We start from the raw sequence: 72,089 nt of genomic DNA, 5'->3' as shown, positions 1-72,089 counted from the left end.
AATTCGTCCTTCATTCACAATAACTTTTATTGGAGGGATACCGACCTTCCTCGCAATCTTCTCCGCAATTGCTTTGTTTTTCATAGACCATCTAGGATTCCAACAATACGTACCCACGCGGGGATAAGATCCAGTTTGTAGTCATTCACATTCACAATTCCATCATACTCCACAATGACTACTGCCGCCTTGCGAAAGAGCCAGGGGCCTCCATTGATCACTCTGTTCCAATCACCAAGGCACATCAGTTGCGCCAGGAATATGTTTTCGCCCATTGGCTTGAAGGTCACACCCTGCGCCGCCGTCCATGCGTTCCTCAAAGACTTACACAGGGATACATGACTAAAGGGTTTCTGGGTATGAACCCTAAAGACTGCAACCCATCTTGTCTCTTCGATCAGCCCCTCAATCTCTCCAGACAGATCCAATTCCTCCTCTTCTTCTCCATGGAGATTCAGCCCCTAGAATCTGTCCTCTAGGTTAGCCCTGATCCCTTCATGTTCAACCCTTCCGTCCTCGGCTCCCGCGGCGGCAGCCGGCGGCGGAGTTTGCTCCGGTTCCGTCATGCAAAATCGCCGTCTCTCTCGCAACGTTGGTGGATCATGCAAGGAACGCTCCACGGGGGAGGTCTCACGTGAGATTTTGTGGATTTTTGGTGGGATAGATGGGAACCCTAGCGATCGCCGCCGGGGGTTAGGTGGGAACCCTAGAATGTCTCTAGGGGTATGGTGCCAGGGAAGTGAAGTTGGCAAGACACAAATACTCTGTGTCCATGGATTGCACAACTCTCTTCCAATGGATTGGATTGGCATAAGTTTTGGGAGCCAGTGGACTCCGTGTGTTGTCACTTGTCAGGGCTTATCTTTCCCATAGACTAGAAGTTTCCTTCTGTATGATTAACAACAATCAAGGTGTCGAACCTACGGTTGACAGCGCCTTGGATCATGTGTCACCCATCACACAACAGTCCCTCCTGGGAATCTATCTACCGTGGCGCCATCACAGTACATACCACATCGCTTTCAAACCAACAATAATATTGCCGCTTAGCACAAACGAGACGGTGTAATAATTAATTAATCGCCCTCCTGACACGCATCACACAGAACCGGCAGCTTCTCCCACCAAACAAAACGATACGCCGACTCGTGAAAAGATCGTACCACTGTCCAGGTGGCCGGTACAACTTGTCGACCAAAACATGGAATAACAAAACCGAAAAAAAAAAAGCACTAGGAGGAACGATACCGGCAAAGCGGAACAGAAAGGCATATGCTCAGGCATATTGCGTCGATCGTCGATACGTGTGCCAACGGCATGCACGCAGCGTTGCACGAACGCCGTCGCGGTCGCCACTCGCCGGGCCATATCACATATCATACCTAGCCAGCCACTAGGCAGAGGCATATATCTCCTCTTTTTCTTTTCGCTTTATTCCTCTCCTCCCATCCGCCCCAACGAGATAGATCGACGCATAACCGCCGTAGAATCTCACACCCATCATCACACAAAAACAAAACAAAGCAAAATACTCCTACAAAATAGTACCCAAAAAAATACCCCAATACAGTTCAAGAAAAGCACCGAAAGGAAATATGCTGGTGCGTTGGAGGATATAGTAGCACCCGGCTTCATCTCTTTCCATCTTTCCCCCTGCACCACACCTCGAGGCCATGAAAGCGCGCCACACGAGCGCCCATCCGCACACGTATATAAGCCGATCGTTGTCAGGCTCGGATTTTCAGTGAAGGGGCGGCAGAGTAGCTAGCCTAGCTCGAGGGAGGCCGATCGAGATGGCGGTGGGGAACGAGTGGATCAACGGGTACCTGGAGGCGATCCTCGACGCCGGGTCCAAGCTGCGGGTGCAAGGGGTGTCGCTGCCGCCGCTGGAGCCGGCGCCGGCGCTCGCGTCGGAGGAGTCCAGCGCCGCCTACAACCCCACCAGGTACTTCGTGGAGGAGGTCGTCCGGAGCTTCGACGACCAGGCCCTCCACAAGACATGGACAAAGGTAAGTAAAGATCAACCGACCATGGCCGCTCGCCCTCTCAGCCTAGCTTAATCAACCGATCGTGCTTGCTTGATCGCCGGCGCCGTGGAGGACGATGGCTGACGAACAAGATGGGCTGATGATTGCAGGTGGTGGCGATGCGGAACAGCCAGGAGCGGAACAACCGGCTGGAGAACCTGTGCTGGAGGATCTGGAACGTCGCCAGGCAGAAGAAGCAGGTACACGCTGCTCTGTTTCCGGCCGCCGTGCGCCATGGATGGCCATGGATGCCGTCCGTGGGCGGAGCACGCGTGCATATGGGCCTTCACGTGCCCTGCTTTTCCTTGCGTTCGCCATCGGGTTTCCCTTTTGCTTCAAACGGAAAAAAACAAACCTCGTGTTCAATGTCGGCGGCCCGCTTGGCCTGGCCCATAGGGCACTCGGGAGGTCTGCCTTAATTGTCCGCGAGTTTATGGTAATTTGTTGGGCTGGGTCACTTTTGGTCTCGTCTCGAGTTTTTTACTGTGGGGTTGCCTTTGGCCCATGGCTCCATCCATTGGAGGGAGTGAGTACTGCTTTCTGGCTTTACCCCTAGTTTGAGAAATGAGAGCAAACTTCACGTAGCTCACACTTTGTTGCAAAAACGGCACTGGTCTCCGCGACCACACGTATTGTCTGCAATCTGTTTCAGAAAATTATTACACTTCCTATCTTCCCAACAAACTGGGCCCACTGCGCATAGGCACACCCTGTTGCCAGTTGCAGCATGCACATTTACTTTTCTTTTCTTTTGAGAAAACAGGTACACTTACTCTCTCTTTTTTAAGCAAAGGCCTAACTCCATATATTAAACATCCACAAGTCTTTACAAGCACATTTTTACAGAAAAAGAAAATCACACCCAATTCACACTTACTTTGATGTCTCGATTTATACCAGCGATTTGTACCAGCTACAAGGATAGGAAACTAGTTGCACATGTTGGGACGTAGAGTATCTGCTCACGAGCTCAAATAGTCCTGAATGAACAGTAAAAAAATCCAGAATTTGCGTAGAAAGCTTTGATAAATGTTTTGCGTGCTTGCAAAAATTTATCATGAAAGAATATTCATGGAAGTCGTGACAAAAAGAACAAAACCAGTGCTTCAAAAATGCTATTTTTTATATCATTTTGAAGTACTGATTTTTTTTCTTTGCCATGATTTCAGAGAGTATGCAGAGACAGTGCGTCTTTCTCACTTTCGGACCAACAGATTTGTTCCAAACAGGCATTAGTCGTAGAAAAGACGTCAAACTCTGAATTTTAAGTTCAGATATTAGTGTCTCCGTCCGGAAATAAGTGACGCTGTTGTAGTTCAAAATACTACGGAAGCGAATCTTTTTTTACCGAAGCGAATCTAACTTGTCCCATTGATGAACTTCACTTTTGTGGATGGATGTGTAGGTGGAGAGAGATTACTCGCAGGAGGTGGCTCGGCGGAAGCTGGAGCAAGAGCTGGGCAGCTTGGAGGCCGCCGAGGACCTCGCCGAGCTCTCGGAGGGCGAGAAGGAGACCGTCCCCAAGCCCGACGGCACCGCCGCGCACCTGTCCGCCGACGAGCAGCAGCCGCAGCAGCGCACCCGGTTGGCGAGGATCAACTCCGAGGTGCGGCTCGTCTCTGACGACGAGGACGAGCAGAGCAAGAACAGAAACCTCTACATCGTCCTCATCAGGTGACACGCGCACACACACACCGAGTGGCCCTTGAGATGAACTTGACACTGATCATACGATGTTTTTTGTTGGAATTCTTCAGCATCCATGGGCTCGTGCGTGGGGAGAACATGGAGCTCGGGCGAGACTCCGACACCGGCGGCCAGGTCGGTCAAGTCTAGTCCAAGCGTTGGCACGTCTCGTGGACTTGCGCTGACTTGTCTTTTTTCTTTCTTGATTGATGACATGGGCAGGTGAAGTACGTGGTGGAGCTGGCCCGGGCGCTGGCGGCGACGGCGGGGGTGCACCGCGTGGATCTCCTGACGCGGCAGATCTCCTGCCCCGACGTCGACTGGACCTACGGCGAGCCGGTGGAGATGCTCGAGCGCCTGTCCTCGGGCGGCGCCGACGACGACGACGGCGACGAGTCCGGCGGAGCGGGGGCGTACATCGTGCGGCTGCCCTGCGGGCCACGCGACCAGTACATTCCCAAGGAGGAGCTGTGGCCGCACATCCCCGAGTTCGTGGACCGCGCGCTCTCGCACGTCACCAACGTGGCGCGTGCGCTGGGCGAGCAGCTCCAGCCGCCGCCCAGCGACGCCCCGGCGACGGCGCTGGCGGCGCCGGTGTGGCCGTACGTGATCCACGGGCACTACGCGGACGCGGCGGAGGTGGCGGCGAACCTCGCGAGCGCGCTCAACGTGCCCATGGTGATGACGGGCCACTCGCTGGGGCGGAACAAGCTGGAGCAGCTGCTCAAGCTGGGCCGCATGCACGGGCCCGAGATCCAGGGCACGTACAAGATCGCGCGGCGGATCGAGGCGGAGGAGACCGGGCTGGACACGGCGGAGATGGTGGTCACCAGCACCAAGCAGGAGATCGAGGAGCAGTGGGGCCTCTACGACGGCTTCGACCTCATGGTGGAGCGCAAGCTCCGCGTCCGCCAGCGTCGCGGCGTCAGCAGCCTCGGCCGCTACATGCCGCGCATGGCCGTCATCCCGCCCGGCATGGACTTCAGCTTCATCGACACCCAGGACACCGCCGACGGGGACGGCGCCGACCTCCAGATGCTCATCGACCCCGTCAAGGCCAACAAGGCTCTGCCCCCCATTTGGTCAGAGGTGCTGAGGTTCTTCACCAACCCGCACAAGCCGATGATCTTGGCGCTGTCGCGGCCGGACCCCAAGAAGAATGTCACCACGCTGCTCAAGGCGTACGGCGAGAGCCGGAAGCTCCGGGAGCTCGCCAACCTGGTAACCTACATTCTATTATACTCCAGTTGTGATGATCGGAACGGCAGAGCGAATTCACTTGTTTGATCCTCTGCAATGGAAATGGATGCAGACGCTGATACTGGGGAACAGAGACGACATCGACGACATGGCCGGCGGTGGCGGCACGGTGCTGACGGCGGTGCTGAAGCTCATCGACCGCTACGACCTCTACGGCCAGGTGGCTTATCCCAAGCACCACAAGCAGACGGACGTGCCTCACATCTACCGCCTCGCCGCCAAGACCAAGGTAGTACAAAATTTTGAAAAAGTCCCCGCCATATTTCCCCCTCCACTATGCCCACATATCTGACATGTTTTAACTCGCAGGGAGTGTTCATCAACCCGGCTCTTGTAGAGCCGTTCGGCCTCACAATCATCGAGGTAAGAACAAGATCCATCGGGTTATATTTCTGTGAGATGGATGCGACATGACCATTCACAAATTCGTTGCCGATGAGAATTCTCTGGTCTTGCTGCTTTGATAGGCCGCCGCTTATGGTCTGCCCGTGGTGGCAACCAAGAACGGCGGGCCGGTGGACATCCTCAAGGCGCTTCACAACGGCCTGCTGGTGGACCCGCACTCCGCCGAGGCCATCACCGGCGCGCTGCTCAGCCTGCTCGCCGACAAGGGGCAGTGGCTGGAGAGCCGCCGCAACGGCCTGCGCAACATCCACCGCTTCTCCTGGCCGCACCACTGCCGCCTCTACCTCTCCCACGTCGCCGCCTACTGCGACCACCCGTCGCCGCACCAGCGCCTCCGCGTCCCTGGCGTCCCGGCCGCCTCGCCGAGCATGGGCGGCGGCGACTCCCTCTCGGACTCGCTCCGCGGCCTCTCGCTCCAGATCTCCGTGGACGCCTCCAGCGACCTCAATGCCGGGGACTCCGCCGCGCTGATCATGGACGCCCTACGCCGCCGCCCGGCGGCCGACCGGCGCGAGGGCTCCGGCAGGGCGTTGGGCTTCGCGCCCGGCAGGAGGCAGAGCCTCCTCGTCGTCGCCGTCGACTGCTACGGCGACGACGGCAAGCCCGACGTCGAGCAGCTCAAGAAAGCCATCGACGCGGCGATGTCGGCCGGTGACGGCGCGGGCGGGCGGCAGGGGTACGTGCTCTCGACCGGCATGACCATCCCCGAGGCCGCGGAGACGCTCAAGGCCTGCGGCGCCGACCCGGCCGGCTTCGACGCGCTGATTTGCAGCAGCGGCGCGGAGATATGCTACCCGTGGAAGGAGCTCACGGCCGACGAGGAGTACTCGGGCCACGTGGCGTTCCGGTGGCCCGGCGACCACGTGAAAACCGTCGTGCCGAGGCTCGGGAAGGCCGAGGACGCGCAGGCGTCCGACCTCGCCGTCGATGTGTCCGCCGGCTCCCTGCACTGCCACGCCTACGCCGCCACCGACGCGTCCAAGGTCAGCAGAGCACTGCCAGAGTAGACCGGCCGGTCCTCCGCCGTGGGCACGCCTCTGATGAGCTTTTCGTGCAGGTGAAGAAGGTGGATTCGATCAGGCAGGCGCTGCGGATGCGCGGGTTCCGGTGCAACCTCGTCTACACGCGCGCCTGCACGCGCCTCAACGTCATCCCTCTCTCCGCTTCCCGCCCACGCGCCTTGAGGTGAAGAAGATGGGGATTCATTTCAGATCAATCAAACTCTCGTTCATGTCAGATGGTTCAGTGTCTGAACAGTTTCGTCTCTGATCAATCAAACCAATTTCTGGATGGATGGATGTGCAGGTACCTGTCGATACAGTGGGGCATCGACCTCGCCAAGGTGGCGGTGCTCGTCGGCGAGACCGGGGACACCGACCGCGAGAAGCTCCTCCCGGGGCTGCACAGGACGCTGATCCTGCCGGGGATGGTCTCGCGCGGCAGCGAGCAGCTCGTCCGCGGCGAGGACGGGTACGCCACGCAGGACGTCGTGGCCATGGACTCCCCCAACATCGTCACGCTCGCTGAAGGCCAGGCCGTCTCCGACCTTCTCAAGTCCATGTGAGAGAGCACAGCTCGTACGGTCGTACGCACTGTAATTCTGGCAGGAAGATGACTGCAGAAAAGGTAGTATAAAAATTTTATGAATGTGCAAGCATGAGCAAACATGTGGCTAATAATTTTTTATGTCTTAGCATGCCTCCCTGTCCCTGAGGTCTGTTGTACATATATATACACTTTATAAATGAACGCAAGAAAGAAATTGCATGTGAAAATGATGTTTATTTTTATGAAATTTTACTTGGATATGAACCGAGACAAGTATGTTAAATTTGTTGGATATTGCATTCGAGGATAAAAAGATATCTCAAACTCTAATCTATCACTAAACATACATGATGCATGTCTGGGCGATAGGATGAAGCCCACAACCGAACCTCCCGAGCCGAATTTTCCCCGAGCATCCAAGGCCTCCTTTGGTTTGAAGGAATTTCACATATGATCTTTCTACCCTATATAAATCATAGGATTTTTTTTGTGACAGATAAACCATAGGAATTCTATAAGATTTTTGTAGGAAAAGTCCTTTAAAGTCATCTGGTTTGTAGGCATGGATTTCTATTCCTACGTAGAAGAGGAACCAATGCTTCACATTTCAAAAAAAAATAGTAGCATAGACTCAATGAAAATTTTATTTCCTATGCATCAAATGGCATCTCTTTCCCTATACGAATTCAGATGCATGTCATCTCTTTTTCTATATTTTTTCTATTTCTATGATATTTCTATATCCTATGGGACCAAAGGAGGCCAAAGGTTGGTATATATGGCTGTATATAAGACTTGGAGGATAAAAAGTTGTGGCGACCCGACCCGAATGGATCAAGTCTACTGTGCTCCGGTGTCATCCCTGGATCAGTAATGCTGACACCACACAGTACAGCGAAGGATTTATAGCAGAGTGGCAATCACACATTTATTACATCGTTGTCTCAAAGAGAACTTATTACAATAAATATGGCTTAAGGCCATCTAATAACGATAACAGCGGAAGACTCGGAAGATAAATGGGTCCATCAACTCCAACAGCATCACTGAGTATAGAACCACGACCTAAAACACCTCAATCGTCGTCTGAAAAGTCTGCAACATGAGAAGTTGCAGCCCGAAAACGGGTCAGCACATGGAATATGCTGGCAAAGTAACACATAGAGAGTAATGAAATGCAGCAACTATAGTATATGCATATATGGCTGGTGGAAAGCTCTATGGTTACAGTTTTGCGTAAAGCCAGTTTTTCCCTACTCCAAAGGAATAAGTTTATTTAACTATCATGGTGGTTGTGAAACATCGAGAATGGTTGACAGCATTCTCAATCCCAATTAAAGTAACATCATTAAAACCCAACAATATTCATTTAAAGTAACGTGATGAGATCAACAGGATAATCCAAGAACTAGATACTCAAGATGTCCATAACCGGGGACACGGCTAATCATGATTAGTTTGTACACTCTGCAGAGGTTTGCGCACTTTTCCCCACAAGACTCGATCGCCTCCGTTGGATTTCTCGCACTACATGGTGTTTGAGAAACGGATGACCGAGACATAGCCTTTCAGAAGCGCTAGCACCTTACGATCGGGTAGACCGGTACACCTACATCCCCTACATCTGCTAGTCTACCACTGTAAGAGTTCGCACAACTTAGTCAACTATGCCAGAGCCCATAATGGCTTGTGGCTGCACACGGAAGTTTCTAGCATGAAAGATCTTATGATCCCTTTGAGCCTGGGTGGCGGTCCAAAAGAAAACAGGCAAGTCCTGATAGACATCAGGTGCCTCAATCCACCCAGATGTGTGTTTAAGTTGCCACCTTAGATAAACCATTAAAATTATCAACTCACATCTGTCATGGATTTCACTCACCCAATCCACGTCTACTAGCATAGCTTGGCATAATAAGCAAACGTAGAAGTAACTCCCAAAGGTTTCATAGTAATACAGGTAATAGGTACTACCTCATCTACTTCCCATCCCACAATTTAATTAGATCCTAATCATGCAGGGTGAAAGGATTGATCTAATGCAATAAAACATGGGTTGTAGAAAGGTATGATCAAAGTGTTACTTGCCTTGCTAATGATCCGCGAGACCTAGGGAATCGAAGTAACAGGCGGCGCAATCCGGGTGATCTATCGCAGAAAAACAACAAGCACACAATAAGTACTCATCTAATGCACAGGTAAAACTCGAACAAGAGAACGAACCAGGAAGTTCAACTTAAGAACTCCGGTTGCAAAGAAAGAACGAACCGAACAGACGACGGAAAAACAAACGGCGAAAGAAAACAACTCGGTTCTAGCAAGTTGAAACTAGGTCAAATTTTACCGGGGCAAAAACTTGTTTAAGTTGATTAGACGGAACGGCGGTTTCGAAACGAAACTCCAGGCGCTTGAATCACCTGATTCCGATAAACGAGCGAGAAGATAAACTAGAACGAAGATCGGATCTGAGATCGCGATCGCGGAATAAATCCGACGAAAAGAAAAAGAAGAACGGTTAAACGAACGGACGTTCGTTAACCTAGAAGAATCCGGTGATCACGTTCGTTAGGACGAACGGTCCGGCGAACGGTCCAAAGGCAACTAAATCGGAAAAGAAAACGAATCCGATCTAGGGTTTCGGAGAAGAAAACCGAAACGAAAAACCGATCTAGAAAACGAATCAGAAGAGAAGAAAAGAATCGGAACGATTAGAAGAAAATGATCCGAGGAAAAGAGACGCGGGGCAACCTCCGGTGAGGTCTCCGGCGAGGGGCTCTGGCGGCGGCGTAGGGTGGCGGCGGCGTGGGCAAGGTGCGGCGGCGGCGGCGTGGGCAAGGTGCGGCGGCGCGGGTGTGGGGTGGTGCGACGGTGGTGTAGGGCGCGGGGTGGGGTGCGTTGGAGGGCTTGGGGTTTGATTTGATGGGTTTAGAGGGGGGTGTTGGGGTATTTATATTGGTGAGGGGAGAGATTACTTGGGGGAGGGAACAAGAAATAGAGTAGGAAAAAGAGTCCTAGAAGAAAAAGGAAAACGGAACAAAGGAAAGAGGGGGGGCTACCCTAGAATCCTAATAGGATTCGGCCTGGGGCGGCGGCTGCCTGCGCCTGGCGCTGGCGCGCGCGCGGCTGGGAGGAGGCCGGCTGGCTGGGCCTTTGGCCCGGCTGGCCTGGCGGGAGTTTTTTTTAAACGGTTTCGCGCGCAGAAAAACACAGAAAAGAAAATCTAAACGGGCTCTAAAAATTCTAAAGTAAATTTTCCCCGACTCCCAAAAATGAGTCGAACAAAAAGAACTTTACTCTGGACCTAAAATGCAATTTTTGAAAACACGCATTTTTCCCTATCCAAATAAAATGCAAATAAACACCGGAAAAACCAAAACTTGATCTATTTATTAAATCTTCATTTTTCCTCAATTTTGGGAAACTCATATTATTCCCTCTCTCATTTTTTTTGATATCGGAAAAATTATTGAAGGTGAAATAAATCAAATAATCCTCTTTTCAAATTCGAGAAAATTCTCAAATATGAAAATAACGAAATCTCCAACTCTCTCCGAAGGTCCTTGAGTTGTGTGAAATTTCTAGGATCAACCAAAATGCATGAAAATATGACATGCATAATGATCTAATGTATAACATTCCAAATTGCAAATTTGGGATGTTACAAACCTACCCCCCTTAAGATGAATCTCGCCCTCGAGATTCGGGTTGGCTAGAAAATAGGTGAGGGTGGTCTTTGAGCAAATCTTCTTCTCTTTCCCAGGTGGCTTCATCCTCTGAGTGGTGGTTCCACTGAACTTTGCAAAACTTGATAACCTTGCTGCGAGTAACTCTGCTGGCATAATCGAGAATCTTGACTGGCTTCTCCTCATATGTTAAGTCATCCTCCAACTGAATCGCTTCAAGTGGCACTGTATCTTTTAGCGGTATCTCTGCCATCTCGGCGTGACATCTCTTCAGCTGAGAAACATGGAATACATCATGAACTCCTGACAGTCCCTCTGGTAATTCCAACTTATAAGCGACTTCTCCCATACGTTGCAAGATCTTATATGGTCCAACGAAACGCGGTGCTAACTTTCCCTTAACTCCAAAGCGCTTAACTCCTCGAAGTGGGGATACTCGGAGATAAACTCTGTCTCTGGTTTCGTAGACTGTCTCCTTGCGTTTAGAATCTGCGTAGCTCTTCTGCCTGGACTGGGCTACCTTGAGCCTATCGCGAATCAACTTAACTTTCCGTTCAGACTCCTTAATCAAATCTGGTCCAAAGAATTGACGGTCTCCAATTTCGTCCCATGACAACGGTGTCCTGCACCTCCTTCCGTATAAAGCTTCGAAAGGTGCCATCTTCAAACTGGTTTGGTAACTATTGTTGTAGGAAAACTCCGCATACGGCAAGTTATTGTCCCAGCTAGATCCATAATCTAGTGCACAAGCTCTCAGCATATCTTCCAAAATCTGATTGACTCTCTCGGTCTGTCCATCTGTCTGCGGATGAAAAGCTGTGCTGAACTCTAGTCTGGTTCCTAAAGTTTCATGCAACTGATTCCAAAACTTTGAGGTAAATTGGGTTCCTCTATCTGATACGATACTCCTCGGAACTCCATGCAAACAAATGATCCTAGTCATGTATATCTTTGCCAACTTAGCACTGGTGTAAGTGGTCTTAACTGGAATAAAATGTGCTACCTACGTCAAACGATCAACTACTACCAATATCGAGTCATAGCCTGATTTTGTCCTGGGTTGTCCTGTGATAAAATCCATGCCTATCTTATCCCACTTCCATTCGGGTATCGGCAATGGTTGTAACAATCCTGCTGGCTTCTGATGCTCTGCCTTTACTCTCTGACATACGTCACAAACTGCTACATATGCTGCAATATCCTTCTTCATTCCGGTCCACCAGAATGTTTCCTTCAAATCCAAATACATCTTGGTATTCCCTGGGTGAATCGAATACGGTGAATCATGTGCCTCCTGCAAAATCAACTTCCTGATCTCCGGGTCATTGGGCACATAAACACGGTCCTCAAACCATAAGGTATCGTGCTCATCCCCACGAAATCCCTTTGCTTTTCCTTCGCTCAATTTCTCTTTTATAGCAGCAATCTCCTTGTCAGATTTCTGAGCTTCTCTGATTTTATCCATCAATGTTGACTGAATCTCCAATGCTGCTACATAGCCTCTCAGAACTATTTCCAAACATAGCTCACGAAGGTTTTCTGCTAACTCCTTTGGTATTTCTCCCGTCACTAGGGTGTTGACATGGCTCTTACGGCTCAATGCGTCAGCTACTACATTAGCTTTTCCGGGATGGTAATGCAATCTCATATCATAATCCTTGATGAGCTCCAACCATCTCCTTTGTCGGAGGTTCAACTCCTTCTGAGTGAAAATGTACTTCAAACTCTTGTGATCCGTGTACACCTCACAATGATTTCCAATGAGGAAATGTCTCCACGTCTTCAATGCATACACTACGGCTGCTAACTCCAAATCATGCGTGGCATAATTCAACTCATGAGGCTTCAGTTGTCGTGAAGCATACGAAACAACTCTCCCTTCCTGCATAAGCACTGCTCCAAGTCCTCAACGTGAAGCGTCGCAATACACCTCATAATCCTTGGTCTGATCTGGCAAAATCAATACTGGTGAGGTAACCAAGCGTTTCTTCAACTCCTGGAAACTAGCCTCACACTCCTCAGTCCATTTAAACTTAGTATCCTTCTTCAACAACTCTGTCATAGGCTTCGCAATCTTTTAGAAATTCTCAATAAATCTCCGGTAGTATCCTGCGAGTCCAAGAAAACTCCGGATCTCTCCAACTGTTGTTGGTGCTTCCCATTCGGTTACGGTCTCAACCTTTGTGGGGTCAACTGCTATACCTTCTCCGGATATAACGTGTCTGAGGAATCCAACTTCCTTCAACCAAAATTCGCATTTGCTGAATTTGGCATATAACTGATGTTCCCTTAGTTTCTCCAACACCAAACGCAAATGTTCCTTATGCTCCTCTTCATCCTTTGAATAAACCAGGATGTCATCAATGAACACTAGACGAACTTATCCAAAAACTCCATAAACACTTTGTTCATCAAGTTCATAAAATAGGGAGGTGCGTTAGTCAATCCAAATGACATAACGGTATACTCATACAGTCCATATCTTGTGGTGAATGCTGTCTTAGGTATGTCCTGCTCTCGAATCTTCAACTGATGGTACCCTGATCGCAAATCGATCTTGGAAAACACTTTAGCTCCTTGCAACCGATCAAACAGATCGTTGATCATTGGCAGTGGGTACTTGTTCTTGATGGTTACTTCATTCAATCCCCGATAATCTACAACCATCCTTAATGATCCATCCTTCTTTTCCACTAGAAGTACGGGTGATCCCCAAGGTGAAGAACTTGGGCGAATGTAACCTTTATCCAATAACTCCTTAATCTGGTTCTTAATTTCCACCAAATCCTTTGCTGGCATCCGGTACGGTCGCTTCGATATTGGGCCTGTACCTGGCAATAACTCAATCAAAAACTCAATGTCCCTATCCGGTGGCATGCCTGGTAATTCCTCAGGAAATACATCAGGAAAATCCTTCAGCACTGGTACTTCTTCTTGCACAACTCCTGTTAGGCAGTTTACTTGTGTCCTGTTTGGAACATGCCGAGATACATACTTGATCCTTCTTCCTTCTGGTGTGGTAAGCAGAATTGTCTTACTGGCGCAATCGATGTTTCCTCCATACATCGACAACCAATCCATACCAAGAATCACATCTAGACCTTGGGATTCCAGAATAATTAGATCCGTTGGGAAAACATGCCTTCCTATCTTGCGGAGCCAATCTTCTGCTACTATCGGCTCGGTGCTACTGGAAAACACCGGCGGATTCAGCCTAAGGAAACGGGCTAAGTGGTCAACAGGTGGTGGTGGTGGTGGTGGGTTGTTGTTTTTGTTGTTGTTCTGCTGGTTCTGGACTAACATCTGCATCAATTGATTCTGCTGCTGGATCAACTGAGTGAGTTCCGGCAGAAATCCATTGTCACGTCTCGGAGGCATCTGAGGGTTTAGAATAGACGAGAATTGAGAATAGAGTGAGGTCTAAAGAGAAAACACTACCCATATGCACATGAGCAAATGCACACAAAATCACTTCAATCAATCAAACAAGGGCTTACAAACGATCTAACTATCGCAAAAGTGCTTGACTATAATGTTTACATGGGGGAAATACTACTACTATCTGGTGGTCATCTAGAAATTTGAACCGGTGAAAGACTCCATGATATCTGCTCCAGCTTCATCTTCAAAGTCGGGTTCACTTGGATCCGAATCGGTGTCGTCGATGATGATGTAGTTGTCCGGACATGCGACATACTCGTCTTCCTCCGTGGATGCTAACTTCCTCTTGAGTTCTTCAATCTCCTGCTTAAGATCGCCATTGTGTCTAGCTAGAGCTACGATCTCGTCCATGTAGTCCTTGCGTGTAGACTTTGTTGGGGAACGTAGCATAAATTCAAAATTTTCCTACGTATCACCAAGATCAATCTATGGAGTCATCTAGCAACGAGGGAGGATTGGATCTACATACCCTTGTAGATCGCGCGCGGAAGCGTTCAAGAGAACGGGATTGATGGAGTCGTACTCGTCGTGATTCAAATCGCCGATGATCCTAGCGCCGAACGGACGGCACCTCCGCGTTCAACACACGTACGGAACGGAGACGTCTCCCATGCCTTGATCCAGCAAGGAGGAGGGAGAGGTTGATGGAGATCTAGCAGCACGACGGCGTGGTGGAAGTAGCGGGATTCCAACAGGGCTTCGCTAAGCGCTGCGGGAGGAGGTAGATGTGTCACGGGAGGGAGAGGGAGGCGCCAGGCCTTAGATTGGTTTGCTCCTCCTTTTTCCCCACTATATATAGGGCCAAGGGAGAGGGGGAGGCGCAGCCCTTGCCCCTTCCTCCAAGGAAGGGTGCGGCCAAGGGTGGGGAGGAGTCCATCCTCCCCAAGGCACCTCGGAGGTGCCTTCCCCTTTTAGGACTCTCCTCTTTTTCCCATCTCTTGGCGCATGGGCCTCTTGGGGCTGGTTCCCTTGGCCCATATAGGCCAAGGCACACCCCCTACAGCCCATGTGGCCCCCCGGGGCAGGTGGCCCCACCCGGTGGACCCCCGGGACCCTTCCGGTGGTCCCGGTACAATACCGATTACCCCGAAACTTGTCCCGATGGCCAAAATAGCACTTCCTATAATTCTTTACCTCCGGACCATTCCGGAACTCCTCGTGACGTCCGGGATCTCATCCGGGACTCCGAACAACATTCGGGTTACCGCATACTAATATCTCTACAACCCTAGCGTCACCGAACCTTAAGTGTGTAGACCCTACGGGTTCGGGAGACATGCAGACATGACCGAGACGTTCTCCGGTCAATAACCAACAGCGGGATCTGGATACCCATGATGGCTCCCACATGTTCCACGATGATCTCATCGGATGAACCACGATGTCACGGACTTAATCAATCCCGTATACAATTCCCTTTGTCTAGCGGTATGTTACTTGCCCGAGATTCGATCGTCAGTATCCATATACCTTGTTCAATCTCATTACCGGCAAGTCTCTTTACTCGTTCCGTAACACATCATCCCGTGATCAACTCTTTGGTCACATTGCGCATATGATGATGTCCTACCGAGTGGGCCCAGAGATACCTCTCCGCTTACACGGAGTGACAAATCCCAGTCTCGATTCGTGCCAACCCAACAGACACTTTCAGAGATACCCGTAATGCACCTTTATAGTCACCCAGTTACGTTGTGACGTTTGATACACCCAAAGCATTCCTACGGTATCCGGGAGTTGCACAATCTCATGGTCTAAGGAAATGATACTTGACATTAGAAAAGCTTTAGCATACGAACTATACGATCTTTGTGCTAGGCTTAGGATTAGGTCTTGTCCATCACATCATTCTCCTAATGATGTGATCCCATTATCAACGACATCCAATGTCCATGGTCAGGAAACCGTAACCATCTATTGATCAACGAGCTAGTCAACTAGAGGCTCACTAGGGACATGGTGTTGTCTATGTATCCACACATGTATCTGAGTTTCCTATCAATACAATTATAGCATGGATAATAAACGATTATCATGAACAAGGAAATATAATAACAACTAATTTATTATTGCCTCTAGGGCATATTTCCAACAGTCTCCCACTTGCACTAGAGTCAATAATCTAGTTCACATCGCCATGTGATTAACACTCACAGGTCACATCGCCATGTGACTAACACCCAAGAGTTTAGTAGAGTCAGTAGTCTAGTTCACATCACTATGTGATTAACACTCAATGAGTTTTAGGTTTGATCATGTTGCTTGTGAGAGAGGTTTTAGTCAACGGGTCCGAACCTTTCAGATCCGTGTGTGCTTTACAAATCTCTATGTCATCTCCTAGATGTAGCTACCACGCTCTATTTGGAGCTATTCCAAATAACTGTTCTACTTGGAGCTATTCTAAATTGTTGCTCCATTATATGCATCCGATATCTCTACTCAGAGCTATCCGGATAGGTGTTAAGCTTGCATCGACGTAACCCTTTACGACGAACTCTTTTTCCACCTCCATAATCGAGAAAATTCCTTAGTCCACTAGTTACTAAGGATAACTTTGACCGCTGTCCTGTGATTCATTCCTGGATCACTCTTGTACCCCTTGACTGACTCATGGCAAGGCACACTTCAGGTGCGGTACACAGCATAGCATACTGTAGAGCCTACGTCTTAAGCATAGGGGATGACTTTCATCCTTTTTCTCTATTCTGCCATGGTCGAGCTTTAAGTCTTAACTTCATACCTTACAACTCAGGCAAGAACTCCTTCTTTGACTGGTCCATCTTGAACACCTTCAAGATCATGTCAAGGTATGTGCTCATTTGAAAGTACTATTAAGCATTTTGATCTATCCATATAGATCTTGATGCTCAATGCTCAAGTAGCTAAATCCAGGTTTTCCATTGAAAAACACTTTCCAAATAACCCTACATGCTTTCTAGAAATTCTACATCATTTCTGATCAACAATATGTCAACATATACTTATCAGAAATTCTATAGTGCTCCCACTCACTTCTTTGGAAATACAAGTTTCTCATAAACTTTGTATAAACCCAAAATCTTTGATCATCTTATCAAAGCATACATTCCAACTCCGAGATGCTTACTCCAGTCCTTAGAAGGATTGCTGGAGCTTTGTATACTTATTAGCATCTTTTCAGGATTGACAAAACCTTCCGGTTGTATCACATACAACCTTTCCTCAAGAAAATCGTCGAGGAAACAATGTTTTGACATCCTATCTGCAAGATTTCATAAATAATGCAGTGACTGCTAATATAATTCCAACAGACTCTTAGCATCGCTACGAGTGAGAAAATCTCACCGTAGTCAACTCCTTGAACTTGTCAGAAAACATCTTAACGACAAGTCGAGCTTTCTTAATGGTGACATTTACCATCATTGTCCGTCTTCCTTTTAAAATCCATCTACACTCAACAGCCTTACGACCATCAAGTAGTTCTTCCAAAGTCTACACTTTGTTTTCATACATGGAACCTCTCTCGGATTATATGGCCTCGAGCCATTTATCGGAATCCAGGCCCACCATCGCTTCTCCATAGCTTGTAGGTTCATTGTTGTCTAGCAACATGACTTCCAAGACAGGATTACGTACCACTCTGAAGCAGTACGCATCCTTGTCATCCTACGAGGTTTGGTAGTGACTTGATCTGAAGTTTCATGATCACTATCATAAGCTTCCACTTCAATTGGTGTAGGTACCACAGGAACAACTTCCTGTGCCCTGCCACACACTAGTTGAAGAGACGGTTCAATAACCTCATCAAGTCTCCACCATCCTCCCACTCAATTCTTTCGAGAGAAACTTTTCCTCGAGAAAGGACCCGATTCTAGAAACAATCCCTTATTGCTTTCGGATCTGAGACAGGAGGTATACCCAACTGTTTTGGGTGTCCTATGAAGATGCATTTATCCGCTTTGGGTTCGAGCTTATCAGCCTGAAACTTTTTCACATAAGCGTCGCAGTCCCAAACTTTTAAGAAATGACAGCTTAGGTTTCTCTAAACCATAGTTCATACGGTGTCATATCATCGGAATTACGTGGTGCCCTATTTAAAGTGAATGTGGTTGTCTCTAATGCCTAACCCATAAACTATCGTGGTAATTCGATAAGAAACATCATGGTATGCATCATATCCAATAGGGTGCAGTTATGATGTTCGGACACACCATCACACTATGGTGTTCCAGGCTGTATTAGTTGTGAAACAATTTCCACAATGTCTTAATTCCGTGCCAAACTCGTAATTCAGATATTCATCTCTATGATCATATCATAGATCTTTTATCCTCTTGTCACGACGATCTTTCAACTTCACACTGAAATTACTTGAACCTTTCAATAATTCAGACTCGTGATTCATCAAGTAAATATACTCAACATCTACTCAAATCATCTGTGAAGAACATAACGATATCCACTACATGCCTCAGCACTCATTGGACTGCACACATCAAAAATGTATTACTTCCAACAAGTTGCTTTCTAGTTCCATTTTACTGAAAACGAGGCTTTCAGTCATCTTGCCCATATGGTATGATTTGCATGTCTCAAGTGATTCAAAAATCAAGTGAGTTCAAACAGTCCATTTGCATGGAGTTTCTTCATGCATATACACCAATAGACATGGTTCGCATGTCTCAAACCTTTCAAAAATGAGTGAGTCCAAAGATCCATCAACATGGAGCTTCTTCATGCGTTTTATACCGATATGACTTACGCGGCTGTGCCACAAGTAGGTGGTACTATCATTACTATCTTTTGGCATGAACATGTGTATCACTACGATCGAGATTCAATAAACCATTCTTTTTAGGCGTAAGACCATTGAGGGTATTATTCAAATAAACAGAGTAACCATTATTCTCCTTAAATGAATAACCGTATTGCGATAGACATAATCCAATCATGTCTATGCTCAACACAAACACCAATCTCGATGGTAGAAGGAGCGTACGATATTTGATTATATCAACATTGGAAACACTTCCAACACATATCGTCAGCTCACCTTTAGCTAGTCTCCGTTTATTCCGTAGCTTTTATTTCGAGTTACTAACACTTAGCAACCGAACCGGTATCTAATACCCTGGTGCTACTAGGAGTACTATTGAAGTACACATCAACACAATGTATATCCAATATACTACTATCGACTTTGCCAGCCTTCTCATCTACCAAGTATCTAGGGTAATTCTGCTCCAGTGGCTGTTCCCTTTATTACAGAAGCACTTAGTCTCGGGTTTGGGTTCAACCTTGGGTTTCTTCACTAGAGCAGCAGCTGAATTGCCGTTTTATGAAGTATCCCTTCGTGCCCTTGCCCTTCTTGAAACTAGTGGTTTCACCAACCATCAACAATTGATGCTCCTTCTTGATTTCTACTTTCGTGGTGTCAAACATCGCGAATATCTCAAGGATCATCATATATGTCCCTGATATATTATAGTTCATCACGAAGCTCTAGCAGCTTGGTGGTAATGACTTCGGAGAAACATCACTATCTCATCTGGAAGATCAACTCCCACTTGATTCAAATGATTGTTGTACTCAGACAATCTGAGCACAAGCTCAACAATTGAGCTTTTCTCCTTAGTTTGCAGGCTAAGAAAATCATCGGAGGTCTTATACCTCTTGACGTGGGCACGAGCTTGAAATCCCAATTTCAGCCCTCGAAACATCTCATATGTTTTGCGACGTTTCAAAAACATCTTTGGTGCCTCAACTCTAAACCATTTAACTGAACTATCACGTAGTTATCAAAACGTGTATGTCAGATGTTCGCAACATCCACAGACAACGTTCGAGGTTCAGCACACTGAGCGGTGCATTAAGGACATCAGCCTTCTGTGAAGCAATGAGGACAATCCTCAGTTTACGGACCTAGTCCGCATAATTGCTACTATCAACTTTCAACTAAATTTTCTCTAGGAACATAATTAAACAGTAGAACTAAAGCGTGAGATATGACATAATTTGCAAAATCCTTTTGACTATGTTCAGGATAATTAAGTTCATCTTATGAACTCCCACTCAGATAGACATCCCTCTAGTCATCTAAGTGATTACATGATCCGAGTGAGCTAGGCCGTGTCCGATTAACACGTGAGACGGACTAGTCAACGTCGGTGAACATCTTCATGTTGATCGTATCTTCTATACGACTCATGCTCGACCTTTCGGTCTCTGTGTTCCGAGGCCATGTCTTCACATGCTAGGCTCGTCAAGTTAACCCTAAGTGTTTTTGCATGTGTAAAACTTCTTACACCCGTTGTATGTGAACGAAAGGATCTATCACACCAGATTAACACGTGATGCTTCGAAGCGACGAACTGTAGCAACGGTGCACATTTAGGGGAGAACACTTCTTGAAATTTTAATGAGGGATCATCTTATTTACTACCGTTGTTCTAAGCAAACAAGATGTATAAACATGATAAACATCACATGCAATCAAATAATAGTGACATGATATGGCCAATATCATATAGCTCCTTTGATCTCCATCTTGGGGCTCCATGATCATCTTGTCACCGGTATGACACCATGATCTCCATCATCATGATCTCCATCATCGTGTCTTCTTGAAGTTGTCTCGTCATCGACATGCAAGTCGTGATTCCCTTGACAAGAACATGATCAATCTCATACATCACATATATCATTCATCACATCCTTTTGGCCATATCACATCACATAGCATACCCTGCAAAAACAAGTTAGACGTCCTCTAATTGTTGTTTGCATGTTTTACGTGGCTGCTATGGGTTTCTAGCAAGAACGTTTCTTACCTACGCAAAGACCACAACGTGATATGCCAATTGCTATTTACCCTTCATAAGGACCCTTTTCATCGAATCCGATCCGACTAAAGTGGGAGAGACAGACACCCGCTAGCCACCTTATGCAACTAGTGCATGTTTGTCGGTGGAACCGGTCTCACGTAAGAGTACGTGTAAGGTTGGTCCGGGCCGCTTCATCCCACGATGCCGCCGAATCAAGATAAGACTAGTAACGGCAAGCATATTGAACAAAATCAACGCCCACAACTACTTTGTGTTCTACTCGTGCATAGAATCTACGCATAGACCTAGCTCATGATGCCACTGTTGGGGAACGTAGCATAAATTCAAAATTTTCCTACGTATCACCAAGATCAATCTATGGAGTCATCTAGCAACGAGGGAGGATTGTATCTACATACCCTTGTAGATCGCGCGTGGAAGCGTTCAAGAGAACGGGGTTGATGGAGTCGTACTCGTCGTGATTCAAATCACCGATGATCCTAGCGCCGAACGGACGGCACCTCCGCGTTCAACACACGTACGGAACGAAGACGTCTCCCATGCCTTGATCCAGCAAGGAGGAGGGAGAGGTTGATGGAGATCCAGCAGCACGACGGCGTGGTGGAAGTAGCGGGATTCCAACAGGGCTTCGCTAAGCGCTGCGGGAGGAGGTAGATGTGTCACGGGAGGGAGAGGGAGGCGCCAGGCCTTAGATTGGTTTGCTCCTCCTTTTTCCCCACTATATATAGGGCCAAGGGAGAGGGGGAGGCGCAGCCCTTGCCCCTTCCTCCAAGGAAGGGTGCGGCCAAGGGTGGGGAGGAGTCCATCCTCCCCAAGGCACCTCGGAGGTGCCTTCCCCTTTTAGGACTCTCCTCTTTTTCCCATCTCTTGGCGCATGGGCCTCTTGGGGCTGGTGCCCTTGGCCCATATAGGCCAAGGCACACCCCCTACAGCCCATGTGGCCCCCAGGGGCAGGTGGCCCCACCCGGTGGACCCCCAGGACCCTTCCGGTGGTCCCGGTACAATACCGATTACCCCGAAACTTGTCCCGATGGCCGAAATAGCACTTCCTATAATTCTTTACCTCCGGACCATTCCGGAACTCCTCGTGACGTCCGGGATCTCATCCGGGACTCCGAACAACATTCGGGTTACCGCATACTAATATCTCTACAACCCTAGCGTCACCGAACCTTAAGTGTGTAGACCCTACGGGTTCGGGAGACATGCAGACATGACCGAGACGTTCTCCGGTCAATAACCAACAGCGGGATCTGGATACCCATGATGGCTCCCACATGTTCCACGATGATCTCATCGGATGAACCACGATGTCACGGACTTAATCAATCCCGTATACAATTCCCTTTGTCTAGCAGTATGTTACTTGCCCAAGATTCGATCGTCAGTATCCATATACCTTGTTCAATCTCGTTACCGGCAAGTCTCTTTACTCGTTCCGTAACACATCATCCCATGATCAAATCTTTGGTCACATTGCGCATATGATGATGTCCTACCGAGTGGGCCCAGAGATACCTCTCCGCTTACACGGAGTGACAAATCCCAGTCTCGATTCGTGCCAACCCAACAGACACTTTCAGAGATACCCGTAATGCACCTTTATAGTCACCCAGTTACGTTGTGACGTTTGATACACCCAAAGCATTCCTACGGTATCCGGGAGTTGCACAATCTCATGGTCTAAGGAAATGATACTTGACATTAGAAAAGCTTTAGCATACGAACTATACGATCTTTGTGCTAGGCTTAGGATTAGGTCTTGTCCATCACATCATTCTCCTAATGATGTGATCCCGTTATCAATGACATCCAATGTCCATGGTCAGGAAACCGTAACCATCTATTGATCAACGAGCTAGTCAACTAGAGGCTCACTAGGGACATGGTGTTGTCTATGTATCCACACATGTATCTGAGTTTCCTATCAATACAATTATAGCATGGATAATAAACGATTATCATGAACAAGGAAATATAATAACAACTAATTTATTATTGCCTCTAGGGCATATTTCCAACAGACTTCAGTTCTCCTTCTAGCTCGATGATCCTTGCCTTCGCATTCTTCAATTCTATCATATCATTGCACATCTGGTTCTCGTGGCGTCGAATGTGCTGGTTTAACTCCTGGTTGAAAGATGCAATGGATCTATCCTTCTTGGTGCTGACTAACTCCCATTGTTCATCTCGGCGTCCGCAAATCTGGTAGATAGTGTCCTTGAGGTCTTCTTGATAAACTTCTCCAATGCGTCCTATGGTGATATGAGCTGCCATGCTCTTTCCCAGACTCCAGGTTGGTGCATTGAAAACACTATCTATGGGCTTCGTGATTGGCGCGAATGTTCTTGTTGGAAATATGCCCTAGAGGCAATAATAAAAGCATTATTATTATATTTCCTTATTCATGATAATTGTCTTTATTCATGCTATAATTGTGTTATCCGGAAATCGTAATACATGTGTGAATAACAGACACCAACATGTCCCTAGTAAGCCTCTAGTTGACTAGCTCGTTGATCAACAGATAGTCATGGTTTCCTGACTGTGGACATTGGATGTCATTGATAACGAGATCACATCATTAGGAGAATGATGTGATGGACAAGACCCAATCCTAAACATAGCACAAGATCATATAGTTCGTTTGCTAGAGTTTTTCCAATGTCAAGTATCTTTTCCTTAGACCATGAGATCGTGTAACTCCTGGATACCGTAGGAGTGCTTTGGGTATACCAAACGTCACAACGTAACTGGGTGACTATAAAGGTAGACTACGGGTATCTCCGAAAGTGTCTGTTGGGTTGACATGGATCAAGACTGGGATTTGTCACTCCGTATGACGGAGAGGTATCACTGGGCCCACTCGGTAATGCATCATCATATTGAGCTCAAAGTGACCAAGTGTCTGGTCACGGGATCATGCATTACGGTATGAGTAAAGTGACTTGCCGGTAACGAGATTGAACGAGGTACTGGGATACCGACGATCGAATCTCGGGCAAGTAACATATCGATTGACAAAGGGAATTGCATACGGGGTTGATTGAATCCTCGACATCGTGGTTCATCCGATGAGATCATCGTGGAGCATGTGGGAGCCAACATGGGTATCCAGATCCCGCTGTTGGTTATTGACCGGAGAGTCGTCTCGGTCATGTCTGCTTGTCTCCCGAACCCGTAGGGTCTACACACTTAAGGTTCGGTGACGCTAGGGTTGTGAAGATATGTATATGCAGTAACCCGAATGTTGTTCGGAGTCCCGGATGAGATCCCGGACGTCACGAGGAGTTCCGGAATGGTCCGGAGGTAAAGAATTATATATAGGAAGTGCTGTTTCGGCCATCGGGACAAGTTTCGGGGTCACCGGTATTGTACCGGGACCACCGGAAGGGTCCCGGGGGTCCACCGGGTGGGGCCACCTATCCCGGGGGGCCCCATGGGCTGAAGTGGGAGGGAACCCAGCCCAAAGTGGGCTGGGGCGCCACTCCCCTAGGGCCCATGCGGCTAGGGTTGAGGGGAAACCCTAAAGGGGGCGCCCCCTTGCTTGGGGGGCAAGCCCCCCACCCTTGGCCGCCGCCCCCCCTAGGAGATTCCATCTCCTAGGGCCGGCGCCCCCCCTAGCACCCCTATATATAGTGGGGGAGAGGAGGGACTTGACACACCAGCCCCTGGCGCCTCCCTCTCTCCCCGTTACGTCTCTCTCTCGTAGTGTAGGCGAAGCCCTACTACTGTGACGCCCTGCATCCACCACCACGCCATCGTGCTGCTGGATCTTCATCAACCTCTCCTTCCCCCTTGCTGGATCAAGAAGGAGGAGACGTCTCCCGTCCTGTACGTGTGTTGAACGCGGAGGTGCCGTCCGTTCGGCGCTTGGTCATCGGTGATTTGGATCACGTCGTGTTCGACTACATCATCACCGTTCTTTGAACGCTTCCGCACGCGATCTACAAAGGTATGTAGATGCATCCGATGACTCGTTGCTAGATGAACTCCTAGATGGATCTTGGTGAAACGAGTAGGAAAATTTTTGTTTTCTGCAACGTTCCCCAACAGTGGCATCATGAGCTAGGTCTATGCGTAGTTCTTCTTGCGTGAGTAGAACACAATTTGTTGTGGGCGTAGATTTGTCAACTTTCTTGCCGCTACTAGTCTTTTCTTGCTTCAGCGGCATTGTGGGATGAAGCGGCCCGGACCAACCTTACACGTACGCTTACGTGAGACCGGTTCCACCGACTAACATGCACTAGTTGCATAAGGTGGCTGGCGGGTGTCTGTCTCTCCCACTTTAGTTGGAGCAGATTCGATGAACAGGGTCCTTATGAAGGGTAAATAGAAGTTGACAAATCACGTTGTGGCTTTAACGTAGTTAAGAAGTCGTTCTTGCTAGAACCCTAAATTCAGCCACGTAAAACTTGCAACATCAATTAGAGGACGTCTAACTTGTTTTTTGCAGCAAGTGGTTTGTGATATGATATGGCCAAAGTTGTGATGAATGATGAATGATCTATATGTGATGTATGAGATGTTCATGCTATTGTAATAGAAATCACGACTTGCATGTCGATGAGTATGACAACCGGCAGGAGCCATAGGAGTTGTCTTTATTCTTTTATATGACATGCGTGTCATTGAGAAACGCCATGTAAATTACTTTACTTTATTGCTAAACGCGTTAGCCATAGTAGTAGAAGTAATAGTTGGCGAGCAACTTCATGGAGACACGATGATGGAGATCATGATGATGGAGATCATGGTGTCAAGCCGGTGATAAGATGATCATGGAGCCCCAAGATGGAGATCAAAGGAGCTATGTGATATTGGCCATATCATGTCACGTTTATTATTTGATTGCATGTGATGTTTATCATGTTTTGCATCTTGTTTACTTAGAACGACGGTAGTAAATAAGATGATCCCTCATAATAATTTCAAGAAGTGTTCCCCCTAACTGTGCACCGTTGCGACAGTTTGCTGTTTCAAAACACCACATGATGATCGGGTGTTTTATTCAGACGTTCACATACAACGGGTGTAAGACAGATTTACACATGCAAACACTTAGGTTGACTTGACGAGCCTAGCATGTACAGACATGGCCTCGGAACACAGAAGACCGAAAGGTCGAGCATGAGTCGTATAGAAGATACGATCAACATGAAGATGTTCACCGATGTTGACTAATCCGTCTCACGTGATGATCGGACATGGCCTAGTTAACTCGGATCATGTAATACTTAGATGACTAGAGGGATGTCTAATCTAAGTGGGAGTTCATTAATAATTTGATTAGATGAACTTAATTATCATGAACTTAGTCTAAAATATTTTACAATATGTCTTGTAGATCAAATGGCCCACGTAGTCCTCAACTTCAACGCGTTCCTAGAGAAAACCAAGCTGAAAGACGATGGCAGCAACTATACGGACTGGGTCCGGAACCTGAGGATCATCCTCATAGCTGCCAAGAAAGTTTATGTCCTACAAGCACCGCTAGGTGAAGCTCCCGTCCCACAGAACCAAGACGTTATGAACGCTTGGCAGACACGTGTTGACGACTACTCCCTCGTTCAGTGCGGCATGCTTTACAGCTTAGAGCCGGGGCTCCAAAAGCGTTTTGAGAGACATGGAGCATATGAGATGTTCGAAGAGCTGAAAATGGTTTTTCAAGCTCATGCCCGGATCGAGAGATATGAAGTCTCCGATAAGTTCTTCAGCTGTAAGATGGAGGAAAATAGTTCTGTCAGTGAGCACATACTCACTATGTCTAGGTTACATAACCGCTTGTCTCAGCTGGGAGTTAATCTCCCGGATGATGCGGTCATTGACAGAATCCTCCAGTCGCTTCCACCAAGCTACAAGAGCTTTGTGATGAACTTCAACATGCAGGGGATGCAAAAGACCATTCCTGAGTTGTTCTCAATGCTGAAATCAGCGGAGGTAGAAGTCAAGAAGGAACATCAAGTGTTGATGGTCAATAAAGCCACTAAGTTCAAGAAAGGCAAGGGTAAAAAGAACTTCAAGAAAGACGGCAAGGAGGTTGCCGCGCCCGGCAAGCAAGCTGCCGGGAAGAAGCCAAAGAATGGACCCAAGCCCGAGACTGAGTGCTTTTATTGCAAGGGAAGCGGTCACTGGAAGCGGTACTGCCCTAAATACTTAGCAGACAAGAAGGTCGGCAAAACAAAAGGTATATGTGATATACATGTAATTGATGTGTACCTTACTAGTGTCCGTAGTAGCTCCTGGGTATTTGATACCGGTGCAGTTTCTCACATTTGTAACTCAAAGCAGGGGCTGCGGAATAAGCGGAAACTGGCAAAGGACGAGGTGACGATGCGCGTCGGGAATGGTTCCAAGGTCAATGTGATCGCCGTCGGCACGCTACCTCTATATCTACCTTCGGGATTAGTTTTAAACCTTAATAATTGTTATTTAGTGCCAGCTTTGAGCATGAACATTGTATCGAGATCTCGTTTAATTCGAGATGGCTACTCATTTAAATCCGAGAATAATGGTTGTTCTATTTATATGAGAGATATGTTTTATGGTCATGCTCCTATGGTGAATGGTTTATTCTTTATGAATCTCGAACGTAATACTACACATGTTCATAATGTGAGTACCAAAAGATGTAAGGTTGATAATGATAGTCCCACATACTTGTGGCACTGCCGCCTTGGTCACATAGGTGTCAAACGCATGAAGAAGCTCCATGCAGATGGACTTTTAGAGTCTCTTGATTATGAATCATTTGACACGTGCGAACCATGCCTCATGGGTAAGATGACCAAGACTCCGTTCTCAGGAACAATGGAGCGAGCAACCAACTTATTGGAAATCATACATACTGATGTGTGCGGTCCAATGAGTGTTGAGGCTCGCGGTGGCTACCGTTATGTTCTCACGCTCACTGATGATTTAAGTAGATATGGGTATATCTACTTAATGAAACACAAGTCCGAAACCTTTGAAAAGTTCAAGGAATTTCAGAGTGAGGTTGAAAATCAACGTGACAGGAAAATCAAGTTTCTATGATCAGATCATGGAGGAGAATACTTGAGTCACGAATTTGGCACACACTTAAGAAAATGTGGAATAGTTTCACAACTCACGCCGCCTGGAACACCTCAGCGTAACGGTGTGTCCGAACGTCGTAATCGCACTCTATTAGATATGGTGCGATCTATGATGTCTCTTACCGATTTACCGCTATCTTTTTGGGGCTATGCTTTAGAGACTGCCGCATTCACTTTAAATAGGGCTCCGTCGAAATCCGTTGAAACGACACCGTATGAATTATGGTTTGGGAAGAAACCTAAGCTGTCATTTCTAAAAGTTTGGGGATGCGATGCTTATGTCAAGAAACTTCAACCTGCAAAGCTCGAACCCAAGTCGGAAAAATGTGTCTTCATAGGATACCCAAAAGAAACTATTGGGTACACCTTCTACCTCAGATCCGAAGGCAAGATCTTTGTTGCCAAGAATGGGTCCTTTCTAGAGAAAGAGTTTCTCTCGAAAGAAGTAAGTGGGAGGAAAGTAGAGCTTGATGAAGTATTACCTCTTGAACCGGAAAATGGCGCAACTCAAGAAAATGTTCCTGAGGTGCCTGCACCAACTAGAGAGGAAGTTAATGATAATGATCAAGATACTTCTGATCAAGCTCCTACTGAAATTCGAAGGTCCACAAGGACACGTTCCGCACCAGAGTGGTACGGCAACCCTGTCTTGGAAATCATGTTGTTAGACAACGGTGAACCTTCGAACTATGAAGAAGCGATGGCGGGCCCGGATTCCGACAAATGGCTAGAAGCCATGAAATCCGAGATAGGATCCATGTATGAAAATGAAGTATGGACTTTGACTGACTTTCCCGTTGAACGGCGAGCCATAGAAAATAAATGGATCTTTAAGAAGAAGACAGACGCGGATGGTAATGTGACCATCTATAAAGCTCGACTTGTCGCTAAGGGTTATCGACAAGTTCAAGGGGTTGACTACGATGAGACTTTCTCACCGGTAGCGAAGCTAAAGTCCGTCCGAATCATGTTAGCAATTGCCGCATTCTACGATTATGAGATATGGCAAATGGACGTCAAAACGGCATTCCTTAATGGTTTCCTTAAGGAAGAATTGTATATGATGCAGCCGGAAGGTTTTGTCGATCCTAAGAATGCTGACAAGGTGTGCAAGCTCCAACGCTCGATTTATGGGCTGGTGCAAGCATCTCGGAGTTGGAACATTCACTTTGATGAGATGATCAAAGCGTTTGGGTTTACGCAGACTTATGGAGAAGCCTGCGTTTACAAGAAAGTGAGTGGGAGCTCTGTAGCATTTCTCATATTATATGTAGATGACATACTGTTGATGGGAAATGATATAGAACTCTTGGACAGCATCAAGGCCTACTTGAATAAGAGTTTTTCAATGAAGGACCTTGGAGAAGCTGCTTATATATTAGGCATCAAAATCTATAGAGATAGATCGAGACGCCTCATAGGTCTTTCACAAAGCACATACCTTGATAAGATATTGAAGAAGTTCAATATGGATCAATCTAAGAAGGGGTTCTTGCCTGTGTTACAAGGTATGAAACTGAGCTCAGCTCAATGTCCGACCATGGCAGAAGATATAGAAGAGATGAGCGTCATCCCCTATGCATCAGCCATAGGTTCTATTATGTATGCCATGCTGTGTACCAGACCTGATGTAAACCTTGCCGTAAGTTTGGTAGGAAGGTACCAAAGTAATCCCGGCAAGGAACACTGGACAGCGGTCAAGAATATCCTGAAGTACCTGAAAAGGACTAAGGAAATGTTTCTCGTTTATGGAGGTGACGAAGAGCTCGTCGTAAAGGGTTACGTCGACGCTAGCTTCGACACAGATCTGGATGACTCTAAGTCACAAACCGGATATGTGTATATTTTGAATGGTGGGGCAGTAAGCTGGTGCAGTTGCAAGCAAAGCGTCGTGGCGGGATCTACATGTGAAGCGGAGTACATGGCAGCCTCGGAGGCAGCACATGAAGCAATATGGGTGAAGGAGTTCATCACCGACCTAGGAGTCATACCCAATGCATCAGGGCCAATCAAACTTTTCTGTGACAACACTGGAGCTATTGCACTTGCAAAGGAGCCCAGGTTTCACAAGAAGACAAGGCACATCAAGTGTCGCTTCAACTCCATTCGTGAAAATGTTCAAGATGGAGACATAGATATTTGTAAAGTACATACGGACCTGAATGTAGCAGATCCGTTGACTAAACCTCTCCCTAGAGCAAAACATGATCAACACCAGTATTCCATGGGTGTTCGATTCATCACAATGTAACTAGATTATTGACTCTAGTGCAAGTGGGAGACTGTTGGAAATATGCCCTAGAGGCAATAATAAAAGCATTATTATTATATTTCCTTATTCATGATAATTGTCTTTATTCATGCTATAATTGTGTTATCCGGAAATCGTAATACATGTGTGAATAACAGACACCAACATGTCCCTAGTAAGCCTCTAGTTGACTAGCTCGTTGATCAACAGATAGTCATGGTTTCCTGACTATGGACATTGGATGTCATTGATAACGAGATCACATCATTAGGAGAATGATGTGATGGACAAGACCCAATCCTAAACATAGCACAAGATCGTATAGTTCGTTTGCTAGAGTTTTTCCAATGTCAAGTATCTTTTCCTTAGACCATGAGATCGTGTAACTCCCGGATACCGTAGGAGTGCTTTGGGTATACCAAACGTCACAACGTAACTGGGTGACTATAAAGGTAGACTACGGGTATCTCCGAAAGTGTCTGTTGGGTTGACATGGATCAAGACTGGGATTTGTCACTCCGTATGACGGAGTGGTATCACTGGGCCCACTCGGTAATGCATCATCATATTGAGCTCAAAGTGACCAAGTGTCTGGTCACGGGATCATGCATTACGGTACGAGTAAAGTGACTTGCCGGTAACGAGATTGAACGAGGTATTGGGATACCGACGATTGAATCTCGGGCAAGTAACATATCGATTGACAAAGGGAATTGCATACGGGGTTGATTGAATCCTCGACATCGTGGTTCATCCGATGAGATCATCGTGGAGCATGTGGGAGCCAACATGGGTATCCAGATCCCGCTGTTGGTTATTGACCGGAGAGTCGTCTCGGTCATGTCTGCTTGTCTCCCGAACCCGTAGGGTCTACACACTTAAGGTTCGGTGACGCTAGGGTTGTGAAGATATGTATATGCAGTAACCCGAATGTTGTTCGGAGTCCCGGATGAGATCCCGGACGTCACGAGGAGTTCCTGAATGGTCCGGAGGTAAAGAATTATATATAGGAAGTGCTGTTTCGGCCATCGGGACAAGTTTCGGGGTCACCGGTATTGTACCGGGACCACCGGAAGGGTCCCGGGGGTCCACCGGGTGGGGCCACCTATCCCGGGGGGCCCCATGGGCTGAAGTGGGAGGGAACCCAGCCCAAAGTGGGCTGGGGCGCCACTCCCCTAGGGCCCATGCGGCTAGGGTTGAGGGGAAACCCTAAAGGGGGCGCCCCCTTGCTTGGTGGGCAAGCCCCCCCACCTTTGGCCGCCGCCCCCCCTAGGAGATTCCATCTCCTAGGGCCGGCGCCCCCCTAGCACCCCTATATATAGTGGGGGAGAGGAGGGACTTGACACACCAGCCCCTGGCGCCTCCCTCTCTCCCCGTTACGTCTCTCTCTCGTAGTGTAGGCGAAGCCCTGCTACTGTGACGCCCTGCATCCACCACCACGCCGTCGTGCTGCTGGATCTTCATCAACCTCTCCTTCCCCCTTGCTGGATCAAGAAGGAGGAGACGTCTCCCGTCCCGTACGTGTGTTGAACGCGGAGGTGCCGTCCGTTCGGCGCTTGGTCATCGGTGATTTGGATCACGTCGTGTTCGACTACATCATCACCGTTCTTTGAACGCTTCCGCACGCGATCTACAAAGGTATGTAGATGCATCCGATGACTCGTTGCTAGATGAACTCCTAGATGGATCTTGGTGAAACGAGTAGGAAAATTTTTGTTTTGTGCAACGTTCCCCAACAGTTCTTCCCGGAACGTGAGCTTGAATCTTCCAGCGCTCCTCTTCAGGCAGAGTGGCGTTGAAGGTTCCCGTGAAGCTTGGTAATCCAATGTTCAGGTACTTGGTGACTTCCTTCAAGTGCAATCCAAAATGTGTGCCTTCATCCGGTTGAGCGTACTTAATCTTCTTCGCGTGCGTCATCCTAAAAGAGTAGAAAAGATAAGGAGTTAGAAAATGAGAAGAGAATGGTGATCTATGGCTTTAACTTAGTGGTCGTGTCCTACAGTCAGCGTGTGCTCTGATACCATCTCTGTGGCGACCCGACCCGAATGGATCAAGTCTACTGTGCTCCGGTGTCATCCCTGGATCAGTAATGCTGACACCACACAGTACAGCGAAGGATTTATAGCAGAGTGGCAATCACACACTTATTACATCGTTGTCTCAAAGAGAACTTATTACAATAAATATGGCTTAAGGCCATCTAATAACGATAACAGCGGAAGACTCGGAAGATAAATGGGTCCATCAACTCCAACGGCATCACTGAGTATAGAACCACGACCTAAAACACCTCAATCATCGTCTGAAAAGTCTGCAACATGAGAAGTTGCAGCCCGAAAACGGGTCAGCACATGGAATATGCTGGCAAAGTAACACATAGAGAGTAATGAAATGCAGCAACTATAGTATATGCATATATGGCTGGTGGAAAGCTCTATGGTTACAGTTTTGCGTAAAGCCAGTTTTTCCCTACTCCAAAGGAATAAGTTTATTTAACTATCATGGTGGTTGTGAAACATCGAGAATGGTTGACAGCATTCTCAATCCCAATTAAAGTAACATCATTAAAACCCAACAATATTCATTTAAAGTAACGTGATGAGATCAACAGGATAATCCAAGAACTAGATACTCAAGATGTCCATAACCGGGGACACGGCTAATCATGATTAGTTTGTACACTCTGCAGAGGTTTGCACACTTTTCCCCACAAGACTCGATCGCCTCCGTTGGATTTCTCGCACTACATGGTGTTTGAGAAACGGATGACCGAGACATAGCCTTTCAAAAGCGCTAGCACCTTACGATCGGGTAGACTGGTACACCTACATCCCCTACATCTGCTAGTCTACCACTGTAAGAGTTCGCACAACTTAGTCAACTATGCCAGAGCCCATAATGGCTTGTGGCTGCACACGGAAGTTTCTAGCATGAAAGATCTTATGATCCCTTTGAGCCTGGGTGGCGGTCCAAAAGAAAACAGGCAAGTCCTGATAGACATCAGGTGCCTCAATCCACCCAGATGTGTGTTTAAGTTGCCACCTTAGATAAACCATTAAAATTATCAACTCACATCTGTCATGGATTTCACTCACCCAATCCACGTCTACTAGCATAGCTTGGCATAATAAGCAAACGTAGAAGTAACTCCCAAAGGTTTCATAGTAATACAGGTAATAGGTACTACCTCATCTACTTCCCATCCCACAATTTAATTAGATCCTAATCATGCAGGGTGAAAGGATTGATCTAATGCAATAAAACATGGGTTGTAGAAAGGTATGATCAAAGTGTTACTTGCCATGCTGATGATCCGCGAGACCTAGGGAATCGAAGTAACAGGCGACGCAATCCGGGTGATCTATCGCACACAAACAACAAGCACACAATAAGTACTCATCTAATGCACAGGTAAAACTCGAACAAGAGAACGAACCAGGAAGTTCAACTTAAGAACTCCGGTTGCAAAGAAAGAATGAACCGAACAGACGACAGAAAAACAAACGGCGGAAGAAAACAACTCGGTTCTAGCAAGTTGAAACTAGGTCAAATTTTACCGGGGCAAAAACTTGTTTAAGTTGATTAGACGGAACGGCGGTTTCGAAACGAAACTCCAGGCGCTTGAATCACCTGATTCCGATAAACGAGCGAGAAGATAAACTAGAACAAAGATCGGATCTGAGATCGCGATCGCGGAATAAATCCGACGAAAAGAAAAAGAAGAACGGTTAAACGAACGGACGTTCGTTAACCTAGAAGAATCCGGTGATCACGTTCGTTAGGACGAACGGTCCGGCGAACGGTCCAAAGGAAACTAAATCGGAAAAGAAAACGAAAACGAATCCGATCTAGGGTTTCGGAGAAAAAAATGAAACGAAAAACCGATCTAGAAAACGAATCAGAAGAGAAAAAAAGAATCGGAACGATTAGAAGAAAACGATCCGAGGAGAAGAGACGCGGGGCAACCTCCGGCGAGGTCTCCGGCGAGGGGCTCCGGCGGCGGCGTAGGGCGGCGGCGGCATGGGCAAGGTGCGGCGGCGCGGGTGTGGGGTGGCGCGACGGCGGTGTAGGGCGCGGGGTGGGGTGCGGTGGAGGGCTTGGGGTTTGATTTGATGGGTTTAGAGGGGGGGTGTTGGGGTATTTATATTGGTGAGGGGAGAGATTACTTGGGGGAGGGAACAAGAAATAGAGTAGGAAAAAGAGTCCTAGAAGAAAAAGGAAAACGGAACAAAGGAAAGAGGGGGGGGGGCTACCCTAGAATCCTAATAGGATTCGGCCTGGGGCGGCGGCTGCCTGCGCCTGGCGCTGGCGCGCGCGCGGCTGGGAGGAGGCCGGCTGGCTGGGCCTTTGGCCCGGCTGGCCTGGCGGGAGTTTTTTTTAAACGGTTTCGCGCGCAGAAAAACACAGAAAAGAAAATCTAAACGGGCTCCAAAAATTCTAAAGTAAATTTTCCCCGACTCCCAAAAATGAGTCGAACAAAAAGAACTTTACTCCGGACCTAAAATGCAATTTTTGAAAACACACATTTTTCCCTATCCAAATAAAATGCAAATAAACACCGGAAAAACCAAAACTTGATCTATTTATTAAATCTTCATTTTTCCTCAATTTTGGGAAAGTCATATTATTCCCTCTCTCATTTTTTTTGATATCGGAAAAATTATTGAAGATGAAATAAATCAAATGATCCTCTTTTCAAATTCGAGAAAATTCTCAAATATGAAAATAACGAAATCTCCAACTCTCTCCGAAGGTCCTTGAGTTGCGTGAAATTTCTAGGATCAACCAAAATGCATGAAAATATGACATGCATAATGATCTAATGTATAACATTCAAAATTGCAAATTTGGGATGTTACAAAAGTTATCTTCCATTCTAATCTAAGACAAAACATACATGATGCGGTGGCTGGCGACGCTCCTGGTGGCCTCATGTGCTGGTTTGAGTTCTTAGCGTGTCCTTCCCGAGGTCGTGCGCGATGCAGTGGTGGTGTTGACCGTCGTCACGGCCTTCGAGGTCCTCGACTCCACCATCAGCTGCAAACAGAAGTTCAGATGGCACAGGATGCTGCTAAGGCGGCACGACGGGTGCGAGTGGCAGATTGGTCTGCACGAGGGTGTGGACATGGCTCCGATCCGGCCATTTTAGGGTTCTGCCAGCGTGGGTCCTGTGCGAGCACGTGCTGGATCCCGTGGTACAACCCTGCCTAAGGGCTTGATCCTGTCGATTGTTGTTATGTGGTGGACGCCAGGATGGCGGCCTCGGGGACGTGGTGGGTGGATCCATGAAGTGGCCGCAACGACGACGACCCTCCAAGGTGGTTGCAATAGTGGCCAAATCCGGGCCAAGCTGCGTCAGTGTGTCACTCTCCCTCATCGACGGGATCGAAGGTGGTGCGACTATTGGGTAACGTAGTAATTTCAAAAAAAATTCCTACGCACACGCAAGATCATGGTGATGCATAGCAACGAGAGGGGAGAGTGTTGTCTACGTACCCTCGTAGACCAGCAACGGAAGCGTTGACACAACGTAAAGGAAGTAGTCGTACGTCTTCCCGATCCGACCGATCCAAGTACCGAACGTACGGCACCTCCGAGTTCTGCACACGTTCAACTCGGTGACGTCCCTCGAGCTCCGATCCAGCCGAGTGTTGAGGGAAAGTTTCGTCAGCACGACGGCGTGATGACGGTGATGATGTTCTACCGACGCAGGGCTTCGCCTAAGCACCGCTACGATATGACCGAGGTGGAATATGGTGGAAGGGGGCACCGCACACGGCTAAGGAACGATCATGAAGATCAACTTGTGTGTCATGGGGTGTCCCCTTTCCCCCGTATATAAAGGAGGGAGGGGGAGGTGCGGCCGGCCCCTAGGGGTGCGCCTGGAGGAGTCCTACTCCCACCGAGAGTAGGACTCCACCCTCTTGCCTTGTTGGAGAAGGAAAGGGGAAGGGGGGAAGAGGAAAGGGGGGGCGCCGCCCCCTTCCTTGTCCTATTCGGACTAGGGGGGGAGGGGGGGCGCGGCCTGCCCTGGCCGGCCCTCCTCTTCTCCCTTAGGGCCCATGTAGGCCCATTAACCCCCCGGGGGGGGGGAGGGTTCCGGTAACCCCCCGGTACTCCGGTAAAATCCCGATTTCACCCGGAACGTTTCCGATATCCAAATATAGGCTTCCAATATATCAATCTTTATGTCTCGACCATTTCGAGACTCCTCGTCATGTCCGTGATCACATCCGGGACTCCGAACAACCTTCGGTACATCAAAACACAAAAACTCTAATTACGATCGTCATCGAACTTTAAGCGTGCGGACCCTACGGGTTCGAGAACTATGTAGACATGACCGAGACACGTCTCCGGTCAATAACCAATAGCGGAACCTGGATGCTCATATTGGCTCCTACATATTCTACGAAGATCTTTATCGGTCAGACCGCATAACAACATACGTTGTTCCCTTTGTCATCGGTATGTTACTTGCCCGAGATTCAATCGTCGGTATCTCAATACCTAGTTCAATCTCGTTACCGGCAAGTCTATTTACTCGTTCCGTAATACATCATCCCGCAACTAACTTATTAGTTGCAATGCTTGCAAGGCTTGAGTGATGTGCATTACCGAGAGGGCCCAGAGATACCTCTCCGACAATCGGAGTGACAAATCCTAATCTCGAAATACGCCAACCCAACAAGTACCTTTGGAGACACCTGTAGAGAACCTTTATAATCACCCAGTTACGTTGTGATGTTTGGTAGCACACAAAGTGTTCCTCCGATAAACGGGAGTTGCATAATCTCATAGTCATACGAACATGTATAAGTTATGAAGAAAGCAATAGCAACAAACTAAACGATCAAGTGCTAAGCTAACGGAATGGGTCAAGTCAATCACATCATTCTCCTAATGATGTGATCCCGTTAATCAAATGACAACTCATGTCTATGGTTAGGAAACATAACCATCTTCGATCAACGAGCTAGTCAAGTAGAGGCATACTAGTGACACTCTGTTTGTCTATGTATTCACACATGTATTATGTTTCCGGTTAATACAATTCTAGCATGAATAATAAACATTTATCATGATATAAGGAAATAAATAATAACTTTATTATTGCCCCTAGGGCATATTTCCTTCAGCAACAATGTCTGGAAGCGGGGTGACGTGTAGGACGGCGACCCAGAGCATAGTCGCTCTGCTTGAACTAGAGAGAAAACCATTGGCTCGTTTTGACCACTTGATCGGGAATCGTCGGATTTAAGCGCTGAGATCAAATATTCGTGGCACACCCCTCCCAAAGGGCCTCGCCAACGAGGGAGCAGATAAAACAGAAGGAAAAGGAGGCAGGGCAGCCTGAACTTGGAAACTTAGGTTAGAAAACAGCGCAAAAAGGATACCCGGGAGCACCCGAGCTCTCGTGCGGGGTAGGGTACTCAGGAGGCCTTTTCTGTCATTACTCACATGCTTCCAACAGCAAGATACGCGATAACACTAGTAGCAATGAGCCTTCGACGATGTCACCTTCTTCTAGCTGGGGGAGGTATCTGTGCCTGGCTCCCCGAGGACAGGCCAACATCGGGACGATCGGTTGCACCAGGTGAAGCTTTGTTTGTCAGGTGGTGCGGCGAGCCTCGATCGCGATCCACCAGCCTGACATGTCGGTCGTTTACCAACTCCTTTTGGCCCAAACCAAGCTAGGAGGTTGGTTTTTTCGTCCACAGGATCAAGGCGGTGACACCGGCGATATGAGTTGATTCCGGCAAGGGCGACGACCGACGAGCGAATTGGAATGGGATAGGAGGGCGGCAAAGGCTACAAGGTGCCAGCGGGACGACGACAGAGGCTAGGTGGACGCCGAAGGCAATACCGACATTGATGCGAGTGAGCGGGGAAAAGAGGCCATCACGAGGAAAGGGTTGATTTTTTCCTACAAAGTGGCTGCGACAGCAACCGATGCATCGCTTGTATTTTTTTAGGAGTTAAACCAGATAAAAATTAAATTTCCTGAGGAGTTAAAAGCTTTTTAAGGGTGCATGCTCTTATTCTGAGGAGATGCTCTTAATGGAATAATAAAGCTAGATCCATTTCGAAAAAAAAGGTAAGTCTAATTTAAAAAAAACAAAGGTAAATATGCAAACGAGTGCCTCGTTTGCACAGCGAGGAAGAACCGAGAGAGCGCTGAAAGGCAGAGCATGAGAGGGCTCCTCGGGCTCGGGAGGCAGCCGCCGCCGCTCCCTCTTTTCCCCGCCGGCAAGAGGGCCTCGCCGGCTGCCACCCTCCTCTTTCGCCTCCGCCGCCTCCTTCCTTCCAGCCGCCTCTTTCGTCTGCTCCTCCTCCTCGCCGCCCTCTCGCTCGTCCCTCCGGCCTTCTTCCACTTCCGCCTCCGCCGCTTCAACCGCGTGCGTCCCCACACCCGTCCATCCTTCGAGATCTCTTCCCCTTTCGAAATCTTTTATAGGCGACGCGTTGATTCTAACGATCTATTGCCTCTCCAGATGCGCGAGAGGAGTTGCGGGTGGATCCCGAGCCCGCCGCTGGTGTGCGCCCACGGCGGCGACTCCACCAACGCGTTCCCAAACTCGGTGGGTGGCAGATCACCGTCATCCCGGATTCACACTGAAGTTGTTACGGGTGGATTTCTTTTTCTTTCCTTTTTAACCGGAGATGTGACTTGTGAGTTGTTGGTTTCAGATGGACGCCTTCAGGATGGCTCTGGATGCCCGTGTAGACTGTGTGGAGGTGGATGTTTCGAGGTCCTCAGATGGAACCCTCTTAGCGCTCCATGACAGGTAATTGAAGCCCTGCTTGGCTGTAGTAGTATAATGGACCTGGAACATGCCAGTTATGTGTAACATGAACTGCTCCCGCGACTGTTGACTGTTCACTAGGTGCAGTAGCTGAGCTCAGTAAGCATTGCTGCATTTGTTGTATCTATCCGTGAACATAGGTCAAGATTAATGGAACTGGAGACACCAGTTACAGATTATAATACTAATGGGCTGTGGATTGGTTTTTGTTGTGTACCATTTGATTTGGACATTCTTTGTTTGATTCATTATTCGCAGATTAAACTGTAGGTTGATCCATCATATACCATTTTCTCGTGCATAGCAACCTGGCTCACTTGCTGATTGGTTACTAACTGGCAAATGCAACGCTAAATAAGTTCTCCTGTCTATTGGATGGAGAATTATGCAATTTATATCTGCATTTGGATGTTTGGTCACACATTATTAATACATTGACATTTCGGAGACCATCTACGTTGATATTTTTTTCCTTTTCAGTTCTACTTCTAACTAAATGACATGTAGCTGCTTACTTTTCTAATGATAGTTTGCCTCAGTATAAATGGAGCTTATAATTATCAAAGGGTTTCACCTTCTGGTATTGGCCTGTTTGCATTGTTTGAAGAAAGTGTGGGAACCCAAAAGATATTCCTTTTGTAAGTTTAACATTATTAGAGTTGGCATCAACAAGCATTAGTCACTGAGTTGACACTTAAATATAAATTAGCCAAAAATTCTTTAGTACAGTAGTCTGCATGCTAATTGTTTATTTATAATAACATATCATGGGCCTAATTCAAAATTCACACAGTTAGGGATCTGCAAAGAATGTCTGGTAATTCTACAGCAAAAGTTGGCCACTGGAGCACTCATGAGGTGAGCTCATTTTGTTTTGTTTAATCTAGCTGTCAACAACAACAACAAAGCCTTTAGTCCCAAACAAGTTAGGGTAGGCTAGAGGTGAAACCCATAAGATCTCGCAACCAACTCATGGCTTTGGCACATGGATAGCAAGCTTCCACGCACCCCTGTCCATAGCTAGCTCTTTGGTGATACTCCAATCCTTCAGGTCTCTCTTAACGGACTCCTCCCATGTCAAATTCGGTCTACCCCGCCCTCTCTTGACATTCTCCGCACGCTTTAGCCGTCCACTATGCACCGGAGCTTCTGGAGGCCTGCGTTGAATATGCCCAAACCATCTCAGATGATGTTGGACAAGCTTCTCTTCAATTGGTGCTACCCCAACTCTATCTCGTATATCATCATTCCGGACTCGATCCTTCCTCGTGTGGCCACACATCCATCTCAACATACGCATCTCCGCCACACCTAACTGTTGAACATGTCGCCTTTTAGTCGGCCCACACTCAGCGCCATACAACATTGCGGGTCGAACCGCCGTCCTGTAGAACTTGCCTTTTAGCTTTTGTGGCACTCTCTTGTCACAGAGAATGCCAGAAGCTTGGCGCCACTTCATCCATCCGGCTTTGATTCGATGGTTCACATCTTCATCAATACCCCCATCCTCCTGCAGCATTGACCCCAAATACCGAAAGGTGTCCTTCTGAGGTACCACCTGGCCATCAAGGCTAACCTCCTCACACCTAGTAGTACTGAAACCGCACATCATGTACTCGGTTTTAGTTCTACTAAGAAACCCTTTCGATTCCAAGGTTTGTTTCCATAACTCTAACTTCCTATTTACCCCCGTCCGACTATCGTCAACTAGCACCACATCATCCGCAAAGAGCATACACCATGGGATATCTCCTGTATATCCCTTGTGACCTCATCCATCACCAATGCAAAAAGATAAGGGCTCAAAGCTGACCCCTGATGCAGTCCTATCTTAATCGGGAAGTCATCAGTGTCGACATCACTTGTCACAACATTATCGTACATGTCCTTGATGAGGGTAATGTACTTTGCTGGGACTTTGTGTTTCTCCAAGGCCCACCACATGACATTCCGCGGTATCTTATCATAGGCCTTCTCCAAGTCAATGAACACCATATGCAAGTCCTTCTTTTGCTCCCTATATCTCTCCATAAGTTGTCGTACCAAGAAAATGGCTTCCATGGTCGACCTCCCAGGCATGAAACCAAACTGATTTTTGGTCACGCTTGTCATTCTTCTTAAGCGGTGCTCAATGACTCTCTCCCATAGCTTCATTGTATGGCTCATCAGCTTAATTCCACGGTAATTAGTACAACTCTGAACACCCCCCTTGTTCTTGAAGATTGGTACTAATATACTCCGTCTCCATTCTTCTGGCATCTTGTTTGCCCGAAAAATGAGGTTGAAAAGCTTGGTTAGCCATACTATCGCTATGTCCCCGAGACCTTTCCACACCTCAATGGGGATACAATCAGGGCCCATCGCCTTGCCTCCTTTCATCCTTTTTAAAGCCTCCTTGACCTCAGACTCCTGGATTCGCCGCACAAAACGCATGCTGGTCTCATCAAAGGAGTCGTCCAGTTCAATGGTAGAACTCTCATTCTCCCCATTGAACAGCTTGTCGAAGTACTCCCGCCATCTATGCTTAATCTCCTCGTCCTTCACCAAGAGTTGGCCTGCTCCGTCCTTGATGCATTTGACTTGGCCAATATCCCTCGTCTTCCTCTCTCGGATCTTGGCCATCTTATAGATGTCCCTTTCACCTTCCTTCGTGCCTAACCGTTGGTAGAGGTCCTCATATGCCCGACCCCTTGCTTCACCAACAACTCGCTTTGCGGCCTTCTTCGCCATCTTGTACTTCTCTATGTTGTCTGCACTCCTATCCAGGTATAGGCGTTTGAAGCAATCTTCTCTTTAATCGCCTTCTGTTTAATCTAGCTGTAACTTGCCAAATTTGTTGGTCTTGGTCTTGGTTCATTAGTGGTGCTTTATTATTTTAGCGAGGCTACAAAAGCCAGTCAAATGATAATATTAACTGCGTGTTGTGAACTAGCTGCATATATTTTTATTCAGTCCTAGTTTCCTTAGCACAACCTGATCATCAGCTGACGCTTGTCATATGTTGATCTGGTGACGAAACACTAACAAAGTGACCTTTAGTCTTCAAAGATAAAAGCGGTGACCACGAGGTTTCAGCTATCGAAAACAGTCCGCAACCAGGAAGTTCCCAAAGTAGAAGATGCTCTAGAGGTAAGCATTTGCCTAATGAGTTTTTGTTGTTAGTAGTATTTTAGTAATCATTGTAATCACTTGAGCTTCAAATGACTTGTGTAAAATGTTGCCATAGGTGGATTATGTTTGATATACACACACTTCAATGAATTAATTGATTGCTATGCTACTGAACTTTTCTCTTGTAGTTGATATCACAATCACAGTCTGTAAGGCAAGTAATTCTGGATGTCAAAGTTGGTCCTCCTTCATTTGAGAAAGGTTTGGCGGAAGATGTAATGTCTATTGTAAGTTCCAGGTAGCTCATTTCTTGTTTTACCTTAATAAAGTTATACCTTTATCTACGTTTCAGTTTCTAGAGGTTAAACTTAATTGGGGCCTGTTGATTGTAATATGTGATTTGTGTAACAGTGGAAATGCTTACAGTAGTTAGTAGTCTGGTATATAAGACTTGATCACGTATTGCTTCTGAAATTAGCATTTTCATCCATGGCAAAATCGTCTATTGCTCTATCCATCTGCATCTAATTGAACTTGTGCACTTCTTTATCTGCTTGTTAGTTTCTGTCATTTGTCATTGGACTATAATAGTCTTCAGTATTGCAGTTTTTGAGCAGATTTGATAAAAACCTATCCTGCATCAATATAATTTTCATTATTTGCAGATCAGGAGAACAAACTGCAAAAATTGTGTTATCTGGGCAAAAAGTGACGACATAGGACGAGATCTGATCAAGTTGTGTAAAGATGTTATGGTAAACTATTCTGTATTTTCAGCTCTTAATACAATACAAGTCAATAACCCACTCCCACTCTGTCATCCATGCCGACATGGCTGCAACCACTTCTGTAATGTAACTCAAACATGCAATTTATCTGTTATAGGTTGGCTATATTGTTATGATGGATTGGTCCACTGGCAGAAGAATGGAGTTGGTGCGGATTGAAGGGGCAAAAGTTGCTGGTGTATACCATCCTTTGATCCACGAGAAGCTCATGAAGGTCATGCACAGGTAATGACTATCCTTTTTTGAAATTAGACGAAGAAATTAGTCTGACAGCTAATTAAAATTTGTAACCGCTTGGTTTGAAACACAGAAATGATAGAAAAGTGTATGCATGGACTGTTGACGATAGCGACTCCATGAAGAGGATGCTGTATGAGCAGGTTGATGCAATTGTCACAAGCAATCCTTCACTCCTGCAGGAGCTGATGCAGGAGATCAGAACAGAGTGCATGGAAGATGGTTTTGCCTTGCCGTAGTGATGGCTATAAACCTCACTGCATTTCCACGGTGATTGTTTGTGTCTGCATTATAAGAGAGAAGCATAACCGAAGAAAGGCGATTTTGCCTCTCCATGGAGATATTTTTTCTTTGATATTTCCTCTTCATGGAGATTGACCAGTAACATACGTAGATGATTTTACGATTGAAATGAGTTATGCCTTGGTACTTGCCCAACAACATAGCCAAATAACAGCAGTTCCTATTTATTCAGCATACAGTAAAAACTAAACAAAAATATGAACCTGTTGTGCCAACCGATCTTCATATCTTTGAAGTTTAAATAAGCGTCTGTTTTACTGTCATCTTCCTTGAAATGAGATATGCCCAAGCTAATCAAAGTCTGACCTTCGCTGGGAGGTCGTGGTCGTATAACCACACACTTTCCAATCTACCACTAGCCAGAACTGACAACACAGTTTGTTTGAAGACGTAAGAAGTCCTATAGGAATGCTATAAAATATGGGTGGTCGTGCATGCACCCTTTTTTGTTCGCATACTTGTGAATTTAAGCACAGAGAAGTTACGAATGTTCATGGATGTGTAACATGTTATCCAAAAGCCGCCCCTCCCACACGCCCGTGGACGCGGACACACTCGGCCGCGGACGCCACACCAAAAACGTTCTCCATAACCATGAAACTCAAATTTCACACCTCAAATCCATAATACATATGCAAATAAAACTACTCATCATAGGAGGTTTCGACGATCTCTGTGCCCGGCGCTCGGTAGACGGGCAAGTGCGGAAGCTCCTGCACTTGTGGAAGCTCCGGCACCTCCTTCGGCTCCGCCTCCACTTTGGCGAATTGTCCGGCCTAAATAGCCGGCTTCCTCCTCTAGGCGGCATGCCAGAGCGGCGCCATACGACGCGAAGCGAAGGAGGCGCCCGTCGGACCAGCGGTCTCTCCGCGTCCCCGTGTGGGCCCTATCCGCCAATCCGACATGGTAAGCGTGCCCGGGTGCATTCGGGCCTCCCTAAATCCGCCTTAGATTTGGACCGAATATGGGAGTGCCGACAGTCCGGGCGTTTCACCTGGCTACGGGGAGCATGGTTGGGTGGCCAAAATTCGTCCGGGTTTGACCGGACAGCCCGTCCGGGCATTTGGGGCGGGTATGGGGGGGTCTGGTTGTAGATGCTCTTACCACAAACACTTGTCGCATAAAAGTACGAAACTTTTCTCAATAAATGGAAGCAAGGGACATAAATAGGTTTGATGTATTACACGCACGCACATTCTACCCCTATGAGCACATTCGAGAGATCGAGCTGGCAATCCTTGAGATTGGCGGAGTCAATACATGCACCTCGTAGTCGACGGGAAGGTCGTCTTCCATGAACGCGAAACGCTGGAATGCCTAAAATAAATCAAGGAAAATGCGAACACCCATCGCATGTCCGGGTATTGAACCTGGGTGGATTGGTTCCACCTCAAGGAACATAATCTTTGAGCTACGCTTACTTCATAAATTATTGTATTTCTATGGCATGTACGAAAGACTAGTTTACGTTGAAACAACAACTTGTCAACCTGTCTTTTGAAGGGTGTATCCCGAACCATAATACTTTCATTGATAATGGGTTTTGAAATGAAGAATCATGCTGCTCTTCAAAAGTCTTTTGCAATTTCAGTCACCAGAAGCAGGAAGCTCAAGATGGGTGCAGCGAAGCTAGAGAAGTTGACTTCAAAGAATCTTAGTACTAACATTTGAGTTTATCAGAGGATCTTTCTGATGTTGTCTTTTATTACGGTCAATATCAGATCAAGATAGACAAGTCTAACTCGAATATGTCGTTGACTCCTAAATTGTACAGCATTTAAACCAAAAAAATACATCTATATCTCCCGCATTAACTCCTTCCAAAACAGATTCAAATCTAGCAAGAAACAGACTTTGAAGGAAAATGCACCCATTACACATTTCCTTTAAAAAATCGCCTCTTCTTCTTAGCAGCTAGCAGCCATTAATAATTTTCTAATTCCACGTGCCTTTATTTACCTCGTTGTAATACTATTCCTCTACATATTTCGTTGCAGAGGAGAGGAAGCGGGGACTGTTCGAGCAAACAGCCACATGATCTCTCTCTCTCTACCTCCATCATCTCTGAAATAGGCTTTCGCCTCGCTTTATAGATAAAGCATAAGTCCATACAGCCACATCTCAGGTACAGTCAGCAAGAAAGGAGAAAACGCTGGGGCCACAGCACAAAGAAGCCCAAAAGAAAGGAAAAAACAAAGGCCTCCAGGGGCAAGCTAAGGAGCAGACGGGCGGTCGGAGAGCCGGCGCGCAGAAGACACCAGGGCGTCCAAGAGAAGCTGAAGACGATCACGATCCCTCGGCCTAGCGAGCGGATGCCAGTGCTGCAGGAAGGCAAAAAATTTGAAGAACGAGTCAGAAGCACGTCGCGGGAACACCCGCTCAATCACCATCTTATTGCGGGTAGTCCAGAGAGTCCACAACATAGCCGCGAAGATAAGCCAGAATAGTCGGCGCTTACGGCCAACCTGGGTGGCCCTAACCTGCAGAAACCCTGCGAGGTCAGTGGCCTCCCACTCCGGCCCAAGAGCCTCACGAACAAAGCACCAAAGTGCCTGCGCTGCTATGCACGAGAAGAGAATGTGCGTTCCCGTTTCCGGGACATGGCACAAAGGGCACAGTCCATTGCTCGGACCATGGCGCTTCAACACCTCGGTCCCTGAAGGGAGACGATCTCGAAGAAGCTGCCAAACAAAAATCTTGATCTTTAAAGGTAGCGGTGCCTTCCACAATGGGGATAGCCACGGTAGAACCGGCAGCCTACATAATGCCTGATAAGCCGAACTAACGGAGAAATCGCCCGAAGGCGAAAGGCTCCACGACACCGAATCAAGGTCCAGGGACAGAGGAAGAGGGACTACTTCCCTCAGGTCTGCCCATTCCCTGACCTCAGCAGGTCCGAAGGAGCGGCGGAACGCAATGTTCCATCCGTCCTCCAGAGCCGCCTCAGAGACTAGAATGCCCGGGTCCGCACAAATCGCAAAGAGACGCGGGAACCGCAGGCGGAGAAGCTCGCCCTGAAGCCAGGGGTCCAACCAAAATTGGGTCCCAGACCCATTGCCAACCGAGAAGCGCACACCCAACCTAATCTCTTCCTTGATGGCCTGAATAGATTTCCAGAATTGAGAACCAGCCGACTGAGAACACGCCAAGAGGGGCTGGCCCTGCAAGTATTTGGCCTCAACCAGCTGCAACCACAGCCCCCCATCTCCCCGCAAGATCCGCCAAACCCAACCTAATCTCTTCCTTGATGGCCTGAATAGATTTCCAGAATTGAGAACCAGCCGACTGAGAACACGCCAAGAGGGGCTGGCCCTGCAAGTATTTGGCCTCAACCAGCTGCAACCACAGCCCCCCATCTCCCCGCAAGATCCGCCAAACCCAACGTAGCATGAGCGCCACGTTCATCCGGCGGGATGCGGGTATGCCCAACCCACCTCGGTCCTTAGGCATACATATGTCAGCCCACTTGACCATGTGGTACTTGGGCCGACCGTCCCCTACCTGCCAAAAGAACCTAGCCAGCTCCTTGTCGAAGGAGCTATGTACACCTTCAGGTAAGATGTACATCCCCATCATATACATGGGGAGGCTGGCAAGGTTAGAGCTAATGAGGATAGTTTTGCTGCCCTTAGAGGTGAACCTACCGCACCAGGGCTCCGCACGGGACGCTACTCGCCCCACTAGCGGATCGTACCCACTCACTGTAATACTGGACTCGGCCAGGGGCATCCCCAAGTAAGATATGGGGAATGACGCCAACCTACAGCTGAGATTATCTGCGATCCGAAGCTGCTCAACCTCAGAATAGCCAAATACCACCACCTCGCTCTTATCAAAGTTAATCTTAAGTCCAGACATTTCCTCAAAGCAGAGCAAAAGGAACTTAAGATTAACAATGTCAGAGTCCGAGCCTTCCACCATAATCATGGTGTCGTCCGCATACTGCAGGTGAGTAACCCCCCCCCCCCCCCCATCCGGGATGAGGTGGCTAACAACACCCTTAAGGTGGCCGGCCAACTTGGCCTTATCTAAGATGCCCGCAAGGGCATCAACTGCGAGATTGAAAAGCAAGGGAGAAACAGGGTCCCCTTGCTTTACTCCTCTGGACGCCTGGAAAAAGGGTTCCACCTCACCATTAATGTTGATCGCAGTGTTCCCAGATCTAACCAGTTGCATGATCCAGGAACACCACCTCACGTCGAAGCCTCGCACTACTAGAAAAGCTATTATTAACGACGATGAACAAGAACTCTTGGTCGTTAAAATGCAGTCCCATCCGAGTGAGCCCCGTGCGACGGAAATCAGCTACCCAAGCAGAACCATGGGTGCGCTCGTTATTTTTCTCATCTCCTATTTGTACGTGATAGCTTTATAATAGCTTTATAACAAACATAATCTCTCACCTTTATCTCACCCGGTAAGCAGCAAATTAAAAGAGTAAAAAAAAATGTTGGCGGTTCCCGAAAACATTGGCACTAAAGTCTCTTAAAGCAAACCAAGTCATCCAGATCCTCAATCCTCGTACAACTAGGCCACCTGCTCACGACATCGACCTCCAAGAATACATGGCCATTCTCCCCATCTCTGGTCGTTGCCGCTGACGAACCCATTAAAATCGTCCTGTTGCGCCTCCTTTTCGTCTCCTCGCCATCTCTATTAATCCTCGGCGATCCAGAAGATCTAGGAGGAGCAGAAAGAAAACGAATCTGGTAGGATCCATCTCCTTGCGCATCCTTTTCCTCTCCTCCCCTACTTTTTTTTAATCTGGGCGCCTCCATTGATCCCATCTCCCTGCTCTTCTCATACGACTAACGACCCTACCGCTCCTGCGCTGCAGCCTGCACCTCGCCGCCTACCGACCCCGGCGCATACATGCCGCAGCCTACTCCTCGCAGCCATCCTCGAACCCAGCGTGCACACGCTGTGGCGTGCACATCGCCGGCCGGTCACCTCGTCCTCGGCGCGCTCGAGCTGCATCCTTCACACCACCAGTTTCCACCACCGATGCTATTCCACTACAGGTTCATTGTTAGTCCTCCTTCCTCTGTTTTTTGGTTGCTGGGCCTTTATCAACTATTGTTGATTCATACCCAGTTCATGATTATTAAAGATGTAGGTGCAATTTTATTTGCTTTATTTTGAAATACAAATTTACTATGCCATGTTGAATACCATCCATTCATGTGTAGCTCTTATATGATCTGGTTTGTTTATAATTTGCTATGCCTTACATTGAACAAAAATGCAGGGCCACGACCATGATATCTCAGTCTCACACGGCTCCAACGCCCGGTGTTTGTACATCACAGGAACCCTCCGATTCTATCTATCCTTTATTTGTTTGTTGATTCAAACAAATGCACATGCCCAGTAGATGTGTAGGTTCAGGTAGCTTGGGTTTTCTACATAGCTTGGGTTCAGGTTCAGGATGCGAACTTGTGATGTCGTGATCTACTTGCTAATTTGCTTGTGATGCCCTGATCTACTTGCTTAAATTTATTGATATTTATCCGCTGAACTGAAAATGCTCTGTTTTCTGTTGGAAATCCCCTATTTTTTGAGAAAAATATGCACATGTACTAGTTTTGATCTGGAATATACATGTACATGTACTATGGCAGCGAAATGGGTTAGCGGCGCAAAATGAGTTAGACCGCCATTTTAAACTTTGCACACACCTCATATGGGAGAACATGACTATGGGGAGGTTACGACTTAGCTAGAAAAGGTATTAGTCAAACTGAAAAAATTATTCAAGCTATCTCGTATTGAATGATATAAAGAGGTTGCTTGTTTTCATATCTGCAAATGATGTGCCAAGAAAGGTACAATGCTAATTTAGTGCAAATTGGGATGCAGATGATTCAAAAAGTGAGATTCTAACTAGCTTGTAGCACATCAAGAATTTGTTTCTACACTTCATTGTCTTGAAGTTACTCAAACATATTGCACACATGATGGGTTAAGTTGATGTCAGCAATGACGGTGACATAGAAAATGATAAGGATGAAAGTGATGGCATGAAAATAATGTCAATTTTTTATCTATTTTTCCATCATCCACCCTACTTACAATTGGTTGTATATTTTTCAGACACTGCCAATGGCGTAGATGAATTAGCAAGCAGGAGTGATGGTCCACTATAATATTATAGAAGCATCAGGAGGGATTGTAATCAACGATGAAGACTGATTCTCATTCAAAGAAAGATGGTGTCTAGATTAATAAATATTATCTTTTCTAGTTGTCTCGTTTTCCAGAAAGATATGAGCAAGTACAATGGTCATATAAGGAGTGCTTTTGACTCAATTTTCTAAATGATATTTTAATTCCAGAATTGTATGTCGAAATTTTGTACTTTGATTAATAAAAGAGGCGATGTGCTTTCAATTCAGATTCTTTTGTTTCTATATTAATGTGGATGTTAATATTCAAATATTGGATGTTGAACTAACTGACTGTTGAATTGAAAGTCATACTAAATATAAGTGGTTCTGAAGGATATCAAAGTGGTGAGGCGTAATCATGTTTTTGTGACCATGAGAACATTATTAACGATGACAAAAGTGGTCGTTATTGCCTTGGGATTGACGACGACACACCATCTCGTCGTTACAAGAATAACGATCACATAATGTGGTCGTTAGGATTTTAACGATGGAGCCTACCACGACCAGCAGATTGTGGTCGTTAAAGACATTTAACGACCACAATCCGACTTTTAGCGACCACATATACCATCGTTAAAAACAATTTTCCTAGTAGTGTCGTCGCTCCATCACCAACCTCAAAAAGGACCAATCCAGACGATCATACGCCTTCTGGAAGTCCAATTTGAGGAAAACCCCCTTGAGCCCCTTCGACGCCACCTCGTGAACGATCTTGTGGAGGGCAAGAATTCCATCATGGATCCGCCGGCCCTTCAGGAAGGCGGACCGAAGGGGGTGAGCAATCCTTTCCGCCACCGGTGATAAGCGAGTGGCACAAACCTTTGCAAAGATTCACTCCAACACGTTGATCACCGTGATCGGTCGGAATTGGCGGATATCCGTCGCCCCAACTACTTTGGGGATCAGGGATATGACACCGTAATTAATCCTAGCCATGTCCAAGGTTCCAATATAAAACTCGTGGAACATGGGCATAATGATCGGGCGCAAGATCTCCCAGAATTTCTGAAAGAAGACTACCGGAAGGCCATCCGGCCCCGGGGCCGAGCAGGCTTTCATAGAAGCAATCGCCCGTCCCACCTCCTCAGGAGAGAAAGGGAGAGTAAGCTCCGCATTCTCCGCATCGGAGACCTGCTCTGCAGGCGGCCAGAAGTCAGCGCAGAGGGAGACGCCTCCACGCGGCTCAGCCGAGAACAACTCCTTATAAAAGGAGTAAATATGGGTGGAGATGTCCTCTGGGCTTTCCAGAAGGACATCCCCATCCCAGAGAAAAGGGATAGCACACTTTCGCCTGTGGCCATTAGCAATCGCCTGAAAATAGGCAGTGTTCGCATCCCCCTTAAGGAGCCAGTTCAAGCCCCCACGCCGCTGCCAGAAGAGCTCCTCGCTCTTGTAGATGTCCACGAGCGAGGCCTCGAGGCCGTATCTCCTAAGCCAGTCGTCAGGAGACAGGCCCTGCCTATCAGCAAGGTCATCCAAAACCTTAATCTGATCCAGCAGGGTCCCCTTACGGGATCACAGCTCAGCATCAAGGTTCGCCCCCAGCCCTTCATGGCCTGACGAGACAATTTAGCACAGTGATGCCACACATCCGCAGCACAAAACACACGGGGCGGGGACGCGACCGCCTCTAGCCAGCGGTCGCACACCAACTCAAAGAAGCCCTGCTGCTCCAGCCAAAAAGTCTCAAAGCGGAAACGGCGGGTCCTAGGGGGAGACACATCGCCCGACGAGAAAAGCAGGGGGGTATGGTCGGAGCCAATCCGAGTGACCGCCTTGAGAGAGCACAATGGGAACATCACTTTGTTGGGGAACGTAGCAGAAAACAAAAATTTTCCTACGGTTTCACCAAGATCCATCTATGAGTTCATCTAGCAGCGAGTGATTGGATGCATCTACATACCTTTGTAGATCGCGAGCGGAAGCGTTCAAAGAACGGGGTTGATGTAGTCGAACACGACGTGATTCAAATCACCGGAGATCCTAACACCGAACGGACGGTGCCTCCGCGTTCAACACACGTACGGAGCGGATGACGTCTCCTCCTTTCTTGATCCAGCAAGGGGGAAGGAGAGGTTGATGAAGATCCAGCAGCACGACGGCGTGGTGGTGGATGCAGGGCGTCACAGTAGGAGGGCTTCGCCGTGTGCTACGAGGGAGAGATGTAACAGGGGAGAGGGAAGCACCAAAGGCTGAGATATGAAGTCCTCCCTCTCCTCAACTATATATAGGAGGACCAAGGGGGGGGTGCGCCAGCCTAGGAGATGCAATCTCCTAGGGCCGGCGGCCAAGGGGAGGTTTCCCTCCCCCCCCAAGGCACCTAGAGGTGCCTTCCACCATTGGGACTCTTCCCTTTTGTGGAAACCTAGGCGCATGGGCTTTTGGGGCTGGTGCCCTTGGCCCATGCAGGCCAAGGCGCACCCCCTACAGCCCATGTGGCCCCCCGGGACAGGTGGCCCCACCCGGTGGGCCCCCGGGACCCTTCCGGTGGTCCCAGTACAATACCGATGACCCCGAAACTTGTCCCGATGGCCAAAACTGCACTTCCTATATATAATTCTTTACCTCCGGACCATTCCGGAACTCCTCGTGACGTCCGGGATCTCATCCGGGACTCCGAACAACATTCGGGTTACTGCATATACATATCTTCACAACCCTAGCGTCACCGAACCTTAAGTGTGTAGACCCTACGGGTTCGGGAGACATGCAGACATGACCGGGACGACTCTCCGGTCAATAACCAACAGCGGGATCTGGATACCCATGTTGGCTCCCACATGCTCCACGATGATCTCATCGGATCAACCACGATGTCGAGGATTAAACAACCCCGTATACAATTCCCTTTGTCAATCGGTATGTTACTTGCCCAAGACTCGATCGTCGGTATCCTAATACCTTGTTCAGTCTCGTTACCGGAAAGTCACTTTACTCGTACCGTAATGCATGATCCCGTGATCAACCACTTGGTCACCTTGAGCTCATAATGATGATGCATTACCGAGTGGGCCCAGTGATACCTCTCCGTTATATGGAGTGACAAATCCCAGTCTCGATCCGTGTCAACCCAACAGACACTTTCGGAAATACCTGTAGTGCACCTTTATAGTCACCCAGTTACGTTGTGACGTTTGATACACCCAAAGCACTCTTACGGTATCCGGGAGTTACACGATCTCATGGTCAAAGGAAAAGATACTTGACATTGGAAAAGCTCTAGCAAACGAACTACACGATCTTGTGCTATGCTTAGGATTAGGTCTTGTCCATCACATCATTCTCCTAATTATGTGATCCCGTTATCAATGACATCCAATGTCCATAGCCAGGAAACCATGAATATCTGTTGATCAACGAGCTAGTCAACTAGAGGCTTACTAGGGACATATTATGGTCTATGTATTCACACGTGTATTACGATTTCTGGATAATAGAGTTATAGCATGAATAAAGACAATTATCATGAACAAAGAAATATAATAATAATACTTTTATTATTGCCTCTAGGGCATATTTCCAACAGTCTCCCACTTGCACTAGAGTCAATAATCTAGTTACATTGTGATGAATCGAACACCCATGGAATTCTGGTGTTGATCATGTTTTGCCCTAGGGAGAGGTTTAGTCAACGGATCTCTATGTATGTACTTTACAAATCTCTATGTCTCCATCTTGAACATTTTCACTAATGGAGTTGAAGCGACGCTTGATGTGCCTTGTCTTCTTGTGAAACCTGGGCTCCTTGGCAAGTGCAATAGCCCCAGTGTTGTCACAAAAGAGTTTGATTGGCCCCGACGCATTGGGTATGACTCCTAGGTCGGTGATGAACTCCTTCACCCATATAGCTTCATGTGCTGCCTCCGAGGCTGCCATGTACTCTGCTTCACATGTAGATCCCGCCACGATGCTCTGCTTGCAGCTGCACCAGCTCACTGCTCCACCATTCAACATATACACGTATCCGGTTTGTGACTTAGAGTCATCCAGATCTGTGTTGAAGCTAGCGTCGACGTAACCCTTTACAACGAGCTCTTCGTCACCTCCATAAACGAGAAACATTTCCTTAGTCCTTTTCAGGTACTTCAGGATATTCTTGACCGCTGTCCAGTGTTCCTTGCCGGGATTACTTGGTACCTTCCTACCAAACTTACGGCAAGGTTTACATCAGGTCTGGTACACAGCATGGCATACATAATAGACCCTATGGCCGAGGCATAGGGGATGACACTCATCTCTTCTATATCTTCTGCCGTGGTCGGACATTGAGCTGAGCTCAATTTCACACCTTGTAACACAGGCAAGAACCCCTTCTTAGACTGATCCATATTGAACTTCTTCAATATCTTATCAAGGTATGTGCTTTGTGAAAGACCTATGAGGCGTCTCGATCTATCTCTATAGATCTTGATGCCTAATATATAAGCAGCTTCTCCAAGGTCCTTCATTGAAAAACTCTTATTCAAGTAGGCCTTGATGCTGTCCAAGAGTTCTATATCATTTCCCATCAATAGTATGTCATCTACATATAATATGAGAAATGCTACAGAGCTCCCACTCACTTTCTTCTAAACGCAGGCTTCTCCATAAGTCTGCGTAAACCCAAACGCTTTGATCATCTCATCAAAGCGAATGTTCCAACTCCGAGATGCTTGCACCAGCCCATAAATCGAGCGTTGGAGCTTGCACACCTTGTCAGCATTCTTAGGATCGACAAAACCTTCCGGCTGCATCATATACAATTCTTCCTTAAGGAAACCATTAAGGAATGCCGTTTTGACGTCCATTTGCCATATTTCATAATCATAGAATGCGGCAATTGCTAACATGATTCAGACGGACTTTAGCTTCGCTACCGGTGAGAAAGTCTCATCGTAGTCAACCCCTTGAACTTGTCGATAACCCTTAGCGACAAGCCGAGCTTTATAGATGGTCACATTACCATCCGCGTCTGTCTTCTTCTTAAAGATCCATTTATTTTCTATGGCTCACCGTTCAACGGGCAAGTCAGTCAAAGTCCATACTTCGTTTTCATACATGGATCCTATCTCGGATTTCATGGCTTCTAGCCATTTGTCGGAATCCGGTCCCGTCATCGCTTCTTCATAGTTCGAAGGTTCACCGTTGTCTAACAACATGATTTCCAAGACAGGGTTGCCGTACCACTCTGGTGCGGAACGTGTTCTTGTGGACCTTCGAATTTCAGTAGGAGCTTGATCAGAAGTATCTTGATCATCATGAATAACTTCCTCTCTAGTCGGTGCAGACACCTCAGGAACATTTTCTTGAGTTGCGCCATTTACCGGTTCAAGAGGCAATACTTCATCAAGTTCTACTTTCCTCCCACTTACTTCTTTCGAGAGAAACTCTTTCTCTAGAAAGGATCCATTCCTGGCAATAAAGATCTTGCCTTCGGATCTGAGGTAGAAGGTATACCCAACAGTTTCTTTAGGGTATCCTATGAAGACGCATTTTTCCGACTTGGGTTCGAGCTTTTCAGGTTGAAGTTTCTTGACATAAGCATCGCATCCCCAAACTTTTAGAAACGACAGCTTAGGTTTCTTCCCAAACCATAATTCATACGGTGTCGTCTCAACGGATTTCGACGGAGCCCTATTTAAAGTGAATGCGGCAGTCTCTAAAGCATAGCCCCAAAAAGATAGCGGTAAATCAGTAAGAGACATCATAGATCGTACCATATCTAATAGAGTGCGATTACGACGTTCGGACACACCATTACGCTGAGGTGTTCCAGGCGGCGTGAGTTGTGAAACTATTCCACATTTTCTTAAGTGTGTGCCAAATTCGTGACTCAAGTATTCTCCTCCACGATCTGATCGTAGAAACTTGATTTTCCTGTCACGTTGATTCTCAACCTCACTCTGAAATTCCTTGAACTTTTCAAAGGTTTCAGACTTGTGTTTCATTAAGTAGACATACCCATATCTACTCAAGTCATCAGTGAGGGTGAGAACATAACGATAGCCACCGCGAGCCTCAACACTCATTGGACCGCACACATCAGTATGTATGATTTCCAATAAGTTGGTTGCTCGCTCCATTGTTCCTGAGAACGGAGTCTTGGTCATTTTTCCCATGAGGCATGGTTCGCACGTGTCAAATGATTCATAATCAAGAGACTCTAAAAGTCCATCTGCATGGAGCTTCTTCATGCGTTTGACACCTATGTGACCAAGGCGGCAGTGCCACAAGTATGTGGGACTATCATTATCAACCTTACATCTTTTGGTACTCACACTATGAACATGTGTAGTAATACGCTCGAGATTCATTAAGAATAAACCATTGACTATCGGAGCATGACCATAAAACATATCTCTCATATAAATAGAACAACCATTATTCTCGGATTTAAATGAGTAGCCATCTCGTATTAAACGAGATCCTGATACAATGTTCATGCTCAAACATGGCACTAAATAACAATTATTGAGGTTTATAACTAATCCCGTAGGTAAATGTAGAGGTAGCGTGCCGACGGCGATCACATCGACCTTGGAACCATTCCCGACGCGCATCGTCACCTCGTCCTTCGCCAGTCTCCGTTTATTCCGCAGCTCCTGCTGTGAGTTACAAATATGAGCAACGGCACCGGTATCAAATACCCAGGAGTTACTACGAGCACTGGTAAGGTACACATCAATTACATGTATATCAAATATACCTTTGGTGTTGCCGGCCTTCTTGTCCGCTAAGTATTTGGGGCAGTTCCGCTTCCAGTGACCCTTCCCTTTGCAATAAAAGCACTCTGTCTCAGGCTTGGGTCCATTCTTTGACTTCTTCCCGACAGCTTGCTTGCCGGGCGCAGCAACTTCCTTGCCGTCCTTCTTGAAGTTCTTTTTACCCTTGCCCTTCTTGAACTTAGTGGTTTTATTCATCATCAACACTTGATGTTCCTTCTTGACTTCTACCTCTGCTGATTTCAGCATAGCAAATACTTCAGGAATGGTCTTTACCATCCCCTGCATATTGAAGTTCATCACAAAGCTCTTGTAGCTTGGTGGAAGCGACTGGAGGATTCTGTCAATGACCGCGTCATCCGGGAGATTAACTCCCAGCTGAGTCAAGCGGTTATGTAACCCAGACATAGTGAGTATGTGCTCACTGACAGAACTATTTTCCTCCATCTTACAGCTGAAGAACTTATCGGAGACTTCATATCTCTCGATCCGGGCATGAGCTTGAAAAACCATTTTCAGCTCTTCGAACATCTCATATGCTCCATGTCTCTCAAAACGCTTTTGGAGCCCCGGCTCTAAGCTGTAAAGCATGCCGCACTGAACGAGGGAGTAGTCGTCAACACGTGTCTGCCAAGCGTTCATAACGTCTTGGTTCTGTGGGACGGGAGCTTCACCTAGCGGTGCTTGTAGGACATAAACTTTCTTGGCAGCTATGAGGATGATCCTCAGGTTCCGGACCCAGTCCGTATAGTTGCTGCCATCGTCTTTCAGCTTGGTTTTCTCTAGGAACGCGTTGAAATTGAATACAACGTTGGCCATTTGATCTACAAGACATATTGTAAAGATTTTAGACTAAGTTCATGATAATTAAGTTCATCTAATCAAATTATTAATGAACTCCCACTCAGATTAGACATCCCTCTAGTCATCTAAGTGTTACACGATCCGAGTCGACTAGGCCGTGTCCGATTAACACGTGAGACGGACTAGTCATCGCCGGTGAACATCTTCATGTTGATCGTATCTTCCATACGACTCGTGTTCGACCTTTCGGTCTCTGTGTTCCGAGGCCATGTCTGTACATGCTAGGCTCGTCAAGTTAACCCTAAGTGTTTTTGCATGTGTAAAACTGTCTTACACCCGTTGTATGTGAACGTAAGGATCTATCACACCCGATTAACACGTGGTGCTTCGAAACGACGAACTGTAGCAACGGTGCACAGTTAGGGGAGAACACTTCTTGAAATTGTTGTAAGGGATCATCTTATTTACTACCGTCGTTCTAAGTAAACAATATGCAAAACATGATAAACATCACATGCAATCAAATAATAATAGTGACATGATATGGCAAATATCACATAGCTCCTTTGATCTCCATCTTGGGGCTCCATGATCATCCTGTCACCGTCATACTCATCGACATGTAAGTTGTGATTCCTTGTACAATAGCATGAACATCTCATACATCACATATAGATCATTCATCATTCATCACAACTTTGGCCATATCATATCACAAAGCACTTGCTGCAAAAACAAGTTAGACGTCCTCTAATTGTTGTTGCAGGTTTTACGTGGCTGAAGTAGGGTTCTAACAAGAACGTTTTCTTACCTACGTGAAAGCCACAACGTGATTTGTCAACTTCTATTTAACCTTCATAAGGACCCTATTCATCGAATCTGCTCCAACTAAAGTAGGAGAGACAGACACCCGCCAGCCACCTTATGCAACTTGTGCATGTTAGTCGGTGGAACCGGTCTCACGTAAGCATACGTGTAAGGTTGGTCCGGGCCGCTTCATCCCACAATACCGTTGAAGCAAGATAAGACTAGTAGCGGCAAGAAAGTTGACAACATCTACGCCCACAACAAATTGTGTTCTACTCACGCAAGAGAACTACGCATAGACCTAGCTCATGATGCCACTGTTGGGGAACGTAGCAGAAAACAAAAATTTTCCTACGGTTTCACCAAGATCCATCTATGAGTTCATCTAGCAGCGAGTGATTGGATGCATCTACATACCTTTGTAGATCGCGAGCGGAAGCGTTCAAAGAACGGGGTTGATGTAGTCGAACACGACGTGATTCAAATCACCGGAGATCCTAGCACCGAACGGACGGTGCCTCCGCGTTCAACACACGTACGGAGCGGATGACGTCTCCTCCTTTCTTGATCCAGCAAGGGGGAAGGAGAGGTTGATGAAGATCCAGCAGCACGACGGCGTGGTGGTGGATGCAGGGCGTCACAGTAGGAGGGCTTCGCCGTGTGCTACGAGGGAGAGATGTAACAGGGGAGAGGGAAGCACCAAAGGCTGAGATATGAAGTCCTCCCTCTCCTCAACTATATATAGGAGGACCAAGGGGGGGTGCGCCAGCCTAGGAGATCCAATCTCCTAGGGCCGGCGGCCAAGGGGAGGTTTCCCTCCCCCCAAGGCACCTAGAGGTGCCTTCCACCATTGGGACTCTTCCCTTTTGTGGAAACCTAGGCGCATGGGCTTTTGGGGCTGGTGCCCTTGGCCCATGCAGGCCAAGGCGCACCCCCTACAGCCCATGTGGCCCCCCGGGACAGGTGGCCCCACCCGGTGGGCCCCCAGGACCCTTCCGGTGGTCCCAGTACAATACCGATGACCCCGAAACTTGTCCCGATGGCCGAAACTGCACTTCCTATATATAATTCTTTACCTCCGGACCATTCTGGAACTCCTCGTGACGTCCGGGATCTCATCCGGGACTCCGAACAACATTCGGGTTACTGCATATACATATCTTCACAACCCTAGCGTCACCGAACCTTAAGTGTGTAGACCCTACGGGTTCGGGAGACATGCAGACATGACCGGGACGACTCTCCGGTCAATAACCAACAGCGGGATCTGGATACCCATGTTGGCTCCCACATGCTCCACGATGATCTCATCGGATCAACCACGATGTCGAGGATTAAACAACCCCGTATACAATTCCCTTTGTCAATCGGTATGTTACTTGCCCGAGACTCGATCGTCGGTATCCCAATACCTTGTTCAGTCTCGTTACCGGCAAGTCACTTTACTCGTACCGTAATGCATGATCCCGTGATCAACCACTTGGTCACCTTGAGCTCATAATGATGATGCATTACCGAGTGGGCCCAGTGATACCTCTCCGTTATATGGAGTGACAAATCCCAGTCTCGATCCGTGTCAACCCAACAGACACTTTCGGAAATACCTGTAGTGCACCTTTATAGTCACCCAGTTACGTTGTGACGTTTGATACACCCAAAGCACTCTTACGGTATCCGGGAGTTACACGATCTCATGGTCAAAGTAAAATATACTTGACATTGGAAAAGCTCTAGCAAACGAACTACACGATCTTGTGCTATGCTTAGGATTAGGTCTTGTCCATCACATCATTCTCCTAATGATGTGATCCCGTTATCAATGACATCCAATGTCCATAGCCAGGAAACCATGACTATCTGTTGATCAACGAGCTAGTCAACTAGAGGCTTACTAGGGACATATTATGGTCTATGTATTCACACGTGTATTATGATTTCCGGATAATACAGTTATAGCATGAATAAAGACAATTATCATGAACAAAGAAATATAATAATAATACTTTTATTATTGCCTCTAGGGCATATTTCCAACACACTTCCCACTGAGCCGACACAAATACCCGATCCAAAACACTCCGGATGGGGTCCGCCTGCTTATTCGTCCACGTGAACCTAGCCCCTACGCGGGCTATCTCACGGAGCGCAAGGTCCGCAATGCAGTCGTTAAATAGATGCATGCGGACCCGATCAACATTAGGCGAGCTTTTATCAGAAGCCCATCTAATGAGGTTGAAGTCCCCGGCCACCACGACCGGGGTGGTGCACCTCTCTACCATATTTTTAAGCTCAGCGAGGAATACGGCAGAGCGAGCATTGTCCGCAGGACCATAAACGAAAATCACCTCCCAACTGAAGTGAACTCGTCGGTCAGTGACAGACATGCTCAGGAAGAACTCCCCTCGGTCCATATCGTCGACCGAGAAAGCATCCTCCCTGACCCCGAGCAAGATGCCTCCAGATTGACCCGTAGCGGGCAGCCACTGCCAGGCAAACTGGTGGCGGGATAGCCCCTGGAGCTCATGCATACTAAAGTCCTGACGAATCGTCTCCTGAAGTCCCACAATGTCAATCTCTTCCTGTCGCAAATATTCGATGAACTGCCGCCGCCGGCCAGAGAGGCCGAAGCCCCTAATGTTCCAACATAGGAGCTTCATTTAATAACCTCAGTGGAATCCCTAGGCCCCGCAAGTGGGGCCGAGCTAGCCCGCCCGTCAATCGCGGGTTGGGGGGATGCCTTCACTGAGCGTCCACGTCGCCCCCGCGTAGGGGGGGCGGCGGAAGCCTCCGGCCCGAGGGAAGCGGACCTGGAACTAGACCCACACACCTCTATCCGGTGTTCAGTGGGGTTGAGACGTGTGGGGGGGCGCCCTCGCAAAGCCCTCACCGAGGGGGGAACTGCAAGGGGCGTCTCAGCCCCAGTCTCCATAGGGGGCGCCTCACCAGCCCTGGTCTCTCTATGACCAGGGTCAGTGTGCGCCGGGGTGCTGGGTTCACCACGCGCAGCACAAGCACAGGCTTCAGCCAACGCCCCATCGAGCCTCTTCTTGGCGCAAATAGCAGAAATCTGCTCAAGAATGGGCCCCTTCTCGCCATGAAACACAATGCCACTATCGGTGGCTACCTCTGCCAGGTGAGACAACGGAGCGAAACCAGGCACAGAAAACCGAGAACCAGAACTAGAAGGAACAGAGGGGATGGATGGGGTACCTGAGGACAGGTCGCGAGCTGCAGCCCGCATGGCGGCCTTCTCCGAGATCGTCGGGACACGTCCATCCAGGGTGACCCGGGACTGGCTGAGCCTCGCACTCTGACGCGCAGCCACCAGCGGAGAGGACCCACCCCGAAGCTTGGAGCTGGCCGCGGTAGGGGTCACAGCGGCCAGGTCCAAGGGCGGAGGCGGCTCCAGGTCCGGGGCCCCCAAGGCAAGGGAAGGGGGGGGACCCTGGCGAACGCGAGTAGCAGACCACCCCCGGCGAGCACGGCGACGACGAGGGGCGCACCTCCATCCCCACACTCACCACGTCCTCCTCCACGACCTCTGGGTCAGCCACCTGGGTCGCAACAGGGGGAGGGACGGCCACAGCCACAAACCCACCCCCTGACGCCACCTGAGAGGCCGTTCCAGCAGGACCGGAAGAACCACCAACAGTAGAAACCGGGCTACGCCGCCCAGCAGACGGAGCCGGCGGAATCACATCATCATCATCACCCCCCTCACAAGAAGAGCTCCCATCGGACGAGCCCCCACCCCCACCCTGCCCTTCATCCAAGCGCGGCACAGTGGCTGTGGGGGCCGGCCCAAGCAGATCCTCAGGAACCGGAGACTCGAGCTCGAAGGTCAGGCGCTTCCCCTTAGTGCCGAAGTAGAAGACCAGGGACAGACCGTCAATCTCTGCCGGAGCAGGGCACATGATCTCAATGCGGGCTGGGCCATCATCCTCAAAAGACGCCAAGTCGGCGGTCACCAGCTTGCCCACCAGCTCAGAGATCGCCTTGAGAATGTGCGCAAGCTTGCCACCCCGCGGTGCCGACCTGCCACCTCGAGGCAAGCCGTAGACAAGAACCCACACCCTCTCCAGAGGAGGCACAGGATCAGGCTCCGCAGCAGCTGCACGAACGGAGATCAGGAGCTTGTTGATGGGACACCGGATGACATCGTGGGAACACACGCGAAGCAGCTCAGCAGAGGGGAAGGGGACCGAGAAGATGAGGGGAGCCGTCTCAGTCACCTCCCAAGTGAAGTCGGAGTTGCAGAAGTCGCCGATGTATGCGGCGAGCTCGGCCTGGATGAGGGCGGCCGAGATCACCACCCCAGACGGCAAGTCCTGCTCGGGGGCAAGAGTGACCGTCGCCAAGTGCGGCCTAACCGCCTCCTCCTCAATCTCAGCATCCACATAGTAGAAACCACCCCCCTCAGTCCCGTACCCAAGGTAAGCAAGGGTCGTGGGGCATCGGGGAGGGGCCTCACACTCCGAGCGGAAATGCCCCACGCAGCCACAGTTGATGCACATCGTCTCCTCGCGAGTCCTAGGGCGGCCAACTCGCGGGGTCTGCTCAGGAGCCACTAGCTCCGAAGCACCAGCCGGAACAGGACACACGGCCACCCCAGGGGTCTTCTTCTTCTTGTGCTTCTTCTTCTTCTTTGACTGAACAGCGGCACCAGGCGCCTCAACAGAGCGGCGAGCAGGAGAGGCCCTCGTGGTCGCAGAGTCGCCCCTCCTCCCTGACTGGCCGCCATCCCGGTCAAAGCGGCGATCCACCCGGCGCCCAGGATCGGGGGAGCGGGAATCACGAGCCGAGACAGCCTGGCGCTCACGAGATGCACGGGCAGAGTCATCCGCAGGCCGCCCACGACGCCAATCGCCATCCAACGCCCGCGGAGAAGGCACCCGCGGCGCCAGCCGACCCGGCTCCAGAACAGCCCGCGCCCGGTCGGCAGTAGGGGCCCGGGTCTGCAGCTCCGCCCGCAGATCCGCCTCGCGAGCAAGGTCCTCATCACGGCGACGCCCATCATCACCATTGGCGCGATGGCGAGCAGCATCCTGGCGTCGCAGGTCGCCCGTGGACCCCGGCAGCGGCAGCCGGGCATCCCGAGATGGGTCGCGGGGGGGGGGGGGGGGGAGGGCGACGCAGAGAAGTTCCGGCGTAGGTCGCCGAGGCCCGAGCCGGCCGGACGTCGGAGCGCGAGGAGGACGCCTGGTCCAGAGGCCTCTTCGGCCACGGCAATCCATCGCCGGCGTCCCTGGTCATGAGGGCCTCCAGGTAGGACCGGGGGCGGGGCGGGGGGATGGGGAGCGACGACCGCGGCGAGGACGGAGACGGGCCGGCGGCGGAGACCAGTGCGGCCGGAACGGCGGGAGCGCAGGGGGAAGGCGGCGGCTGCGAGGGAACAGGGAGGAGGAGACGAGCGCACCGTCCAGCCCTAGCTACATCTAAACGGGTCGCAGGCCATCCGTGCGACACGTCTCCAGCACCACGCTGGATCCACACCCAACGGGCCGGGTCCGCGTGGGACAGCAACCAGGCCCGGTTGGCCCGGTCAATAACGGCCTGGGACTGGACAGCCGCGCAGCGGGCCGCCGGGTCAGCCCAGATGGCCCTGGGAGAGGAACCAGGCCCAGAACGGCGCAGGCCCTCCCACGCTTCCCCGGGCCGGCCCACCATGCGAGCGCTAGCTGGCCCGCGTAGGAGCATGGCCCGATCCGGACCCGACCAGGGGGCAAACCCCTCCCGCAGCGCCGCCGGCGCCATCGCCGGAGCGGCCTTCCCGGACCCCGCACCAGACCCGACAGAGCTACCAGGCTCCGCCAGGACCAGGCGACGGTCGGAGACGGCGGCCACCGCGACCACAGGAACCGGCGGATCCGCACGGGACGCCGGCCCAGATAGGGGCGGGCGAGCCACGGGACGCGCCGCCGGCGGCCGCAAGGGGCGGGGACGACCGGAGAGGCGACAAGGACTAACGCCCGCGGGCCGGGCCGCCACCCAGAAGTCTCCGAAGAGCGGCGGAGCCAGCTTCACCGGATGCTTGACCGGTCCGACGTCCATGGCCTCCTCGTCCACGAGATCCGCCCAGGAGAACGCCGACGACGCGAAGGACAGGGACGGCCCCTGGGGAGCAACCACCTCCGGGCGTGGCGCAGCCGAGACCGCCGACCCGCCGGCCGCCGGGGCGGCGCCGGCGAGGTCAGCCATGGGCGACCCGACGGCGAAGTTTGAATCGCCAAGCGGACGTGAGCGCTCCACCCCAACGGTCACCTTTCCACCCCGAGAATGCTTCCTCTCTACCTCCATCATCAAGGTCAGTTTTTGCTTGGAGAGATCAAGGTCAGTTTTTGCTTGGAGAGAAATGATCTTACTTACTTACATGGTTAAGTAGTTTTTATCTTTTTCTTTTCTATGCCTGCCAGCGTCCTTTTTGTTTAACTACATACTTTAGGTATAGTTTCTTTTGAAACTGAGGTGATACTGCAGACGTAGTGATTTTGTCCACTTGAACGCCTTCTTATAGATCTCTTAAAAAAACGTACTAATATTCGTGGCAAGCACACACGTAAGTTCAACAACGGCTATAGTTTTCTGATGCCAGGTTCACTGATTACTTTCTTGTATTTTGTTTCAACCAAAACCCTTTTGTTTTTGCGAGAATGTTTCAACTACAAATCTGGTCTGACGTACATACATATTGATTTGTACTACCTTACCTTTGTCTTTATATATACTCCAGTATAAGCTCGGTAAGTTTCTGAGCTATATCAAGTGTGCAATAGAGTTAGAGACCCACACAGTTTTCTTTCTTTGCAGGCAAAGAATATGTATTCTTATAAAAAAAATCAAAGGTTCTTAGGCCCATCGTTTGATCAGAACAACAAATGGACGACATTAGTTCAAAAGTATAGATCTAACTCATATAGCTGATGTAAAGCCGGTAGTTCAAAAATATAGATCCCTCTGTCCCAGAATATAAGAACGTTTTTTACACTATGCTAGTGTTAAAAACGTTTTTATATTTTGGGACGGAGGGAGTAGCTCATATAGCTGATGTAAAGCCGGTAGTACAAAAGCATATTTAACCGTGGAAAAAACTGTTCAGAGTCAATCAGATTCACAACGTCATATTTGATGGATGGGGACAGGATATATTATGAAAGTACTACTTTACAAAATATTCAATATTAATAGTAATACATGCATGGTTTGCGTCCCTTATTTGTGCTATTGCACACTACATTGACGAAGATTTTATTGCATGGTTATTCAAATGAAATTTTGTATTATATTACTTTTAGTATAGATTCCCATAGGATCTAGTTATTTGAAATAAATATCACAACCTTTTACAAACATATGACATTTTTTTTAGAAAAGAAGGATTACTCCAAACATATATGACATGGAACTTAAAATGTCTTCACTGTCCACTTGACCCTCTTTTGTTCGCATGATTCTAAAAACATATGAATAGAGTGACATGCCATGACAGATTGATTCTAAAATCATATCTCTAGAAGATAGCTACCGAACTTCCAACATCTGTCTACCTATATAAGGGACGTGCAAACCTCCAACAAGGATCAAGCTGATTCTAGAAGACGAAGCACTAGCTAGCTCTCTAGATAAGATCTATACATTGTATTCCTTATGTCGATCTATGAAGATAGGTAGGAGCACTACTAGGAAAAGGGCTACTAATGGCGCACCAGTTTTGCCTACTAATGGCGCATCACTGGTGCGCCATTAGTATCACGTCACTAGTATTTTTTATTAATGGCGCACCACTGGTGCGCCATTAGTATCTGGTATACTAATGGAGTATCTGGTATACTAATGGCGCACCACTGGTGCGCCATTAGTAGTATAGGCCACGGTGCGTCATTAGTATAGGCCACTGGTGCGCCATTAGTATAGGCCACGGTGCGCCGTTAGTATTTTTGAATTTTGAAGGCGGGAAAATAGTAGTGGCACACCGTCTAACCCCCACCGTGCGCCATTACTATTTTTGAATTTTGAATTTGGATCTGGATCGTGATTTTTTTTGCCCATTTTTTGCTAGTTTTTTTGATCGTTTTTTGGCACGATATTATTTCAAATTTTGTTCCTGTTTTTGGATCTTGTACGTTCTTTTGCCGTGTTCTTTTGCCGGAGAGGAGTTCACTGAAGAGGAGGAGGAGGAGGTCACCGGAGAGGCGCTCGCCTACATTGCCGGAGAGGAGGAGGAGGTCGCCGGAGAGGAGTTCACCGAAGCATCGGAGAAGAGGAAGGAGAAACCATGAGGGAATGGGAAGAGAGGAGGGAGGAGGAGCTCACCGGAGAGGAGGGAGGAGAAACCGTGAAGGGAGGGGAGGAGAGGAGAGGAGAGGAGGGAGGAGGAGGTCGCCGGAGAGGAGGAGGGTAGTGTGGTGGAGGAGAGAAGGGAAGATGGAGTGGAGGAGAGGAGGAGATGGAGTGGAGGAGAGGTGGAGTGGAGGAGGTGCGCCCAGCCATATATACGACATAGTAATAGCGCACCGTGGGCAGGTGCGCCATTACTAACTTTTTTTTATTTTTTTGATTTATTTTAAATTTTGAAAGCGGGAAGATACTAATGGCGCATCATGGGCAGGTGCACCGTTAGTAACTTTTTTTTTTGACTTTTTTTGAATTTTGAAGGCGGGAAGATACTAATAGCGCACCATGGGCAGGTGCGCCATTACTAATTTTTTTGACTTATTTTGAATTTTGAAGGCGGGAAGATACTAATGGTGCACCATGGGCAGGTGCGCCATTAGTAACTTTTTTATTTTTATTTTTTTGACTTATTTTGAATTTTGAAGGCGGGAAGATACTAATGACGCACCATGATCAGGTGCGCCATTAGTAAGTTTTTTTTTATATTTTTTTGACTTATTTTAAATTTTGAAGGCGGAAAGATACTAATGGCGCACCATGGGCAGATGCGCTATTAGTAAGTTTGAATTTTTTTGCCTCTCCATATCTTAAAAGCCCCGTATATATATAAGTACTACTCCTTCCGTCCAGAAATACTTGTCGAAAAAAATGAATGTATCTAGATGTATTTTAGTTCTACATACATTCATTTTTATGCATTTCTCAAACAAGTATTTCCGGACGGAGGGAGTACTTTACAAAATCTTCAATATTAATAGTAATACATACATGGTTTGCGTCCCTTATTTGTGCTATTGCACACTACATTGACGAAGATTTTATTGCATGGTTATTCAAATGAAAATTTGTATTATATTACTTTTAGTATAGATTCCCATAGGATCTAGTTATTTGAAATAAATACCATAACCTTTTACAAACATATGACATTTTTTTTAGAAAAGAAGGATTACTCCAAACATATATGACATGGAACTTAAAATGTCTTCAGTGTCCACTTGACCCTCTTTTGTTCGCATGATTCTAAAAACATATGAATAGAGTGACATGCCATGACAGATTGATTCTAAAATCATATTTCTAGAAGATAGCTACCGAACTTCCATCATCTGTCTACCTATATAAGGGACGTGCAAACCTTCAACAAGGATCAAGCTGATTCTAGAAGACGAAGCACTAGCTAGCTCTCTAGATAAGATCTATACATTGTATTCCTCATATCGATCTATGAAGATAGGTAGGAGTGACGCATGGCTTTTACCCATCTGGCTGTGGGCTTAAACCTGTGTAAAACCACAATGTCTCCTTCGTCGGCAATGATATCTCTTTGGACACCACCACCCTTCACTCTATTGTCTTCCACGACCTTCGGTAGATTGTAAGGTTGGTGGCACATTAACCATCAACAGTCATATAACCATTCACTTTCCAATATACCACTACCTGGAAGGCGGGAATTGTCATCAACACACATTTTTCAAGGAAGCCGAGAAAATCGTTCCAAAAACGCAAGTGTATTGCAATACATGCACGCTGTTCGGTTCGCATACTTGTGAATTTAAGAAAAAAAAAGGAAAATCATGGATCAATGTGTACAATTTTAGAACATATACTTGGCGTGTCAAAAATCTCCAAATGTTTTTTTATCAAATAGAAGGTTTCAACATATGCATGGATATTTATTACATTGATTATTAAGACAAAAAGAATTAGCCTAATTAAAAGTTGTATGAAGTCAGGCACGCACACCCTACCCCTATGTAATACAGTATGCTAGGCTTCATAGTTCGGAACTTTTGTCTTCCTCAGAAGACTCAAGAAGTATAACATATCTAGTTAAGCTCCATTCTTAGCTCTTGTACGTGTGCTTCTATACATTGTCAAACATAATGTATTTTTACTGCAGTTTTTTTCACATACTTACGGCTTTTCTTTGAATTTCACAGGTAACCGAGGTGCCGAGAATTTTGCAGAGATTCTAGGGTTCAAGACTACAGGAGGTAACATGGGACACTTTGTTCTTGCTGACTTTGATAATTTTTGGTAGACTGATCTTACTGTTTACTGTTGTACATACTTGGAAATTTACCGTGCCTCTATCTTTTTGTTACTTTTTATTTTGTGCTTCATAAGTTCTTTGTCTTTATCAATACTTATAATACAATTATTTGAGTTCTTCAAAAGTTCCTTTTGAATAAATCGGTTGTCTCGTATTATTTAATTTATTATTTAAAATGAAACTGAGCTCTTTACCCTCATCGATCTTTCATATGTGGTGTTATGTATCATAGAACGTTCCCTTTGTTTCTCAAAGTTTAGTTGTCCTGATTTGTGGTACATTTCGAAAACATAGCTTAGATGTTTAATCAGAACTGGATTCCAATTTTATTCAGAAATATCCTCTATTCCATAAAGCAGTATGATGCTGCAAAAAATACATATATCCAATTTTCTATCTAAATAGTATGAAGTTAGGTAAAAATGGTGTTATATATTTTTCATGACAACTAAATCTACAATATAATTATCCCCCCCCCCCCCCCCCCCCCGCCGCCCGAGGAATATATAATGATCTATTCAATATAAAAGGAACTCAAACTCCAACCATATATAATGGAGCAAAGCTAGAAAGGCAGTGTTTTCTTCTGACATGTGATCAGAATAATTACACATGAACTCTGTCAGATATCTTCTATACTGTTACCTAACTTAATATCTACCTTTATGCCATGGTATTAGAGTTTTCTTTAGCTAGCTAAATGTTTTTTGAGGAGATGCCTTCAGAATGTTCATTATCTCTTTCCCTGCATCCATATGCAGTAAGCAATAATATCACATTATACTCGTTCTGTATCACAATATTTTCATTTTATTTTTCATTTTAATTGATGTGGTCTCCTGTAGTATTTGTCCAATACAATTGTTGGAATATTTCACATCATACAATCATCATCCCCGTGATTATATATATCACGGCTTATTTTCTTTCGAAAAGACACGTAGTCCTAGATATCTTTCCTTAAAGCAAAGCGAATTCGATTGTTTAGGGTTTAAATGACGGTTTTCCAGTTTCCTCCTCCGCTAACAAGAAGCATGAAACATCTTGTGTCATTCGGTAGTTAATACATGATTTTAAACCTGTACATGCATATACATTGGTGTTGATTTGACCCGTTATATTGGAGCTGCCGTGTCAGTTTGACAGTTTCTGCCCAAAGGCACGCTAGGTAGCTAGTTTTGTACCTACATAAAATGCTTAATTACATCTATACGGAAAATACAAAAGGAATTTTTACTTATATTCTTACTAAATAGTTGCACTATAAATGAACTATGCAGATTATCCTTTAGTAATGGATCAGTTAATATACATTTAACACTTAGTTAGATATAAGCTAGGCATAATCGAACATGCATATTTCATATCCTTGGGAGCTTGAGCAAAAAAGAACGGTAGCAAAAAAGTTTTCCTTACTCTGCATATTAGTCTGGTTAGGACAAGCGTTTGACCAACAATTACACTATCAGTATGTAAACTTTTGTGATACAAATCATAATCATAAATAAGTATTTTGGAATACGAATCTAACAGCATCAATTTTATGTCACATAAAATACATACCATAGAGTAATTGTTGGTCAAAGGCTTTTCCTAGCAAGACCCAATATTTAGTAGAAAAAGGAGGGACTATGAAAATATGCATTCTTGTGTTACGTGGAAAAAAGAACAAATTAAACACAACAAAGTTGTTATTATATACACGCATTTTTGTGTTTTTACTTGAAGAACACAATTAGCATGTTTTCTCACTAAAAATCACTGGTACATGTGTACATGACTGAATTAGTTTCATTTTGGAAATGGTGAACTTCTAATTTTTTACTCCCTCCGCCTCATATGGTGTCAAAAACGCTCTTATATTATGTGATGGAGGGAGTATATACTAAAGAGTGCAAGTACCTTAGGTGTATCAAATCCACGTCTGAAAAAAGACCGTAAATACGTGAGAACAAATTCAAAGCAATAAGTAGCTTTTCTAGACACCGATTCTTGTGTTTTTCAGTGAAGAACATGAACTAGCATATGTTTTATCACCAAATACTTACTTTAGTGTGTTTTTGGCTTCGCGGACTTCAGAATGTGTAGTTTTTTCATTTATTTAATAAATCGGAGTATTAGCTAGCGGCTCGACTTCAGAATGTGTAGCCTTTTCATTTATCCAGGTCTGATTAGAAAAAATGTGTCTGTCTTAGTTCTTATCTATTTTTTTGAAAGAAAGCTGTAAGGGGTTAACTAAAACCCTGTTAGTGGAGCTGTACATGCATGCACTTCCCCAGCGAAGTGAGCTCGTCTTCTTTTGTCTTCTTTCATCTTTCTGTTTCCCCTTTCCTTTAATTGGCTAGCAACCACATGATCAACATCTAAATGTTATCACTTTTTGAAAAATCTAAATGCTATCACTGTCGACGTTTTAGTATACATCTCAATTTTTGTTTAGGATTTGATTCTAATTGAACTTATGTTAGACCCTGACAAAGTCTTGTCTGTTGCGCAGTCTTCCCCCGTGAAGTGCGGGCTTAATTACGTCGTAAGCTGCCATGGAGCGCAACCCCAGGACGCCGGCTCCCCGGGTGTATACGGAGGTCCCGCCGGAAACAATATTCGTGCCTGCCACCACGTCGACGTTCAAGGAGGTGGTGCAGCGTCTCACCGGCCAGCCGGCGGCCGCAAATACCGTCGCCCATGGCTATGGTGCCACCGTGCAGCAGCCACCGCCGCCACCGGTGCCACTCGCGGCCGGCATCGTCTCGCCATATACGCACCCGCTACCACTGTTGTCGGACATGCCGGGCCTGTGCATCGCCAACAAGGCGGTGAAGGTGAACACACTGTTCCCGATGACATCGGCGTCAATGCTCGCTGAGGACGTGGAGGTGGAGATGGTGGACGCTGAAGAGGAGAAGGCCATCAAGGAGGGGAGGTTCTACCTGCTTCCGTCGGGAAGGTGCCGCTGCTGTCACGCCGAGCCGAAACTGCTTCCATTGTTTCCAGGAGCGGAGTAGCCCCTTTCCTACAGTGATGGAAGTTGAGAATTATATGAAGCGCCTATGCGTCTGGGAGGACTAGGTGAACACATATTATGCGTGGTGTGATACTTCCAACTATCTCTTACTTCAGCAAATGTGTTGGATTTTGCCGTTCTCACTGAACATAGTCATGCATGGAGATAATTACTGAACGAAAATCAGAAGGAACGAACGGTCCCTGGCTATCCTCCGGATGGCAGTTTTGCCCACGAATATGGGTGTCAGTGGGTACCCTACTCTAAAATAATGGGCATGGTCAAGAGCTACTAATAAGATTTTATACTCAAGGGTAATGGGTATCCATACCGTGGAAATATATGTGTATGGCATAGGTATGAGATTGCATCTATGAATAGTCCAATGAATACGCCAAAAAGTTAATAAATGTTAAGAGATATATTTGGGTTACATATGTTTGGTAGTCTAGAATTTGTAATCTGTCTCCTACTTTATGTCTAGAAGAAACGTCTTGCCCTCCAAGTCTTGTACTCAATATATACTCGCCCTCAAGGCTCAATAATACATGGACAGTGCTACGCGTCCGTCGGATGATAACCTGGTTAGATCGGCCACCTCGGCTACCGTTGGATGCCTGCCGAAATAACTCCGATCTACCGCCCCAACCAGCCGAGTATTGCGCTTATGGGTTGTGCAACAAAGGACCTTGTTGCAAGGGTCTACAGA

At 47.5% G+C, this 72,089-nt stretch overlaps 3 protein-coding genes and 1 long non-coding RNA gene across 5 annotated transcripts; all 4 read left to right on the top strand.

Annotated features, from left to right (window-relative positions):
- Nucleotides 1–1,586: 1,586 nt before the first annotated feature.
- Nucleotides 1,587–7,153, top strand: LOC125550787 (putative sucrose-phosphate synthase 5). Its single transcript, XM_048713878.2, has 10 exons — nucleotides 1,587–2,009; nucleotides 2,138–2,227; nucleotides 3,433–3,701; nucleotides 3,785–3,848; nucleotides 3,936–4,934; nucleotides 5,026–5,202; nucleotides 5,283–5,336; nucleotides 5,441–6,361; nucleotides 6,436–6,563; nucleotides 6,684–7,153. The coding sequence occupies exons 1-10, from the start codon at nucleotides 1,794–1,796 to the stop codon at nucleotides 6,940–6,942; spliced, it is 3,177 nt and encodes a 1,058-aa protein (XP_048569835.2). The 5' UTR covers nucleotides 1,587–1,793; the 3' UTR covers nucleotides 6,943–7,153.
- Nucleotides 7,154–38,325: 31,172 nt separating this feature from the next.
- Nucleotides 38,326–43,615, top strand: GDPD4 (PLC-like phosphodiesterases superfamily protein). Of its 2 annotated transcripts, none has more exons than XM_048713877.2 (9): nucleotides 38,326–38,597; nucleotides 38,694–38,780; nucleotides 38,890–38,987; nucleotides 39,803–39,863; nucleotides 42,054–42,134; nucleotides 42,305–42,403; nucleotides 42,782–42,871; nucleotides 43,002–43,129; nucleotides 43,215–43,615. In XM_048713877.2, exons 1-9 carry the CDS (start codon nucleotides 38,391–38,393, stop codon nucleotides 43,378–43,380), a joined length of 1,017 nt encoding a protein of 338 aa, XP_048569834.1. In that variant the 5' UTR covers nucleotides 38,326–38,390; the 3' UTR covers nucleotides 43,381–43,615. The 2 variants fall into 2 exon arrangements, with proteins under 2 accessions (XP_048569834.1, XP_048569833.1); XM_048713876.2 differs by having other exon boundaries at nucleotides 42,045–42,134.
- Nucleotides 43,616–47,975: 4,360 nt separating this feature from the next.
- Nucleotides 47,976–49,816, top strand: LOC147974850 (uncharacterized). Its single transcript, XR_015601995.1, has 3 exons — nucleotides 47,976–48,153; nucleotides 48,282–48,465; nucleotides 48,693–49,816. It is a non-coding gene; the product is annotated as an uncharacterized LOC147974850 (long non-coding RNA).
- A 21,100-nt stretch (nucleotides 49,817–70,916) lies between these two features.
- On the top strand, nucleotides 70,917–71,381 carry LOC125553596 (VQ motif-containing protein 31-like). The gene has a single exon (XM_048717360.2). The coding sequence runs from the start codon at nucleotides 70,917–70,919 to the stop codon at nucleotides 71,379–71,381; it is 465 nt and encodes a 154-aa protein (XP_048573317.1).
- The last annotated feature ends 708 nt before the right edge of the window (nucleotides 71,382–72,089 follow it).

This window comes from Triticum urartu, chromosome 4A (genome assembly GCF_056163025.1).
Source record: "Triticum urartu cultivar PI428250 chromosome 4A, HENAU_Tu73, whole genome shotgun sequence".
Classification (NCBI taxonomy): domain Eukaryota; kingdom Viridiplantae; phylum Streptophyta; class Magnoliopsida; order Poales; family Poaceae; genus Triticum; species Triticum urartu.
This window is presented reverse-complemented; position numbering and strand designations above follow the sequence as displayed.

Coding starts and splice junctions, on each gene's coding strand:
- GDPD4 (XM_048713876.2), top strand. CDS start 38,391: ATGAGAGGGCTCCTCGGGCTCGGGAGGCAGCCGCCGCCGCTCCCTCTT. Junction 38,781..38,889: donor CCAACGCGTTCCCAAACTCG/GTGGGTGGCAGA, acceptor TGTTGGTTTCAG/ATGGACGCCTTCAGGATGGC. Junction 42,135..42,304: donor AAGTAGAAGATGCTCTAGAG/GTAAGCATTTGC, acceptor TTTCTCTTGTAG/TTGATATCACAATCACAGTC.
- LOC125553596 (XM_048717360.2), top strand. CDS start 70,917: ATGGAGCGCAACCCCAGGACGCCGGCTCCCCGGGTGTATACGGAGGTC.
- LOC125550787 (XM_048713878.2), top strand. CDS start 1,794: ATGGCGGTGGGGAACGAGTGGATCAACGGGTACCTGGAGGCGATCCTC. Junction 2,228..3,432: donor TCGCCAGGCAGAAGAAGCAG/GTACACGCTGCT, acceptor ATGGATGTGTAG/GTGGAGAGAGATTACTCGCA. Junction 3,702..3,784: donor CTCTACATCGTCCTCATCAG/GTGACACGCGCA, acceptor GGAATTCTTCAG/CATCCATGGGCTCGTGCGTG.